Source organism: Quercus robur, chromosome 6 (assembly GCF_932294415.1).
Source record: "Quercus robur chromosome 6, dhQueRobu3.1, whole genome shotgun sequence".
Lineage (NCBI taxonomy): Eukaryota > Viridiplantae > Streptophyta > Magnoliopsida > Fagales > Fagaceae > Quercus > Quercus robur.
The window spans coordinates 39916423-39988511 of record NC_065539.1 but is presented as its reverse complement, the minus strand read 5'-3'; the positions used below and the strand labels follow the sequence as shown (position 1 = coordinate 39988511).

At 36.2% G+C, this 72089-nt stretch overlaps 1 protein-coding gene across 7 annotated transcripts; it reads right to left on the bottom strand.

The window, feature by feature from the left end:
• Positions 1-28481: 28481 nt before the first annotated feature.
• LOC126688719 (TNF receptor-associated factor homolog 1a) lies at positions 28482-70057 on the bottom strand. Of its 7 annotated transcripts, none has more exons than XM_050383511.1 (14): positions 69896-70057; positions 68869-69090; positions 66567-66678; positions 64904-64992; positions 64741-64809; positions 64529-64658; positions 62236-62394; positions 61488-61836; positions 60849-60961; positions 60140-60167; positions 32915-33031; positions 31698-32173; positions 31413-31614; positions 28482-30032 (listed from the first exon to the last, which is right to left on the bottom strand). In XM_050383511.1, exons 2-14 carry the CDS (start codon positions 69044-69046, stop codon positions 28671-28673), a joined length of 3384 nt encoding a protein of 1127 aa, XP_050239468.1. In that variant the 5' UTR covers positions 69047-69090; positions 69896-70057; the 3' UTR covers positions 28482-28670. The 7 variants fall into 7 exon arrangements, with proteins under 7 accessions (XP_050239468.1, XP_050239467.1, XP_050239465.1 ...); XM_050383510.1 differs by lacking the exons at positions 60140-60167; positions 60849-60961; positions 61488-61836; ... (3 more) ...; positions 64904-64992; positions 66567-66678 and adding exons at positions 33747-33859; positions 34385-34733; positions 35124-35282; ... (3 more) ...; positions 39454-39565; positions 42911-43050 and having other exon boundaries at positions 32915-33065; positions 69009-69090; XM_050383508.1 differs by lacking the exons at positions 60140-60167; positions 60849-60961; positions 61488-61836; ... (3 more) ...; positions 64904-64992; positions 66567-66678 and adding exons at positions 33747-33859; positions 34385-34733; positions 35124-35282; ... (2 more) ...; positions 37780-37868; positions 39454-39565 and having other exon boundaries at positions 32915-33065.
• Between the last annotated feature and the right edge of the window lie 2032 nt (positions 70058-72089).

Genomic DNA, 72089 nt, shown 5'->3' with positions numbered 1-72089 from the left:
CTTTATTCTGTGCCAAATTTGCTTGTAATTCAGTATTTAGAAACCCCGTATTTAGGTGAGAATAATGTAAGAGTTGTGTGTGAGAGAGTGTGAAGATTTGATCAAAAGTGTGCAACAAGAAATGACTCGTGACTGACTCGCGAGTGGTGACTCGCCAAAATGTAGCACACGTGTGAAGCATGCAAGAAGTTGAAGGGTCAAGACAACTAGATCACTACAAAATAAAAAGTACAATCTGACCAGTCTGGTAACTGGCGACTCATCTCAGTCGCGAAGTGAGTCGCCAGTGCACCTTGTTTTGCTGAAAACTAACTTTTCACATTCCATCTCATACCCTACTATAAATACCCTTTATACCCACGAAATGTAGAGAGCTTCCAGAGAAAATTTTAAGAGAGAAACCCTAGAAAAAAACAAGATTGATTTATCCACAATCTTATACACTTAATTTTTCAAATTCCTCTACTCTCACCTTCTCCATTGTCATACCCATGAGAGGATTATAAACCAAATCCTTACTTCACTGAATTCAGAGTAGTGAGAAGGTTCTTGGTGTTTGGGAAGTAGTTCAAGAGAGAACCAATTCATATTGGCTGATGCAATGGGCTAATTGCGGGATTCGGTAAGTTAGAGAAGACACGGGTCGGCATAACCTTGTTGGAGTAAGAAACTTGGAGGGCTTAGGTGCATCGGGTAGATTAGGCTTGGAGAGTCTATTACTATTCATGTATCCTAGCTGATTTTCTAGTGGATCATTTACCGCTTGGAGGGTGACGGAGAGGTTTTTCACAAAGTTTTTCAGTTTCCTCTTCAATAACACATACCGGTGTTATCTTGTATTTGCATCTCTCTTTCCCTTACTCTTAGCTTTTAATTTTTGCTAGTTGTGATTAATTAATGACTTAGAGTAGTTTGATAATTTGGGTATTGCTTATATTTCATATTCTACACATATATTGTTTGAATATAAGTTTGCTTTGAAAAATTTGTTTTAGGGGTCTAAACATTCACAAGTGTTTTATACACTAAGTGAGTTTTCAAAAGTGAAGTTCAAAAAATTGTTCTCCAAAAAAAAAAAAAAAAAAAAAAAAAAAATTGTGTTTTGAATTTAGTGTCCTTGGAAAAAATTAAAAGTATTCTTCTTTATTAATCAGTGTAACTATGTATCTATGTTTTTTAATTTAATCGGGGAACAAAACATGGGTAATGCCAGAACCCAAAAAAGAAAAGTATTAAGGAATTTCATGATACTGTTTGCATCTTCTTCCTTTGCTTGAGCAAATATGAACAAATTATTTGCAAATCGTGGGTAATGGGTTCACTGTCTCGTGTAAGTTTGATGCCCCTGATGTAAGTTCTCATTTGTGACTACCCGGCGAACTTGCCTCGTAGATTTAAGCCACTCTTGCATGCATGACGTCTTTAAGCAAATGATTAGATATGTAAATGTAATATCTGATCAATGTAAAACTTCCCTATTGTGCATTAAGGCAAAGCTGCAGACACTCTATTCCCAAGGCCAATGGACATCGCGCGTTTTCTAATAAGATGAATAACCGAATAAGAATTTATGAATAACTTAAGGATGTATATTAATATCATAATAATATGAATAACTTTGTTCATTTACAGCCTTACTCAGACACTTGGAAAAGTCATTTTAGTGTCTTCTTTCACATTTTTCAGTACGATATTCTTCTTCTTAGGTTGAGGCATAATGGGCAGCTCAAAGGTTTTAAAAGATCCCACAAGTTCTTACTTACTCTCAAGATCTTACTCTCCTCTGTTGCATGTCACTTTGGGATGGAACCTTTCAAGGAGAGACCTCATTACTTTTCTTACTTCTCTATTCTCTGATCATGAGATCTTATTTCCTAGGTTTAAACTCTAACTTTATACTATGTCACTGAGTTTAGTATAAAATTCATTCATTAAAAGTCCCGTCCTCTCTTATCCTGATTTCCTCAAGCGAGCATTCGAAGTTTAGAGTTCTTAACTTGGTGTCCTTATGAATGATTTTTAATATATGCTAGCTAGACTTCTTTAGCGGTTTCACCCATAGATATCCTCTTAAATTCCTTTTGGTACGCTGCTATAAAGATTTTTGACCTTTGCTATTTCCAGTTGCACTCATTTAACTGACCTTTGCACTACACTGATACACAAATATCACGTTTAGTCCAACCCTTCTATATACGCATCCAAACTCTCTAATCAAGTGATATGAGGAACGCTCTCAAGCAAACCTTCCAATAAAGCTGTTTGTTCCCATTAAAACAAGGGGAATAGTAGGAGGCTGTGCCTTTTATCCATAATAATTAACAGAGGTCAAGGACCAGACTTAGTATAGTGCTTTTTAAGTGTACATAGACTATGATACCAAATTACCAAATAAAAGCCCCAAACAACTAAGCAATGGATTAATTAGATTGGTTCAACAAGGTATGTAAATTTTCCAAACAGATATCAAGTAATTCAACCATAGTAATCAAAAATCAAATCTATTAACAAGGATATAAAAGTAAGAAGAAACCTCTTCAAAGGAAAAATCACTCCGGGAATACAATCCCATTTGGAAGTCCACTATAAAGGAATTGTTCCAATACTATATACTCACCAAACTTTTACAATCCTAAACTATCTATATAACCTCTTCAAACGCCTAACTTTCCTTCCTACTGTAGTAGTCCAAGAATCTCGGGAATACTTCTATAGAGATCTTCTCCACAAACAAACCTTGTACACACAAATTAGAGCCTCCAACACTCCAAGTACTCAAAGATTGCAGTTATAAAAACCCATTTTGTACCATATGACTAAATCTCCCTTTCCCCAATGACGTTAGTATAAGAAGCCTCAAGCTAAAAATCAAGCCATATAAGACATAAAATCCCAAATATTTTTCAAAAACCCTAGGCATGGGTATGCATGGAAAGATTCTTGAGTACGCATGATTGTTCTTTGTGTATGTACTTAAGAGATTGTGGAATTGTTTATGGAAACATTTTGTCAAAAATCTAACGCAAAATTTATCCCACATTGCTTGGGAATGAGTTTGCACTCAAATTTTCATCAATAAAAATCCCCATCACCCCTCCTTTGGGGATCATCAACAAACACTCGAAAAATCAGTACAAAATGTCTAGATTGAAGAATAAATGGAGTTTTTTTATTTAGAAAACTTTTTTTGAGTTTCATTTTGGTCAAAATCTCCCTTGGTTCTTAGTGCAAGAGTGATTAAGTTTTGCTTATTATTTTGTGTTTTTTTTTATGTCAACATTCAGGCTGAGAGGTCAACAACATACCTGTGGGTAGAATGGTGACTAGTTTGTGAGAGATGAGATGGTGGTAGTTGTGAAATTTTAAAGTACTCGCAAGTGTACAAACCGTATCGAAGTATAGTTTGACAAGAACGAAGTCGAACCCACAGGGACTTAAATGAACGTAGGAAAATTAATTAAACCTTAACTAAATTAATCCTAATCTAGTTTAATAAAAATTGGTTGTTTGCAATTAAATAAACTAAACAAATAATTAAACTAAGCAAAGATATAATATAAAATAGTAAAGAGATGTAAACAATCTAGAGAAAGGAATTAAGGTTTTGGAATCCTCCTTGTAAGTCATATCAGTATATATTTATAATCATTCAATTTTCCTAACTCACTACATGATAATCTAAAAATCAATCTTGCTATCATGGAAAATATCCTCATTAAAATCCTTATTTTAAAAATCAAAAGCATGTTCTTCTTCGCTTCTTAAGTATAAAATCAAATCATCAATTGTATCCGTTGCTAAACAAATCACAAGATATATCAAATTCTAAAAATAAAATCATAAATTATATCCATTAACAAACAAATCACAAGCGATATCCAATTTTATAATCAAGAATTAATAAACCAAACATTCAATTAATTAAGACAAATCCTAAATCATGAGAAAAACATGATTGAATTCATATCTAGAATCTCATCTTAGTCAATTGATATGAAGCAAAAACAATTTAAATCATTAAAAAACAACTATTGTGGGAAAAATCAAATCACATAAATATTACCGATAATCCTTAACAAAGTTTCATTCTCAACCCTAATTATAAATTTAGCTACTCATAGTAATTGAAAGAAAACATAAAAATAAAATACTAAACATTAAACTAGACAAATAAAATAGAGAAAGAAATAGTCATAATGCTATCATGGAGAAAAGTTATGGAGAAGCCACATGCAGCAGTGCCTCTTCCTCCAATTTTCTGTTTTGCATCTCAGCCCTAGCGCTAGCCTCCCTGAATGTTGCCCTAGAGAGCCTTTAAATAGGTCAAGAAATCCTATTACAAGTTGAATTCCCGTTTGGAGAAAATCCCAGATTTTTAGGCTTCACTTAACCAATGGTTTTGGCCCATTTAACGTTAGAATTAGGACTTTTGGTAAACTACAAAGTTGTATCCCTTTAAGTTAAATTTCCAGCCCAACTTGAATCATCTCAATTGGACATTTGAGCCGAAAGTTATGTCAAAAATACTAACTGATGTGCAGGTTGGAATCTTAATCCAAATTGGACTTGGATTTTATGCAAATTTCCTTTGAATCCCTGCTCTAATTGGACTTAAATTTAATCGAGTTGGCCTTCTTTAACTTCATAATGGCCCTTGTAAAAGTAAAGTCCATTAGTTTTCTTCTTTGCACAAATCCACTTATTTAATTCCATTCTCCTACAAAAGACAAATTCACGCAATAAAATTCAATTAAGCACAAATTTGATTATTCAACATTATTCGAAAACCAAATATAAAATGCATGAATTAACTCAAAATAAGTATGATAATGTTTTCTAACAATAATATAAATATGCAAAATTAAGCTATTATCAATGCACATCAGTGATCTCTTCTCTATGTGTATCAATCGCACTACTTGAGCTTGAGGTGCTTAACTGTGTGTGAGGGGTACGAGGAATGTATGGAATCACTACCAATCATTTAGATTTTTTAAAGTGTGATTGGTCAAGCTGATTTCTCATAAGTTTAGTTCCTCTAACCCTAAGATAAGCCAAACCACATCTCAAACCATAAACACAAATTCAAGGGATTTGTTATGTGTGGGATTTCGTTAGATAACTCACAATGCTCGGCCGTAATCAATATCTAATTTTGATTATCCCTTGAAAATATTGTGCAATACAATATAGGCTCATAGGTTGTGATTTTCTTGTATGTAAACTGACTAATATATTTATATCAACTTAGGAAACCCTTAATCTCCTTTTCATTCTTTGGTGCTAACATCTTTTCTATTCTCTCACTTTTCTATCATTCCAATTAAATGGAACTAAAGATGTTAATATGTATATATACCCTATATTAGGTTCATTGCAAATTCAACATGATATGGATGTAGTCATTTGACGCTTTTTGCAATAGACAGGTTGTTAATCAGAATAATGTTAATACTCTTCTATTTTATCTCTCTCTCTCTCTCTCTCTATATTTATATATATATATATATATATATATATATATATATATTTTTCCTTTTATTTTAACGAAAGGAAAGTAGATAGATTTTTTTTTTCTAAAAGAAAAATCATTTGGAAGAGAGAGAAAGGGATACCTATCTCTTGCAAAAATAATTCCTCATATATATGCAAATCCTTTCCAGCTAACTAAAAGTTGTTGGCCGTTCAAACCAAATGTCTCCCAATCAATTTGCCGTTCACCACTGTTAACTATATATAGTCAACTTAACTATAATGATTTCATGTGGAACTTTAGGTACAAGTCGCGGAACTCATGATACTAAACTATTGCTCCATGTTTACTAGGAAAAGATAAATTATAAGAGCATTGCTAGGCACCGACAAAAGGCACATAAAATTTCATAATCTCTTTACTATTCAGCTTATTTGAATCCCTCACATGTGAAATTGTTGGTAATAATTTTTTAGTCTCTAGACTTTTTGAAATCATGGAATTATGAATGCACGGACTTAAGAAAACAATAAATAAAAAATAAAAAGAAAAGGACAAGATTTAAGAACCTAACATGTGGTTGGACAGGGAATTAGCAACTGTGAGATTCTTGAACTTCTTTTGTTGTCTAGACAACGAGATAAGTTTTATGCTTCAATTATGGATTAAACCACTCCTGTTTGTTTGTCTTTTGAATTTGTAATTTTGCATTTGTTTTTCTTTCACAATCGATGGGGGCCAAACACAATTACCGTAGGGAAATTAAAAAGGAAATAAGCTTGTCTTTTTTCTTTTAGGATGCCTATGCACAAAATATAATTATTATGTCCTATTTTTTATGTCTTACTTTATTCTTTACTAATCATAATATGTCATGTGTTTGATTTTTTTTACATTAATTTTGGTTATTTTATAAGAAAAATCAAACAAATACATGATAAGTTATGATCGATGGAGCATAAAATGGAACATAAAAAGTGTAACCGATAATTTGCATTCCTTATAGACGAGGACCATATGACCTAGCTAGCTAGTGCATACATGACCTTCGTATTAAAAAGGAAAACCATTAAGGGATTAAGCAGAACCAACATCTAAGGCTTATGGCTTGAGTAAAATAGAGAGTACTTGAATTGGAGAGGATTATATTTTATTGTTTAGAAGACAATACTTTAATATCATATATTAAAATATAATTTTTTTTTAAATTGAGTAAACAAATATCCTATGAAGATTATCGATTTAGTATTTATTTTGAACTTTTTAATTTTATTATTCTTTAATAACTTCTTAACATTATGCGTTTTAATTAAATATCATTTTTTATATTTATATTATATACCTATATGCATTTTTGAAGAATAAATAGAATAAAATTAGAAATTGTCTTACAAAGTTGAGAATTGTAGACACTTAAAAACGTATGCAAATTGTACTTTATTTAATATTTCAAATGTTGCAACAAGTGGAGAGGAGAGGAGGGATTCAAATCCTATTTCCCCATAAATTTAAAAAAATAAAAAATTAAAAGACCAGATAGTATTATTATAGAATTACAAGGACCTTAACAAAACTTTAACCCATTTATTGTCACTATGATATAGTTTTATTCTCCTTTATGACATCACCTTTGCTCTATTAAACGTTGGAAAATCTTGAATGTTAAAATTTTAAAAATTGAACTTTTTTTTTTTTAATCTTTGAAAGAAAAGACCTCATAAAAAATTTATTATTTTTCTTCAAGAAACAAAAGGATGCATTTTTCAATAACCCCACACTGTAGCTCCATCCCTGGAATTAGGTCCCATGCCTACATTCAATAATGAATCAAACCTCAATACTCCCATACGGCTATAATACCCATTTTCTTCCACAAAAGAAAGGAAAGAAAAGAACTGAGGATGGCAACTTGCAACGGTGAGATTACTTTGTTTAATCATCCATGCACAAGAAGTTTAATTATTGGGTTAATTGTGTATAACTATAAGAAGCATATACATGGGTGTTAATGAAAACTACAGGTAAAAGTTCATGGCCAGAGCTAGTGGGTACTAATGGAGAGGCCGCTGTAGCGACTATCATGAGAGAGAACCAGAGGGTCAGGGCTGGGACTTTCAAAGAAGGATCAAGAGTGACTGCAGATTTCCGTTGTGACAGGGTCCGAGTCTGGGTTGATGAGCATGACATTGTCACTTTGGTACCTAAAATTGGTTAGCAAGCCCTTCAATTCAGTGTGGATTTTATGGATTACTTGCTGTCTTTGGAATGTATCAATGTATGTGTGATTTTGTGACCTTGGTGTGTCTTTACTTTTCCATCATCTCTTTTTTTTTTTTCAAACTTTTTCATCATCTCCTGTGTATGAAAATGTTAAATGTCTTTGCTGTGATTTTGACATTATTTTGGTGTGCTATGATTACCAAGTCCCTTTCCCCTACCTCAAATTATCCCAAAATCTGGCCATGCAGTAATTGAGTTATAACATCAGCTTTATTGAGAAGTTGTTGTACTTGCATACAGTTGATTCATATAATGAGTTATATATATATATATATATGATTTAACAGTACTTCTTCATGATGGCCGCAACTTTTTTATGAAGCTATATAATAGTCCACCTTTGATCCATAAAGTATATGATCTTATGTTTTTTCTTTTCTTTTGGGGACCTTCTTTCCCCTTAGTTTGTAAAAATATTTTAGAAGCAGAAAGTGGAAATTGGAGAAAGAATTTGGGTCGAAGAATGAAGAATTAATTTGGGTTGAAGAATGCATGCTTTTAGAATTTTGTTTAAGCAAAATTTAGTTTCGCTCAAACAAAGTTGAGCAAGTGACAATCAAATGAAAGGAAATTTTTTAGTCTGAAGAAATTTCACTCGTGCAAAATTCAATTTCATTAGAGCACAATCGAGACATATTGATAGTTTTCTGCAAAATTTTACAAGAAATACTAGACAAAGTGAATGTTTTGTGTTCCTAATAAGGTTATGTCTCTTCACAAATGACCTTTTAAAGTGCATTATCAATATGAACTCTTCGTTGATTATAAATATTCATTTATATTCAAGTTTGTTTAAAAAAAAATGCTGGCACACCTATTTGAGAAATGCATAAGATTTTTCAAATTTGCTATGATCGGTAAAATCATGGTTCAGTTGTATCCTAGAAAAGATTTGCTTGTAATCCTTTTACAAATTCAATAGAGTGGAGATAAATATGATCTTAAAGAAAATGATTAATTTTTGCCTCTAAATATACTTCAATTCTTTGTTTTACCTTGATTTGCCCCCATAATTTCCCAACACTATATCATAGAAGATAGACTATAAATCTCCAGTATGAATTATGAAAAGTGGATAATAACTTATACAAAAATCAAGTATGAGATATTTTGGATTCGAACTTCACCTACACCAAAATCTAGTGAAAGTCTTGGACCTAATGATAAAGAGCAAACCACATTTGATACTTGAATATTTAGTTTGATAACATACAACTAATTCTTCTTTTGCTTCCAATAAATCAAAAGGTAATCTCTCACATTCAACTAGGGAAGAAAATAGAAAAATGATAAACCCTATAGGTTGACACCAAAAATTCTAACCTCAAAAATCTTATTTTGATTGAGCCTCAACAATATCAACTTTACTTAAACTATTAGATAATCATAGTCGACATCATAAAGTAAACATAAAACATCATAGGTTGAAATCTTATCATATTTATCAAAAAGTATAAAGTCTTAACATTATAAGAATTTAATAACTTAGAATTAAGAGTGGCAAAAATGAATCAAAACCCATTAACCCGTTTATGACCTACTTACTTTGAGTAAATCTTTACCCACTCAATAAAAAATTAGGTTACATGGGTAGGACTTATTGGGTGGCCCAATTAAATGAGTTTTAATGGGTAAAGTCACTGACTAATCATCTATCTCCCTTTTTTTTTTTTTTTTTGAATTATATATACTAAAATCTAGCCTAAACTAAATACGTTCAAAAATAAAAATAAAAAACAAAAACAAAAACAAACAAAAAATCTAACCCTAAAAGTAAAACCCTGTAGACACCTCATTTTACAACTTGCATTTAACTAATATTAAGGGCAAAGCAGTAATTTTGCACCAAGGGCATGATCGTAATTTCAATAGTTAGATCTTCAGGTTTGTGATACAAAACAAATCTTTATGCTCTAACGATTACAATGGTATGTCATGGGCTTTGATTGGAACACCTGATCAAAAGTTATCATACAAACAATTTTCAATGATCATGGCTCACCTACACAATGGGCCCGATCACATCCTATTTTAAATACTTAATTTTGATTGGTTCCAACAAGAATTAATTTAAAATTAATTAAGTGTGAATTTTGATTGGATTTCATTTTATTTTATTTTTTTAATAAAAAATGTTTTCCTTTATGGCATCTTATCTGCTCTTTTGAAAAAGAATTTGGAGAGAGAAAAAAGATATGATCCATAAAAAATTTCAAAAATAACAGAAAATGCTCAAAATCGTTACTATTTTCAACAGCAACTTGAATCGCATTTTTGGCCTAAAAAACGTTAAAATTGGATTTTCTCTAATTCTGGAAAAGTTATATAGAATTGAATTTCCTTTCAAAAAACACAAATCTTGAATCAATTGGAATTTTGAACAGAAAGTTATAGCCAAAATACGAAACAGATGCAAAAGATAACACAAATTCAGCATCATCTTCAACTATATTTCAAAATTTCAAATGGGAATCAACACCAAATCTGTTTAAGCTTATCTAATAGGCTTATCCCCTCCCTTAGCTTCAAAATAAAGCTTTTGAAAAACAAGTTGGATAGAGAAACAGATACATTCTATGAAAAATTTCAAAAAACAGAAAAATGCTAAAAAAAAAACGTTACTATTTTCAGCAGCAACGTTACTTAAATCTCATTTTTGGCCTGGAAAACATTGAAATTTTGTTTTCTTTATTTCTGAAAATGTTGTAGAGAATTAAATTTTCTTTCAAAATACACCAATCCTGAATCAATTGGAATTTTGAGCAAAAAGTTAGAGTCAAGATATGAAACAGGTGCAGAAGATAACACAAGTTAAGCATCATCTTTCAAAATTCAAATGGGGATTAACACCAAATCCGTTCTAGCTTATCTAAACAGGTTTATCTCCTCCCTTAACTTCAGATAAAGCTAATAACTTAGTTTTAAAGCTAAGTCATCCCTTCCCCTATAAATAGAGAAGACCTCTTCCATCTTCTAAACCCCCATTCCCTCCAGAGAGCCAGTGAGAAAGCAGAAAAGAAAAGTTGTTCTGCAACCATTATTCTTACTTTGGTTGTAGTTTAGTACTTCCTTGCTTTCTCTCTAGCCCTTTAAGTGATCACTTCCCCCTTTAATTTATGCTCTATGCTGGTAAGTAGTTAATTATGTTCTTTAAGTTTCTGCACATGCTTGAATAAATATTTCCAAGTCATTATTTGTTTCTTTCATGATATGCTTAAATGAACATGCCTATATATCTCATTGATATTCCTTTTACATGCTTAGATGAACACTTCTAGGCTAATGTGCAACTTTCTCTTGAATGCTTAGATGAACATGTCTAGGTAGTTGTTTTACTTTTTTAAATGCTTAAACGAACATGTCTAAGTATTTTGATTTTCTCTAGATGAACATGTCTAAGGGATTTTTCTTTACTTCTTCTTTTTTTTCATAATTGCTTGGGTGATCAAATATGCTTAAATGTTTTGTTTTTCTCTTTGCAATTGTGTGGATGACAAATAGCATGATAATTCTCTGTTTTCCTTCACATGTTTGGATGAACACTTCTAAGTTATTATTTGTTTTTCATAACATGCTTAGATGAACATGTCTAGGTAGTTGTTTCTCTCTTTTTTGAATGCTTAGACGAACAAGTCTAATTAACATTATGGTTTTCACTTAAATACTTGGATAAATATGTCTGGGTGATTTTCTTTGTTCTTCTCATGATTGCTTGGATGATTGGTAGGCCTAAAAATAAATTTTCTTTTGCAATTATGTTGATGACAAATAACATGACAATTTTTTTTTTCCTTCACATGCTTAGATGAACATGTCTAGACTAGGAATTCCTTGTTTACATTAATTTCTTGGATGAACATGGCATTACTTTCATGCTTTCTTTACATTTACATTGTTATCTAACAGATTTCACTTTTTGTTTCTCTTTATGTTAAATTCCCCAACACATATCTGTTTACAATTCTTGCAAATTAACATGTTTATATGATATATTGTTTGTATTTGTTTGATATGACATGATATTGGCCACCTTAACCTAGGAGACTAGTTTTACCGGGCGAGATGGGTGCTTAATCCCTTCCCATCTTGTAAATTAGCCTCCAAACCAAGATCAAGGATTCTAGACTAGGCTCTTGTATATGCAATTTTACATTTTTTAGAATGTAACTAGGAAACAAAGCAATGTAATTTACTTTCTTAGATTGTATCTAGGACCAAAAAAAAAGTATTGTAAATTTTATTACAATATTGATGTAAATTGTTGTATTTATTAATACAACAAAAGAATTTTTTATAGAGAAGGTTTTCTTATTTTACCATTTAAATTAAATAAGTGGCAACTCCATGTAAAACCCTTAATCTAGGGGGGAGTACATTTTACAGTGAATTCAACATTTTGAGCATCACGATCCCACTCGTTCGCACGAGTTAGGTCTAGTTTGAGAAAAAATTGGCGGGCCGGGGTCGCGGTCACTCACAAACCCAAGTATCGGTTCCTTATCCTCTCTCTCTAACAAGAAAATTCTAAACCCTAACGAGAAATTTTCTCATTGATTTTCCCAATTACCAAACGTTCCTCTAACCCTCTCCATCTATTTATTCCACCCCTACAACCCACCACTACAACCCACCACTAATTAACTCATCCAAGTCTAACTCAACCGCGTCTATATCAACTTTTCCTTAAAACTCACCCTCAACCTTTCCTTCTCCCTCAAAAGGTAATCTCTCACATTCTACTAGGGAAGAAATTTGAAAAATGATAACCCAATAGGTTGATGCCACAAATTCCAACCCCAAAAACCATATTTCGATTGAGCCTCAACAATATCAACTATACTAAAACTATTAAATAATCATATTCAGCATTATGAAGCGGATATCATAAGTTGCAATCCAATCATATCTATCAAAAAGTATGAAGTATTAACATTGTAAGAATTTAATAAATTAGAATTAAAAGTGGCAAAATGAACCAAAACCACCCATTAACCCGTTCTTAGCCCTTACTTTAAGTAAATCTTTACTCACCCAATTAAAGAAACTGGTCTGAATTTTGTTTCCAGTGATTTGAATTATGTAGAATTGAAGTTTTCAAAATAATTTCAATCTTTCACTTTAAAAATAAAAAATAAAAAATAAAAAATAAATTGAAGATCTAAACATTGAATTGTTTGGGTCTTAATATTATTGATAAGATCAAGTATGGTCGGAATTTTGTGAAATATTTTTTTCTTTGAATTAGAGTTTCTGGGTTTTCTTTTTCTTTTTTATTTATATTTAAGATAATATTGCTTTTGTAGGACCAAAGGAACCAATAGCCTAGGCCCACTTAGAATTGTGGCTGGGTTGGTCCAACCGTGACCCTAAACAATGAATTTATAAGAGAGAGGAACAAACAACCAAAGGGGTCCTTGCCCGTGGAGAAAAATAAGAAAGAAAAGGGCGATCTTATTATGGGGATGAACCACTTTCTCCATATAGATTGGCCCGAGGAGATCACATTTACATAAGAATTATTACTATTCACTCTTCTCTCTCTCTAAGTGTTCTTTTTGTTTCTTTCTTTGTTTCTAGATACTTCTGTTTAGATCTATCTTTCTGTGCCCCTTTCATTTCTTATATACTCCTCCCTTTATTATATCTCAACCATCCAATATCACCTAGCATCCCTCTACTCCTGACACTTGTCGCTTTTTACATTTGAAGAAGATGGTGGAAGGAGTTTGCTTAGCTGTGACTTACACTGTTCAGGTCACTTCCTCATCAATGCAGTTGATAAAACTATTGCCCACCATTTAATGCGGAGGCAACAAGCTATACCAAACTAGAAACTTCCCTGATGACCACTGATTCCCTCTCTTTAGATTCTCATTCCCACTTGGAATGCCTTAGAGTACTTTGACTCATCCCTTCCTCTCCTCAGGTGACCTTCCTCCTCGAGCCCGTGGCCCGTGGCATTCCTACACCAATGTTGCAACTCTTCAACTTCATCCTCGATCCTCGAGCACCCACAATAGCCCCCTAAAACTTTTGCTATTAACTCTGAGGTAAAAGCAAAGTTTTAGTTATACAAGAAGACTACATGCGTGCCATGCGCATTCCCACGTGGTAACGTCCTTTCACATGTCTCTTGCACGCTCCTGATGCTTTGAAATCCACGATCTCACATTTATGGCGTCAGGCAGCTACTTGTCTCCCCACGTTCTAACAGTCGATCAAGATCCTACGATGCTTATTTCCCCTCACTTATGAGCGGGAAAATTACCGCTCACCCTTTTACCTCTATATAAGGAGAACTTGAGGCTGGCTGAAATTCATTTACACATTCTAGCATCTGAGTTCAAGCAACCTCCCGAGGAGATCTTTTCCCTTTGCTTGTAGGTGTTTTCATCCTCACATCATTTTTTTTTCTTTGTCCAAGTTTATTCTTTCATGCCATAAAACTCCATGGGTAGATACGCTATGCTAGTGGATACTCCCGAGGCTAAGGCTACCTTTAGGGCACAATATAAGATTCCCAACGGTGTCGAAATCCAATACTGCGAAGATGGTGAGTGGTTGGTCTTAAACAAACCTCTCGAATCTGTGATCATTCCTATGATCACTTTCATCGAAGGCAGGATGGAACTTCCTATGGGAAGGGTTACTAGGGGTTATCTAATAAACTATAGGTTAACCCCAACCCAATGTTCCCCAAATATCTTTAGGGTCCTCGGGTGTGTAGATGCGTTAAACCGAAAAATGGGGACCAACCTTACCTGGCATGATATAAATTGGGTATATAACTGCCAGAAAGGGGAAAAAACCAAATACTACATGAAGTGTAGGGTCCCCGCCGTTAGATTAATTTCTTACCTGCCTAACTCAAGCAAAGGTATGGATAAGGACTTTCTCATCATCTTGAGAGACTAGCACGATGGAATGCATTGTCCCACCTAAGAAGGGGAACTAGGTAGGGTTCCCGAGGACCAAGGTCACACATAGGATTTTACATGGCTTTATTAGTATAAAAGTTTTCTTTCTTTCTCCCCCCCCCCCCCTTTTTTACTCACAACCCCTCTTGTTTTACTTGGCAAACGAATACCATACCGCCCCAGCCAAGCACTTGGTGAATTTTAAGGACTTGAATTGGATCCTCAAGGCAGAGATCTTCCTACACAAGGACAGACAACTTCAAGCAGCTCGCATCATTCTTGGATACAAGCCCTCCACCAAACGTTTTCAAATTTCGAAGAACGTCATCAAAGCCAGGGACCCCCGCTTGGCTTTAATTGACATAGCCGTCCTAGGCTTCTTGTTGTCTGAACCTTCTTCAAAAGGAACTCAAGACGCCCAACTTCCAACCCCCTTAGCTGCTAGGCTCCTCTACTCCCAAGAACCACTCATCCCATCGAACAACGAAGCCAAGGAGTCCACGCCCGAGCCTGCCCACCAGGAAGTCATTGACAAGGACTTCGAAGTCTTCTACCAACAAGAAGATCCTGAAGATGCTCCACTTCACACAAACGTCTAAAACCCGCACAAGTTAGTACCAACCAAGAGGCCACAAACATCCCAAAAGGCATGGGATTTGAAGAGAAGACTCCTGACCTACTGGCCTTGTTTACTTCCCATGCTGGGGGTTCCTCCCCAGCCATGCCAATGTTGACCTGGCACCCCACTCCTACCCCAATACATGCCTCTTCCATGGAGGCAGCAGACAAGAAACAGAAGAGGGTGCAAGGAGGTAAAGGCATTGAAGGTGCCGAGGAGGGAAAGGTCACTCAGTCCTCCCATCAACCCCCTGTCAAAGAAGCCTGGACGGGGAGGGGGCAACAGAAAAAAACCTCTTCAACAAGAATTGCTAAGGATGGAGGGGACCAACCCAAGAAACCCACCATCTGGAGGCCCCTGTTCACCCCCAGCTTGGGCAATCTAGTGCTTGATGACGCTAACTTGAAGGACTCCCAAAAGGATAGCTCAGACTTAGTGGCAGAGTGCTTGGAGAAGAAATTATGCCTGCTCGAGGATATGGCGGAGCCGAGGTCTTTCAAGAAGTGCGAAGTCTTCCTCGCTTTGAAACAAGACCTTGGCAAGGTATATCTCTTTCCTGAGTTTACATCATTGATTTGTAAAAGTTTTAACCAACACTTACATTTTTTTTTTTTTTTTTTTTTGTAGGCCGTCCAAGCTGCCTTTATGGCCGAGAAGTGGGTGGACCATTCCCTAAACATGGCCAGAAAAGCCAAGAATAAGTTAGAGGCTGCAAAGAAGGCCCATGCGGGCATGGAAAAGAAGCTCAAAGAGACTCTTGCCCAATTAACCAAAGTGGAGAAAGCTCACAGAAATGCTGAGTCCGCCCTCAAGGGCTACAAGAAACAAGCAGCTGAAGCCTTGGAGGCCCAGAAGAAGGCCGAGAATAAAATGGCTCTAACTGTGGTGGAGCTAAAACAAGCAAAGAAGCAGCTAAAGGCTAAGGAGACTGAGAAATCCCAGGCCAAGCAGGCAGCCTATGATACGGGTATGACCAAGGCAGCTGAAAGCCTTATTACCCAACTCAGGGATATCACTCGAGCCTTCTGCTTGGAAGTGTAGGGCCAGGCCTTGAGCGCTGCTGGAGTTAGCACCGAATCAGAGCTTCGAGCTCCTGATATGGTGTACTACCCCCCTGCGTTGCATTTGGCACCCACCCCTCCTCAGCCTCCAGTAGATCCCAGCCCTACTCCCCCCTCTTCTTCGAACTAGCCTGCCCCTACTCCCTCTACTGCACTTACCAAAGACATGGAGCCAAAGCAGCCCCCTCCAGCTGATGTGGTGTACATGGAGACGGAGGAAATAACGGAGGTGGCTCAACTGAAGAGGAAGAAGAAGGAGAGAGCAGGAGAAGAAGGGAGGGAAAGGAAAGGAGACTTCAGCTTAGCTCCACCTAGGACTTAAGAGAAAATAGTCATTTTTGTAACTAGGCCCAAGTGTATCTGACGCCTCTCATTTTGTACTTAATTTTTTACAAATTAATGAAAAGGAATTAGAATTTATTTACTAATTCTTTTAACTATTCAATTCATACTTGTCAATTTATATCTTACATTCCTGCCTTCTCTTTACAACAATTTCATCATACTAACCTATAATTTATTCATGGAATTTCCCTATCCCTCTATCTAATCTGAAATGATTTGAACTACAATTAACAATTGATCCACAGAACTTGGGAAAAACTTCAACCAACACTTACCTTAATTTGGACTTGGAATCTCACAGCAAAACCATTAGCAATGATTCTAAAACCCGAGGAGATACTTAAGATGGTTTACTTTACTGTATATTTAAGCAATCCATTACAAGGATCACCTTATTTCCCATCTATCATCCGAGGAGGCACGTTAGGCCTACATTCCAACCAATACTAGGGATTTCTCATACAACGTTAATTTTTCCTAGGCTAGTGACCCAAGGAGCGGAACAAAACCTAGGTTCTATTTAACACTCAAAAGATTTCTCAACAATGTTAATTTAGCCTAGGTTTGTGACCCGAGGAGTCAAACAAGGCCTAGGTTCTGTTAAACACTTAGAATATTTCCTGCAATATTAATTTACCCTAAGTTTGTGACCCGAGGAGTTGAACAAGGCCCAGGTTCTGTTTAACACTTAGAATATTTCTTGCAATGTTAATTTACCTTAGGCTTGTGACCCGAGGAGTCGAACAAGACCCAGGTTCTGTTTAACACTTAGAATATTTTCTGTAATGTTAATTTACCCTAGGCTTGTGAACCGAGGAGTCGAACAAGACCTAGGTTCTGTTTAACACTTAAATTATTTCCTGCAATGTTAATTTACCCTAGGCTTGTGATGTGAGGAGTCAAATAAGGCTCAGGTTCTGTTTAACACTTAGAATATTTCCTACAATGTTAATTTACCCTAGGCTTGTGACCCGAGGAGTCAAACAAGGCCCAGGTTTTGTTTAACACTTACGATATTTCCTATAATGTTAATTTACCCTAGGCTTGTGACCCAAGGAGCTGAACAAGGCCTAGATTCTGTTTAACACTTAGAATATTTCTCAAACTGGTCATTTCAACAAATACATCCACAATTAGGCACAACCAAGCAAGATATGAATGATAAAAGAAATAATGAATAATAATAACGTCGTAGATTGTTTACATTCCAAGGGCGATGAATTACATTTTCATCCAAATCTTCCATGTAGTAAGCCCCAACGCCAGCAATAGAAGTGATCCTATATGGCCCTTCCCAGTTAAGGCCCAGTTTACCACAAGCAGGATTCTTAGGTATCCCCACCACTTTCCTCAAGACCAAGTCTCCTAGAGCCAATGGCCTAGACTTCACCCCCTTATTATACCCTTACTTAAGTTTCTGTTAGTAATATGTCATCTTTACCGTCGCTACCTCTCTTCTTTCCTCGACCATATCCAAGCTATCTAGGAGTAAACTATTGTTCTTTTCAACATTGAACTAATCAATTCTCAGAGTTGGGAATCCAGACTCAAGGGGAATTACTGCCTTTGCCCCATAAGTCATTGAAAAAATAGTCTCCCCCGTTGATTTTCAAGGTGTGGTACGATAGGTCCACAACATAGGTCCACAACACGTGGGGCAGTTCATCCACCCATTTTCCTTTAGCGTCATCCAACCTTTTCTTTAGCCCAGACACTATAACCTTATTGGTGGTCTCAATCTACCCATTCCCTTGAGGATAAGTAGGCGTAGAATACCTGTTCCCAACCCCTAACTCCCCACAATATCTTCAGAAGGTTTTATTGTCAATTGAAGACCATTATCCGAGATCAGAGTGTGAGGAACTCCAAACCTGGTGATAATGTTCCTCCAAATGAACCTCTTAGCATCCACGTCCCTGATATTAGCAAGAGTCTCGGCTTCCACCCACTTGGTAAAGTAGTCCGTGCTGACGAGGAGCCATCTTCGATTCCCTATAGCTCGGGGAAATGGTCCCACTATATCCAAGCCCCACTGAGCGAACAGCTAAGGGCTAGATAACAGATTCAGGATTCCCTCTGGCTGATGAATATTTGGGGCATACCTCTAACATTGGTCACACTTCTTCACATAATCATGAGAGATTCTTTGCATGCTAGGCCACCAGTACCCTTAGGTGAGGGCCCTATATGCCAAAAACCTACCCCCTGTATGACTCCCACATATGCTTTCATGTAACTTTTCCAACAAGGGCCCCATTACTTCTTGATGCATGCACAATAAATATGGTCCTGAGTAAGACCGCTTGTACAACTTTTGCTCCTCAGATAGTTAGTAGCGAGGGGCACTTCTACGTACCTTCTCTGCCTCACATTGGTCCTCGAGCAACGATCCCTACTTCAAAAAGGTTACTATGGGGTCCATCCAGCTCAGCCCCACATGGAGGCTGTACACCCCTATCAAGGATACCCTTGTAAGACTAGAGATATCCATATCCTCAACAATAACAACCCGAGGAAGACTTGATCCCAGAGAAGTGGCTAGCATTGCCAGAGAATCTGCATGAGAGTTCTATCCCCTAGGGATTTTCTTCAATACAAAATCCTTAAACTGAGCCCGGGCACTTTGTACCTTGGCAAGATACCCCTATATCCTCTCATCCCAAGCTTCAAAGTCTTCATTGACTTGGCCTACAACCAGTCTAGAATCAAAGTACAATTCCACCACTTTTCCACCCAATTGTCTAACCATGGCTATTCCTGCTAACAGGGCTTCATACTCAACCTCATTATTGGTAGCTAAGAATCTCAGTCGTAACGATTTCTCCATTATCAGCTTCTCGAGAGTGATCAACACAATCCCTATTTCTGCTCCCTTTCAGTTAGATGCTCCATCTGTATAAACCTCCCATAGGGGAACAACAATGGCCAACATGACCAATACCCTCATAACTGGTTCTCCCTTCTCGGGGGTGCACTCGATGAACTCTACTACAAAGTCTGCTAGGATCTGTCCTTTTATGGCGGTCCGAGGCATGTACTTGACATCATAGGCTCCCAGACTAGTTCCCTATTTAGCAATCTTGCCAGTATAATTTAATTTCCTTAATAAAGCTTGCAAGTGAGCACCACAACAATGTGGACTTAAAAGTAATGAGGAAGCTTCCTAGTGGCATGCACTATAGCCAACACTGCCTTCTCCAAAGGCAGATAGCGTGTCTCAGTCTCCTATAAAGATTTGCTGACATAGTAAACGGACCTCTAAATTCTGTCCTCGTTTTTAACTAGGACGAGGCTAATGGTGTAGTCCATGACTGCTAGGTATGCATACAACACTTCCTTCTTCTCGGGCTTGGAAAGTATCGGAGGATTGGATAAATACTGTTTGAGGTCCTCAAAAGCTGTTACACACTCCTGGGTCCATTGAAAATCCTTCCACCTGTGGAGGAGTTAGAAAAAGGGACGACACCTATCCGCAAACCAAGAGATGAACTTGTTCAAAGCTACAGCCATTCCAGTCAACTTTTGCACCTTTTTGGGGTTTCAAGGAGGATACAAGCTGTTAATAGTCTTAATTTGCTCGGGGTTGACCTCAATCTCGTTGTGAGTGATCATGTAACCTAGAAATTTGCCCGAGCTCACACCAAAAGAACACTTGGCAGGGTTAAGGCGTAGCTTATGCTTTCTCAGGACTGAGAATGTCTCCTCCAAGTCGGCCAAATGCTCATCCACCTGCCTGCTCTTTATTACCATGTTATCAATGTACGCCTCCATATTCCTCCCAATCTGTGGCTCAAACATTCGTGTCACCATTCGCTAGTATATGGATCCTGCATTTTTTAGGCCAAAGGGCATGACCCGATAATGGTAGTTCCCATTGGGAGCACAAAAGGCCGTATTTTCCTAATCAGGTAATGACAAGGGTATCTGATGGTAACCTTGAAAGGCGTCTAAGAAACTCATTCGAAGGTGTCCCACCGTGGCATCCACCAGCTAATCAATTCTAGGGATAGGGAAGAGGTCCCTTGGGCAAACTTTATTCAAATCTGTGAAGTCCACGTAAACTCGCCACTTCCCATTTTTCTTCTTAACCACCACAGTGTTGGCCAACCACTCAAGATAGAATATCTCCTTAATGGCTTCAGCTTGCTTCAACTTGTTTACCTCTATCCTTATTGCTTCAATGTGATCTTTGGATGATTACCGAGAAGGCTGTTTACGTGGAAAAGCCCCAAGATTAACATTCAATTGGTGACACATAAACCCAGGATCAATCCCTGGAACATCATAAGTACTTCATGCAAAGACATCAATGTTAGCCTCCAGAAACTTCATCAACTCTGATTTTTCCAAGGGTGGCAACTAGGATCCCACCTGGAAATATTGCTCCTGATCCCATCCTATTATCACTTTCTCCAGCCCCTCGAACAACTCCTCCGATGCCCTGGTCTATTGCCCTCCTACAGGGCCCTTTAGTTGCTATAGGGCTGGATCTTTCATCACCGCAATAGGATTTGAAGGCTTCCACTGACACCAAACACCCTAGCCGTAGCCTGGCTACCCACCAACTCTCCCACTCTCCCCTGAGTAGGATATTTAACCTTCAAATGTAGGGTCGAGGACACGACACTTATAGCATGAAGCTAGGGTCTGGCCAAGATAGCCGTGTAGGGGGAAAATGCCTCTACCACAATGAAGCCAACCTGTACTTCCTCAGCCCCAACTTGTACAGGTAATTTTATCATTCCTCAGGGAACCACCATTCTACCAATGAAGCCTATCAACGGTGAGTCGTACCTTTCTAAGTCCTCGGGCTTCAATTTTAGCCCTTTGTACAAATCAAGGTACATGATCTCTACTCCGCTTCCCTGATCAACTAACACCCTCTTTACATCTTAGCCCCTACTCCTAATAGTAACCACTAGAGCATCATCATGTGGTTGGAGGGTTCACTCCTTATCCTCCTTCAAGAAACCTAGGGTGGGGGTGACTATCAGTCTAGCTTTTTTAGGAGCCCAATCACCGGCCTCCAAGTTACAACCTCAACTTACGAACATAAGCCTAGCACCTAAGCCCCCACTATTCCCTAGCTTGGCAAAGATCACGTTGATAGTACCCAATGCTAGCCGAGAAGTGCTATCCTTGTGAAACTCAGTTCCCGAGTGACCGAGCTATCCGGGGGGTTGAAGTAGAAACCGGTTAAGCTTCCCTACCTTCACCAATTGGCTCAGGTAATCCCACAGGGTTCTACAATCCTCCGTAGTATGCCTTCTATCTTGATGGTAGTGGCAATAAAGGCTTTGGCTTCTCCTGGATGAGTCTCCGCCCATCTTATTGGATCACTTAAAATAAGGCTCATTCTTAATTTTCTCCACAATGAGTTGACCAGCTGAGTTCCTGAAGGTGACGTTTGATTGGAAAACTCCCTTTGGGGGCGACTACCATGATATCCTCCTCCCCAAGAATCCCTCTTCTCCGGGAACATTTTAGCTTTACCTTTTCCCTATATCTGGTCCTCCTCCACCCGCTTATATTTATCTATGCGATCCATGAGTTGGCACATGTTCGAGGCGGATTTCATCGTCAACGACTTCCTCAACTCATGCTCGGCAGGGAGCCCAACCTTAAAAGTCCTCATGGCTACATCCTTAAAATTTCCATCAATCTCATTATATGTTTCCCAATATCTATCCGAGTTGGTCTTGAGGGTCTCCCCTTCCCTCATCACTATAGACAACAAGGAGTCAACTGGCTTAGGGACCGTACTGCATGTGATAAATCTTGCCCCGAATGCCCTCATCAGTTCCTCGAAAGAACCCACCGATCCCTCTTCCAAGACATCAAACCAACGCATAGCCACAGGTCCCAAACTAGAGGGGAACACCTTGCACACAAGGGCTTCGTTATTGGCATGAACTGCCACCTTTTGATTAAAGTGGCTCACGTGCTCTATGGGATCAGTCCTCTCATTGTAAACGGTAAACGTCGGCTGGGAAAAACGATGAGGAAGTTTTGCCTTGTTCAGGTCACTTTAAAGAGAGGGAATCAGATGGCCACTGTTCAGGTCATTTCCTCATCAATGCAGCTGACAAAGCTGTTGCCCACCATTTAATGCGAAGGTAATAGGCTATACCAAACTAGAAACTTCCCTAATGACCACTAATTCCCTCTCTTTAGATTATCATTCCCACTTGGAATGCCTCAAGGTACTTTAACTCATCCCTTCCTCTCCTCGAGTGACCTTCCTCCTCGGGGCCGTGGCCCGTGGCATTCCCACACCAATGTTGCAACTCTGCAACTTCATCCTTGGTCCTCAGGCACCCACAGCTTTTATTTAAATTAGCTTTTTATTTTTATAAATGTTAAATATTATTTGAATAATTTTTTTTTGATACAAGATAGAAATTCTTGTATATGTGTGTGAAAGTCACTATAGTAGGAAGGATTGAACCCTAGATCTTTTATTCAACCATCAGAAATTTTACCAGTTAAACTAATTGAAACCCACATACCCAATTGCCACATGTAGTTAGAATGTTCAGATATATTCAGATAGTCCTATATGAAGGTTTTTTTCTTTTTCTTTTTCTTTTTTTTTTCATTTAAAACAAAATCGGTGTTCTTTATACTTATATTTTTCTGTTACAGTGGATCCAGCACCACTATACTAAAACACAGTAATGGCCTCTATGACGAATATAAACCATTGGATTCATCAATTACCATAATTCAAGTGATTATCTGGTGATTTAAGCTCTAATTTAACTAATAAGGTCAGCCAAATAGCCAGCAAATAATATTTTTGTCAAATTCCATTCTTAAAAAATGTGCATGTATATAAGAACAGATTACCTTGGGTGAATTCAAACATTTTGACTTATGGCAGCACCGCGCAATATTGTTGCCGTTGAACTTGAACTATTGCATTTTCAAACATTTCCTAATATTGTTTTTGAAATAGCGGAATTTGTCAGTAGTTAGGTGCACAAAATAGCTTTAACAAAAATCAGTTTCCTACATTATTTTCTTTATCTGTTGGGACTTTGGGGACAAACATAGTGAAAGACTCCCCCATGTTTGGTATTTGTATTTTATTGTCAACCTTTTGTGGGTCAAGTATTAGTACTGTATTAGCTTAGAAACTTATTAAAACTCCATTATTCAGACTATACCATCAGCTATATATGTTTTACCAGAGAAGAGAAGTCAGAATATGACACCCTTGCTTATACACACAAATTCATTACGATTATGTGTTTTGTATATATATATATATATAGTTAAGTTTACATTTTGATAAAGAGAAAAATGTATTAATATTAATAAAACATTAAATACTTCTTAACAACTGCGCATTCGACATATATTAACAAAATCCTTTCTTAAAAAAAAAAAAAAAAAAAAGGTAACGTGTTAAAGGTGACCAGATCAGGTCAAGAACAGCTGGCCAAATGACTAGGGTTTTGTCAATAAAAATTAAAAAGCAACCAATCAATGTAGCAATAGCATGGTCCGGTTAATGGAGCACCATTTTCTTCTGCTTTTCCTAAACGTAATTTAAGTCCTCGATTACGTTACGCTTTAAACAACAAGTTGAAGCCATCTTTCTCAGGTATATATCCATCCACTTAAAGGTGCCTAAAAAAAAATATTAGGCATAGCCCACAAAAGAAATTAATCTGGCCTGAAGAGGATGTTTGGACTTTGCAACCTACCTTAGATAATATTTGCACAGTTGCATAACCAAATTGATGATTTTATATATATATATATATATATTTATTTATTGTGAGTTTCAGATAATGGTTTGTATGTGTTAATGCTTCTTTATTATTTTTCATGCCTTTTCAATTAAAAATACTTTTTCAGATTATGACTAGCTCAATACAATTTGAGATCTAAGTCTCTAAGATGATAATTTTAAATGAATTTTTTTATATTAAAATATCAATTAAATAATATTTTATTAATATTTTATATTATAATATTTTTATTTAAGTTCCACTATTCTTACTTTTTAATACAACGAATTCACGCAATGGTAATTGAGTTAGATTTCTATTAATTTATAACATTTGGAGAAATGTTAAAATTATTATAAATTTTACTACAAAATACTTACAAACTGGTGAAATAATACATGTGATTATTGACACTTTAACAAGATAATAAACGAATATTTAAATTACTTCTTATGATTGGTGAAATATCAATTTGTATTTTTTTTTATTGTTTTAAGTGCGACACGTCAATTTATAAAACTTATGTAATAAAATTTGTAGTATCTTTAAGATCACTCAATTTTTGGGCATTTTTAAGAGTAGAGAAAAAAAAAATGTACACCTCCTTCTTTTTAGCTAAAAAATAACTTATATATTGCCCCCTCCCCCCACCCCCACATTTGGGGTGAATTTGGGACATATGCTAGGTTTTCAATTTTTAAGGTGGGATGGGGGAATTTGAAAGTGGACATCTTACGTCTCCATTAGAGATATCAAAAAAAGGTCATTCCCAGAACTCATTAGCATCTAAGTTATATTGAAAATAATTCTATAAATTTTATTTATTTGATTTTTTGAATTAAGTAGTAAACCACAACTTGTGAAAATTGAATTGGATGGCCACACAACACACGCTAATATTTGAACTTAATAAGCAAACGCTATGATTATAGAAAATAATTCGAAAGGCATGTTAATAAATTCAATGGCTAATGTATTGTATCCACAATTTCTTATAACATTTCATAAAAGGACCTGTAAGAGTATAATGCTTTTGACATTCTCAGATTCTCACTGGATATCATTCTTCAAAACAGAAAAAATTAAAACCTTCCAATCCTCGATCTCTACTTGAAAACAAAAACAAACAAACACTGCTCCAATAAGAATACATGTTTATGTACAAAAATGAACATTCAATTACGAAAAAGAATAAATTAAAACCAAAGAATTTATAATTCTATATGTCATGATTCTCATGAGTTCAATCGTCTAATGAGAACTTGAGCTTCAATTTTCTGAACATGGATGAATATCAAGTACGTATATATATCTTCAATGGTGTGCTTCATTTCTCTTTGGTAGCCATGCCAAACGGGCCCATGAGATGTGGGTAAGGACTAGCTCGTGGCAAAGCATTACGAGCGTAGTGCATTTCATTGACTGGACATCCTGGTCCGTTAGTCCCAGGGATGTAGGTGCACCCAGAGGGCCCAGAGGGAGCGACAGGACCCCTCTGAAGAGACTGTAACCCTATCTCTTTACGCAGCAATTCTCCTCCTTTGTACAATAGTCTGCTAGCTTTGCATGATTGAATTTGAACATGTTGAAGAAGAAACAGCACTAGCAGCACTGCCAAAACCTTATTGAGAAGCCTCATGACCTTGGGTGACAAGAAAGATAAACTAGTGTGAATGTTTTCGTATGATGGAGTTATAGTTTTTATAATGAGGGTGGTTGTTATTTTTATTTGTTGAAGTATTTGACTGTTGACCACCAGATGTAATTGAATAGGTCATAAAAGGAAGGAGTCTTGAACTTGAAAACGAGGGTTTACTTTTTCACCTAATCTATGCAAGAATACTAATTAAATAATTATCGATATGGTCTTTAAAGAATATAATAATTGAGTTTTGATTGTTTTGGTTTTGCCTTCAATGGTTTTTATCAATTCGTTTGTCAACTTTAACTTGTGGGAGATATTGCGTAAGGAAATTTCGTGATAGCTTAGTTGCTTGGGGCTTAGAATGTATGAACTTTGAAGTGTGATTGGAATGTGTTTGTGTTGGCCAAGTTTTCAACCAGACTTTACTCAGTTACTTGTAGACTTATATATATATGTGTGTGCGAAAGTGGAAGAAGTCTAGCGAGATGGTGCAATCAGTTAAGTCATCCCATTAGCATTAGCAATTCCAATTGGGACTCTTCTCTCTCACTCAACCCCAGTTGCGCCAAAAAAAAAAAAAATTATCTTATGCAAATAGATGTACGAGTACCATTGCTCCTTATGCACATTTAATTAATGAGTGTCATTGTCATTAGCATACATTCATTTAATTTACAGATCACCCAGCATATAATCAACTAATTAAATTCAAGATTTAGACCAAGCTAATTTGTAACTAATCCTACATTAAGTACCAACAAAGTAATTATAATTATACTTGTGGCGCAAGTACAGTAACTATAAATTAGTTTATAGTTGATCTAGATTCTAGAATTTAGTGCAAGAGTTATAAACTTCTCTACATCTCCATCACTAGTCAATGTGGTCCTGCACATCTGTGCTCTCACACACACGGCTCATGACATGGCACAGCAAATGACATGCATGGATCCACCAAGAAGTAAAAATTGGGTGTGAATCATGATCTGAGTCCGAGCACTTAAAATTGTGGTCTTCATCATCGTATAAAGTGATAGCTTGATTTGAACTATAGAGGAGTTTTTCTTTTTTCTTTTTATAGTTCAATAGTTGGAAAGGGAGAATTTGAACCCTAAATGTCTCTGTTAAAAACACCAAAAGATATCAACCAGTAGAGTTATAAGACTTGGCGTGTTGTTATTATTTCCATAGATTGGTTCATAAGTTATTCAAGTGGGGACCATAGAGATGAGAATTTACAAATCCTATACTATCCAAATATCAAATGTGGAAATCCAGTGAAGCATCTGTCTTATTGTCTAACCTTTCAAGCTTGAAAGACTCGGGATGTTACACCAAAAGGTATCAATCAGTTGAGCTATAAGACTCTTGACATGAAGTTATTATTTTCAAAGGTTTGTGAACTTATTTTAGATTGGTTCATAAGTTATTTGGGTTATTATCTAGTCTTTTTGCTTGAAGGACTCAGGATGTTACACTATTTCTTTTTTTTTCTCTTCTTTTTTTCTTTTTTCCGCTTGTCGAGTATCAAAAAACTAATGCGGTTTTAAGTAAATAGAACACACGTAATTATCTAGTAACTAGGCACAAACACAATCTGGACTCTGGACTCTTGACCCTTCCAGGAGCTTCAAAAAAGAAAGTGGAAGCAAATGAGTTTTTACAATATCAAGTGCAGGCTTAATAGCCCAGTTGTGAGGTTCAAAATCGTACTGGCTGTTTTAGGCTAGAGTTGATTATCAGGAGCATATTCCACACTCCCATAAAAACTAGAACCACAAGAATGGCGGTTTAGAAAGGCAAGTCTTCATGGTTTTTGGAAGCTACACGATTGGCTTATCGAACGTGTTCACCAAAAACCTTCAACAAAAATAAAGTGTTCTCCGAACTGAGATACTCATGAATTCTGATAGCAGAGAAAGGAAATGCATGGAACATTTAAGGAGAAGGGTTATGCTTTGCCTAGCGGTTATCGACCTATGGGCAGGAGACAGCCAGACAGGCTACGCAGCAAGGTAATTTCACATAAGAAAGCAACTAAATATGCTCAAACAGGTTTTATTACTTGGCAAGTACCACTTTTCTCCATTATTTGCACTAAATCACACCCATTATTTCAAGTGTTTTTGTAAAAAGATAACCAAGTGACCATGTATCGTCTCATCTCGAAAAAACTACTGAGACCACGTGAGAGGATAAACTACTGAGACCCTGTGAGAGGACCGAGACTAGGATTCATGAGGTTAAGAAGCTGTTGTAGGCATGCTAAATTCACAAAGCTCAAACTGCATGGGAGTATAAAATGAAATGTGGACCAGGATTTTCAAGATGACAATGTGGGTCAAATTATTGTGATGCAAATTTCACGCCCATTTCAACAAGTAAGCAGAAACACCAGGGGATATATCAAAAGCCTCATTTTTAAACTACTTCAGAGCTGGAAGCAACTGCAGAAACACTCTTTACAAAATGTTTTCCTGTCAACGAATATAACCTCACTCCAAATCTAAGACCCAACAATTTCCTCAGATACATTATTACAACGGACAAGAACCTACAAATTCGTAGGCATACTCCGTCATAGTTTCCTTTCATTGCCCATTTGAGGGACGGAAAACCGTATAGCCATTGACACCACATGCCAGATTTGAATAATCTGGATTATAATAAGAGTAACCATCCCCCTCCATGCTCCTCATGCCAAGTAGAGACAAATCAGAACCAGCAACCTGCCACTGGTTTGGAATTAACCCATCTACCTGCCCATTTACGTAAGGTAATGCGCTGGCTTGCGGAATGAAATCCCTCATTGAGTCAAACTGGCTGCCAGGAGAGTGATAGCCTTGTTGAAACCCATCATCATGCATACTATAAGTTCGCTCAAACCTGCAAGAGCTAGATGAGGACCCCACATCACCTGGAAAAGTAAATTGCCTATTCAATTGCTGTGGCCCATTGCTGAGAGACTGAAAAAAAGGGCTGCCACTCGCTGCCTTCCCAACACCATGTTCATCATCGAGCAGGTCATTGATGATATCAAGATGTGGGAAATCTGCCAACACACCTTGGGTCTGCCGGCCAGAGGTACAGGCTGGAAATTGAGTGGATAATTGCTCCCGTGATCCACTGTGTAGAGGCTTGTACAAGTTCAGGTTTTGAACATCATTCATCAGGGAAGAAGGATCATAGTGCATGTTTCTGCTGGCTTCCCTTTGAGAAGTCTCCATCCAGTGGGGTCCATTCTGTAAAACGTCCCGCATTACCATGCCATATGGAATACCCGATTTGACAGAGGTTGGGTCAACCCTCTCAGAGCTTTGGGGTAAAAACATTGGTGCAGATGCAAAGGTAGCTGATTGTGAGAATGCTGAGGATTGATTCACCCCCGAACTTTGAGAGTTAATTTGAGTGAAACCACCAGTACTCGAAGCCACAGGGTTACCCACAATGGCATTTCTATAGGACTGAGTAACATAACTATGTGTTACTTGAGAGGACTCAGGACCTAACCGGCCAGCTGCACTCACTGAACGGGCAAGTAGAGGGGCTGTTTGAACCATGGATACAACAGGAGCAGTTGGCCTGGGACCAGGAACTAGAGGAGCACTAGAGGGCCTTGACATCATAGGCACTTGCTGTGCCACGGCTTTTTCAGTGGGTTTTGGGCTTGCAGCTTTCTGGATCTCAGGTTTGGACCTGCTTGTTTGGGATGAAGTAACCATAGGGGCAGATTTATCGGTTTGTTGAGTGCCGCCTGAAAAAGTTTTCCCAGGTGTAACAGAATCCACCACAGCATTACTATGGTTGTCCATCTTTGATCGAACAGTTGAGGCTGGATTCTTGGGTGGACTTCTGGGAGAGGATGGTACTGCAGACATCTTATCTTTAGAGGGTCTTTCTACATCAACCTGCTCTTTGGTGCTCAGTTTCTTTTGCAGCAAAATTTCTTCTTCCTATTACATAGAAAACCAAGCTTCCAGTCATGCCAGGCTTATAGCAATTTTTCTATTAAAAAAAAGGCATATGTTGAAACCATAGGAATAAATTGGCTGTCTAGAATAGAAAGCGAAAAGAAATTAAGCTCCATTTGTTTCAACATAAAAACCTATTCCTAGGATGTGAAAATGATTAATTTTATAAAGGTAAGTAGCAGCATAAGAGGTAGTGGTGGCAGCAGCATAGAAGAGTGGAGGTAGGAGCAGAGGGGGCACAGGTTTTCTCCAGAAAATGTGTTATGTTATAGAAAAGCATAACCATTTTCTGCTATTTTGGGATAATTTCTATTGACCATGAAAATGTTTTCTATTAGTAGTTTTCAGCTATGTTGCACGGATACGGACACGGGAATACGGCAATTTTTGAAAAATACAGACACGACACAGCGGGGACACGGCGGTTAAATAATTAATTAAATTTTATATTTAGGCATATTTTTTAATATTTTTAGACATAAAATACGTTTATGTCTAGAATTTAAATTATGTAAGAACTACAAATAGTAAACTAACACCCAAAGTAGTACAATAATACACAAAATGTTTAGAGTACAAATCAAAAATTTAAATAGGCTACATTCAAATACTAATACTAATACTAAAAATAATAGTCAAAATAATAATATAAATTATTTTCTTTTGGACCAATGGCATATCAAAGACATCATGGCACTGACATATGGTACTCAATAGTTAAAATTTGAAATTGAATGTTTGAAAGTGACTTTCACGTGGGGTTGGCAGAAGACACACAAAACAAAGAGGAAATATAAAAAAGTATTAGAAAAGTTAAAATGAACTAGACTAGAAGACAGAAGGCATCTGGGTGAGAGAGCGAAGAAGAAGAAGAAGAAGAAGAAGAAGGAGAGAGGAGGAGCTCGCTGATCGGAAGGGACAGGGCACAGCGTCAACGTCTATGGAGCTCGCCGATCGGCCCGATCTAGCTCCGGCGAGGGACAGAGGGCAGCAGCAGCGGGCAGAGGTCAGAGAGAGGGTAGGTTGAGAATTGAGATGTGGGTTTTAACTTAGACATCTCAGACTTAAGAATTTTTGTTTTAGGGTATATCTCAAAATCAATGGTATTGGTAAGTCCATCTGTCAAAATCTGTGATTTTTTTTTTTCACTGCTGGCATGTTGGAGCCGCGTCAGAGCCGTGTCGGAGAAGCGGAAAAAAAAAAAAAAAAAAAGACACTCGCCGGACACCGGAATCCGGCAAGTCGTACCCGTTCCGGTTTCCAACAAACGTGTCCGTGCAACCTAGGTTTTCAGTTGCACCACCAAACATCAAAGGAGATAATATGCACATAGCTAAACATGCTATATATAGTGGACTTGACCTTCTTTACCACATGCTGCTCACGCGACTTTATCCGATTCTGCAAGGAGAGAACAGACTCAGACTCAGATTCACCAGCCTTACAACTAGCAGATACATCATTTAGATCCCCTGCATCCTCTGCAGGCCCAGAATGCTGACTATCCATCTCATTTGCCCAACTACTACCGTCATAGGTTGCCTTGCCCCGTTGGTTCTTCCCCCTACAAAGTTAGGGGAAAATAACATAAATACCTTGTACCGTGATTTAAGGGAGTACACAAAGATGGGTAGCCATATAGTTTACCTGCTAGGTGATTTTTGGTGTTTATAATTTGGGAAGGAGTTCCCCTTATAGGGCCCAACCATTACCACTGACGGAACAGAGTCTGTAGAGCACGTTGAAGAACTGTCATCCATTACCAAATGGCTCTTTCTTTCAGCAACTCCATTTTGTACAGATGACAGGGAACTAATTCCACTACTACCAACTTCCATTGGAGGATGAACTTCTGATGTATCAGTATCCCAATTGACAGGACTAGCATCTCTGTCATCTGAATCAGGCTGAAGAACTTCAGGAACACCATCTACTGAATCAGACTCATCAGAAACATCGTCCAATATATCAGGCTTTTCAACCATAGGTTGCACATCCTCCATAATGCTGTCTTGTTTTTCATCATTGGGGTCTTCCTGCAGGTGATTGTCTTGTACCACCAAATTGGACCTTTCCTCTCTCCCTTTCTCCTTCCCTTTCCGATTATTTCGCTTTTGTTTGGCCTGTAGTACAAGTCAATAAGGAAATGTTTTAGTGATTAAATTAGAAAGCAATCCAATTTTTTTAGCCTAGCTTTCATTTAACAAGAAACATTTTTTGCCAATATCTAAATACAAAGCAATCTAAATTGGAATAACAGTTCTTCCATTAAGAGGACAAATATCAACATCCAAATTGAATCTTATAAAAAATTCACAAATCATTTCATCAAACACCACAAAAACCCTATCAGAATCTTAAATACATTTCCATTCAACAATACAACTTGCATAATATATCACTCTATAGGCGAATTCAATCATTAATACGTAAGAAAGGACAGAGCATCAGGAAAAATATGAAACAAATAATCTGATATTGCACAGCCTGTGTTGACCCCCCAGAAAAAGGGTCCTAGGCGTAAACAGTAATGTTAAAAATCAGGTTACATGACTAAAACATTTAGATAATGAGCAAAGTGTGTCCCCCACATAATTAAGCCTTTACATTTTGTTAATTTTTCAAACCATTATTCATTATAAGGGATTAGCTATATTGAAACTGCTTCTACAACGAAATAACCACGCTACAAATCATTACAACTCTACATGATTAAATGTCACTGCATTGACAAACATCAACTGCAATGTCATCAACATAATTGACCTTTCCATCTGTATTATTGAACCATTAAAGATACAAAACTCAAATTCGGTTGATGACCAAACTCTTTGGAGATTTAGATGTTTAAAAAAAAATTAAACCTTGTTTTTCTTTGATTTCTTTTCCTTTTCAGTTGCTCCACGTTTCGCCTTCTGTTCACTTTCAGCAAGCCAAGCTGCCTCTTCTTCACGGATGAGCTCCTCCTGCTTCTTCAATGCAACAGCTTCCTGGTAGGCAACCTCAATTTTATTGCTGCATGTGGGGGGAAAAAAAACTTAGGGTATATACAGGAACAGACAAGCAAGTAAACAAGTTTGGTGCCCAATGGATTAGATCATCAAATAATTTACTCCCTTAGTACCACAAATTCCAGTTTGGGCTATCCCAAAATAAATGAAACTTTCCAAAAGAAAATGTTTAAATTTCTATACTACGTTGTCTTTTTCAAAAAAGCAAACAAGATTCATATTAAAACCCATGCCACCTATTATAAAACAAAGACATTTCATGAAGATCACTATATCTTTTATCTTTGCATTAAAAACCTAGCAATTTCAAATGTCATATTTAGGGATATAGAGGAAGTAGTCGATAGATATTTTCCATTATGACCCATTAGAGTGCATTCCATCAGTAAGAACAAAGTATGTGTAGGCATAAAACCATGACAAGTTTCATTCTATAGCTCAATTAAAACATAAAATTGAAAATAAAACAAAAAGGACAACAAAAGTGGATACTGCAAAATAATACCCTCATTTTCAGGAATAGAATGGCCAATGTGTAAGACACCAAAAAAAATTTCAAATATTTTGAGTTTGCAATCCTATTTCACCTCAGGAGAGGATCCCCTCCAATTGAGGATTCATAGAAGCAATAGTACAGTTTTTCGTTATTGGTAAACAAGAAATAGTTTAGCATCAAACGAACAACCTGAAAATATGGGCAAGCACAAATATCTCCACAGTTCTGCGACCCAATTCTGTAAGACGCCTTTCATCACGCTCAATAGAATCTTTGTTGAAGTCCTCTCCGGAGTTTCCATCCTGCAAATAAAGGTAAAAGGTAGCTCAGCCATCCAAAGAGTTTTTTTTTTTTTTTTTTTTTAATTAGTAACGAGAAAATTTTGTTGAAAGAAAAAAACAAACCAAGTACAGCAGGGGCGTAAATAGGAAGCAATATAATAAAAAGGTTAGTGGGTGATGGAATTCTTGTGGTCAATACTTCTTTTTTTTTTTTTTTTTTTTGTACTCTTGGAAACTCTAGTACTTTTCACTTCTGTTCTTCATTTTCTCTTAATAAATTATAGCTTTACAATACAAAAAAGTTATAGAGTGGGTGATCATGAAAATATCAAAACAATCTCTAATACTCATGTTTTCTTCACTCTATCTCTATGCAGGGTTATAAATTATTAGTTTATATTTACACAGGGAGAATGAGAAGAGAAAGATATTAATTGCAAAAGAAAACCAGAACCTGCCCAACATTCAAGTTCATGGTAATCAGCCATGCACAACTCCACAATTTCTATAAAAGTTTTGACACAAAAAATAGTTTCAGAAACTCACCTTTGTACGATTCTGTGGACCCTTCTCATCTTTCGGAGGCAACAGATCCATGGCAGCCCTCTCAAGTAACAATAAGACATCATCAACTAATACAAACACGTCTTTGTCCACACGAACAATGGGGGCCGGCATTTCTTCAGCCTCCAACAATTTCAACCTCCCTTTCTTAGAAATAGTCTGGCCTTCAAGTGCCTTTAATCCACTATATAAGGAATCCATTACCAAAGTAGATGTGACTTCCTTTTCTATAAAGAAGTGCTTCACAACTACTTTTAGAATCACATCTGTCTTCTCCCTGGACATTCGACGCCTAGCATTTTGGTCAATTCCCAACCAGAACGCACGGAAACTGCAACAATTAAAATAAAAAATAAAAAATAAAAATTAGACTGAACAGAAATGTAACTAAAGTTGATAATTAATAACCACCACAACATAAAGCATTACCCAGGGAAGGGGATCAATAATAGTATTAAGTTAGACTTTAAATGTTTTCAAAAAAACAAGAAGACATATATACATATGCCAAAACACACAGCAGATGCAACACGATGGCATATCCATCGGCATACAAACCAAATGATCATTTCCTAAGAAATCCTAAAGAAAAAAAATGTGCGTGTGCATGTGTGTGTGTGTGTGTGTATATATATATATATATCCTCCAAAACTGACTTGTTGAGTAATGACTGATAACCAGAGTTCTAGACTATATTTGATGAAGGTAAACGCACAATACCTTGACCACCTAGCTTTATCATCTATTAACTTCCCAAGCTTGCTTCTTCTTTCCTCCACAAATCGCCGGCAAATCTGTTCCACATTTGTTAGATATACCCTAACAAGTTCTCTCCTATACTGACAATCAAGGCAACGAAAAGGCCTGTCTGCCCTCTCCCTACAAACCAGAAGCAAAAAAGAAATGCTTATAAATATGAACAACTGCAGCAAATTAAACATAGAAGGTAATACAATTATACAACACACCCACACAATTTACCTCGAAATCCACAGTAAAGCATACAAGTTTCTTTTTTTCTTTTTCTTTTTTGATAGATCACAGTAAAGCAAACAAGTTTCTAAAGGGAAATGACTCGGGTCAAAACTCATAGTACAATCAGGAAGAAATCCCAGTGAAAGATACCACCTTCCAGATCAACTTAGATGAAAGATGCATGCAAAATCAGTTGTAGACTTTACAATGATAGATATACTTCAATAATAATACCAAAAGAAAAGCTTCAAGACTTCAAGAATGCATCAGCTTCGAATTAAGTATATTTCACTCACAATTGTGCATGCATAATGTCTAGTTTATACTAATTTATTGCCATGGGAAGGTGATGTATAATCATAGAAGGCACACTAAGCAAATCAAATATACAAAATGAATGAATTAAAGATGTGCAACTGCCATGTGGAAGCATTGGTTGGTCATGCGAAGAGTGAGATAGTTATATGCCTTGTAATTCTCCTTAAGTATTCAGTTCATTTAATATTTAACCCCTCTCCACTTAAGCATAATACAGAGATGATTGATGGCAAAAAATAAAAAAAGGAGACATCCCACAAGTTCATTTGTTCAAATGACTTGCAATAGCATGACCCCAATTGCCTATAAAAACTCAAAAATGATCCCATATCAAGCTAACGCACAGCAAAAGAGAGAAGTTACTACTTCCAAACAAAGCTCTGTTTGGTTTGTATTTATAGAAATTATTTTGAAAAACAACAAGAAATTTTTTTTTTTTAAATAATTCATTAGTTTCAATTAATTGGGGGGGGGGGGGGGGGGGGGGGGGGGCGGGGGGGGATTTAAAGATGTCTCCGTTGAAAAGGCTCTTGGCAACAAAAAACTGTATTTTAAAAATTAAAATAATAACAATAATTGATTTCTCCACTAAAAAAATGTTTCGCAATGTGTTTTTTTCCTGGTCCCCCCCCCCCCCCTCTAAACCATCACAATCAGCACCACTCAAACCATGCAATGCGTTCCAGTCCAAATAGTAGAGCAGTACCAGCATCTTCGACTCTCAGCAAAGAAATTTGCAGAAATTGACTGACCCAGAATGATGGGTCAAGTGTGAGCTCTCCGACACCACCACAGAAGAACAAGGCCATCCATTGTTTTCGTGACCTCTTAAGGCCACCATGCACGGCTACAGCCAAAACATCCACCAATCAGCAGCACAACATAGACAGTAACCCAAGCACCTATCAGCATCACACCATACAAATCTGGCCAGACTGACCCACATACCCAGGCCCCTGTGAACCATCCCAACCACTGCGTTCTGCATCTAAGAAGACCACCCAAAACAACCCACCTCAACCACCAGATCCAAAAGGACCACCCAAGTCACAGTGATGCATCCCAAAACAAGCCTCTAATGTGCATGGCCATCTTGGCCGAAAAAGACACCATTCTCAAACAGATATGGGAAAAATGAAACAAAGGAGGGAGCTCAGGTAGATGAGAAGGCCGACAAAAGGAAAACCCATTTGATAATCCAGGGTTGCAACCCACAACCTAGAGGACATATTACGCCATATCAATGAAGAGGTTAAGTGGGTTCAACATGAACGGCAATGACAGATTAAGGTGGGTTCGACACAATTGACAATGGGCAACCTGATTGCTGAAAGAAGAATAAGTCAAATGGTAGAAGAAAGGATTTCAAGGCCGGCGGCAATTTTATTTACAAAATTACCGCATCTTCTTATCTTAAAAAAAGAGAACCAATATTTGAAAACATCAAACAAACTTCAGCAAGTGTTTTCTTTTTCCCTTCTTTTCTTTTTCTGATTTTAAAGTAAGGAAAAAAAAAAACTTTAAACAGGGCATGCATACATTACAGTGCCAGAGTTAACAAATAAGGAATACCATCCTAAAAAGAATCGTCTGCAATATCAGAATTTTATAAATAAGTATAAATACCAATCGAAATGTCAGAAAATGAAACATTGTTGATCAAACGCTAATGGGCAAAAGATTCACGAATCTATCAATTATAGCACACCTGATAACTTGAACTTGAGCCTTTATTATAAGAGTGTCGGCATCAATAAACCCATCTGACATTTTTGTCAGCTCCATGAATTTTTTCCACCCCCAGTCATGCTCTTTCTTCCAGAATCGGTGCAATGTATCTGCAAAATTTTCACTTACTCACTTGCACTGACGAAAAGAATAAAAACTCCACACAACTAATCCAGTAATTAACCAACCAACCAGAATATTTAGATTTCTTCGGATCTTTATTAACAACAGCTATAGTGAACTGTGCAAAATGGCTCCAGCCTGTTTCACAACCAAAAGGAAGCTACATGATTACAACCACACAACCAAGAATAGCAATCACCAGAAAATTCCAAACTTTTTAAATATATCAAACCTGGAAGAAGTTTGTCATGATTAGCAACACACAGAAACAAAGAGAGATGATGGCAGACATCACATCCTTGGGGATAAATTAAAATGTACCTGCCATAAACAGCAGAATGCTTAGGTCAAGAAGACTAAACTGTCTGACAATATTAATGTAATTAAGAGTTTTGCAATATATGTTCTATATTTACTGTATTTACCAAACCCTACAAATCGTAGAAACTAGCAAGGACACGGATGCATTTATCATTGTTCAATACTAATTCACATTACTGAGGATGAAGACTTCTGAAAAATGAACATGTGATGTAGCTTCATTGTGATAGGTACAAATAATAATGTGATATATCTACATCAAGTAGTACAAATCATCTACATCCAAAATCAGGCATTTCATTCTAGCATGCATATTAATTAAGATTAAAAGAAAAGGGAAAAAAAAAACCAATTTACAAATAGGTAGAAATTATCCACTAGTGACATTATTATAATTAAACAATCGTTCTCTGTGATTAATAGTAAAAATTGGAGTATGTATAGAAGGATTTCAATTTTACCGCTAAGGCTTCATTTGGTTGGAGGGGTGGAAAAGCGGAGGGATGGCAAATTTTTTTGTTTGATTGGGATGAAAAATGAGAGGATAAAAAAAAGAGTTTATATAAATTTACTCATATGCCCTTATTAAAAAAAAAACTATGCCAAACTTATTATAATAAATAAATAAAATAAAATAAAAAGGAAACACCAATCAAAAAAAGCAATCACCCAAGTTTATTGAAAAAATAAAAAAACCATACCCAGTAAAAAAAAAAAACAAACAAACACAATCACATTAAGATCCAGTACTCCAGTTAACCCCCCCACCCACCCCCCCCCCCCCCCAAAAAAAAAAAAAAGTTTAAATAGTAGAAGAACCAAACGACCAAACCCAAAAAAGAGAAGCAGCAGTAGTTTCACCCTCAGGAAAAAAAAAACAAAAACAAATATATGTATATGTGTGTGTGTGTATATATATATACAGCCAAAAAGTGAGAAGAGCAGTAGTTCAGTCATTTGACTGCAAAATACTCTTCTCCTCCCCCTCCAAATTGGAGAGATTCAATTTTTTGTGGGCCAAGGGAGAAAATGCTTGGGCCCCACCAAAATCCCTGCCCTTTTCTCTCCCAAACCAAATAACACAAAAAATCATTCTCTCCTATTTTCTCCTCCCTTTTTCCATCCTCCCCCTAAATCTCCCCATCCAAACAAGCTCTAAGATTCATTACTTTTAATTTACTTATCAAAAAAAAAAGGATTCATTACTTTTAATGAATGATAAGTTGCATGCAATGTGAGGTACAAATGTTCTCAAAGTATCTCTCCCCATTAGACTAGAGGTTAGAATTTACACAAGCATATAAAGGAAATTAAGTAAAAAAATTCAAATGAGTTTCAGAGACGATGAAACTGCCTGAGGCATGTGAATGTGAATGTGAAGTATGTAGTAATATGCATAAAACGTAAATATAAAGTACAGAAACATAACTTATCAAACAAAACAAGTACATTAACATATCTATAAATGCTTATATACATATATGCAAATTCATAGTATATTTCCGTGCATATTTGTACACTTCACAATTATATGAAGAAAACGAAGTAAAAAAGTATGACAAATAACGTATTCAAGAGCTCGTACCATTTGTAGCCGCCAACCTCAAATTGATTACTACGAAGTTCTCTTTTGTTGATCTCTGAAAATTTTTCTATCCTCCACGTATATTTTCCATATAGTTCAGAAGGTTTTGGCCCTATAAAAACGTAACATATTTGTGAACAATTAATTATATAATGGTTTGATTGGAGAAAAGAACAAGAAGAAGTAATCACTAACTCTAGTAAGATGGCTAAACAATAACTATTCGACAAATAAACCTAATATTCACTAGATAGCATCACCAACTTTATCAATAGTATTTTAGTAAGAGCAAAACTTAGATATAGTACCTTAGGTACCCCTCTTAAATTATTCTATCTTTCTAATTAATAATCTCAACAAACAGCATTTAAAACTAACATCCTACTGTTTCCTGTTTCTTTCTTCTTTTTTCTTCCCTTGACCCATGAGAGAACTGATGGGTCATTGGCTGTGGGGCACCGAATGAGGGCGCTGAAGGTGCTGTGGAGAAGGCAGAGCAGAGGTGCGCCACCTAGCACAGCCGTGGTAATCAAAGGTGAGGGTGATGGTGTGGGATTGGCCAATAGGTGCAGGTCTTTGGGGTGTAGTCTACGGTGATTTGTTTCCAGGATGAAGAGTTGGGTCAGCCATTGGAGTTGCAATTTGCAAAAGGATTTTTTTTTTTTTTTTTTGGGGGGGGGGGGGGGGGGGGGGGAGGGGAAGGAGAAGCAATTTGCAGAGCCATGAATCTCACTATTCTCTAGGAATATTTTTCCACAAATTTTATACAATTGAAAAAACAAAAAATAAAGAGATTATTCAACGCCATTTTCTGAGTTATTTATCTAGACAGATGGAAATAATTTAAAAGGAGTACCTAAAGTACCATATCTAAGTTTTTCCCTTTTAGTAATAAATAATAATTGAATTGGATGTGTATTGTGAGTAATATGCTTCAGCAAAGACAGCTAAAACCAACCAAAAAAATATAAAGTATAAGGCTTCGAGAGGCCTCACACAAGAAAAATGACAGTTCATAAATGAAATATCTTCATCTCAAGATTTTTTTTTTTTTTTTTTTTTTTTTGGATTGGTAAGTTAAGCGCACACATTGTGGGTTCTGAACCCATACCTTACCCTTCATCCCATTATTAAGGGAGTAGAAAGTGCCACTTGAGCTAAAATCAAGAAGCAAGCAAACACAATCTTCTCATAATACTCTTAAAGTGATGGTTTACATCTTCATTCTAGGAAAAAACTTTAAAATAAGACCAGTAGTACAAGTTTTAGAAACCCTGGGAGAAGCATCTATGTTGCACGGACACGGACACCGACACGGGGATACGGCAATTTTTGAAAAATAAGGACACGACACGGCGGTTAAATAATTAATTATATTTTATATTTAGGCATATTTTTTAATATTTTTAGACATAAAATACATTTATGTCTAGAATTTAAATTATGTAAGAACTACAAATAAGTAAACTAACACCCAAAGTAGTACAATAATACACAATATTTAACTTTAATAAATAAATAAAACTATAGCAGGATACACAAAAACAAAAATCACTAAATTCATAATAAATATTATAATTTATAAGGCAAAACAAAAGGCTGAGTAAAGAAATACATTAACTGTGAGAGTGGTATTAAAAAAAAAAAAAAAAGACAAAACGTTAAAACTTATAATCGGCTCAATCTAGCTTTGGCAAGGGACAGAGGGCAGCGGCAAAGGTCAGAGGGAGGGTGGGTTGAGAACTTGAGAGGTGGGTTTCTCAAAATCAATGTTATGAATACCGTTTCGGATCCTGTTTCAGTTTGTCTATTGGAACGGAATGTTTCGGTACCGACCTATTTCGGCATATTGTTGCATACTGTTTCGGGCTTACCACTATTTTATATACATACATATATATATATTATTGATAAAAAAATCCATATAATAAATATTGAAGGTTTTGAAGTTATAAGTATATAATTTTTTTTTCACCAATCACAATCTATCACATCACAATTGTAACAAAAAGTTGTAAAAAAATTTATAGTTCTATGCTTTTTCTAATTTTAGTGACTATGGAATCAAAAGGTTGAAAGTTTCTTTTTTATTATGAGTCACGTGAGGTTCACAAAAACAAAACAAAGCAAAAAAAAATGTTAATTAAATTCAAACAGACAAAACAAAAGAGCCTGGAAGGAATGAGTATTACGTGGGGATCACAAACACCACAAAACAAAGAAAATATCTAAAGCCTAAAGACTCTAAAGTCTAAACACTAAACACAAGTGGAGGACAGCCAAGACACACAAATAAAGAAGAAGAGGTAGTCAGGTAGCAGACCGAAACCAAAAGAAGAAGAAGAAGAAGAAGAGGAAGAAGAAGAGACCGAAATTAAGAAGAAGAAGGGGAGGAAGAAAAGCACGAAACCCAGAAGGAGGAGGTAGGATTTTGATTTTTTTTTTTTTTTTTTCAGTCAAAATCTTGTATCGGACAAATTTTCATTTCAGCAGAAATTGGCCGGAATAGCCTAAATGACTCGAAATATGCCGAAATTTTTTTTTTTTCTTCACTGCTGGCGTGTCGGACGCGTCGGAGATGCGTTGGCGCCGCGTCGGAGCCGTGTCTGCGCCGCGTCAGCGCGAGTCGGAGAAAAAAAAAAAAAAAAAAGAGGACACTCGCCGGACACTGGAATCCGGCGAGTCGTACCCGTTCCGGTGTCCGACACGTGTCCGACACAACGCCAAAAATGGCGTGTCCGTGCAACCTAGAGAAGCATCATGCAGTACGATTTTTTTTATATCACAGTTTGAAGATATAGGTAAAAAGTTCCTTGCTTATTTCTCATAATATTAGAAGAAGTTTGAAGATTTATAACTGCAGTGAAAAAGTGTGCAAAATAAATTACACAAAAGAAAAACATGAAAAATCATTAAAAGAAAGTTTTACATGGCTATGTCACTGTGTTGGACGCCCAAACTACATTTTTGATGTACAACAGTTCCTTCATAAGTATTGTTAAAGTACAACAATAATGTAGAATGGAAGACAGGGTACTTGCGCACACCAATACAGGTAAAAAGACAAGCAAAAAGCTCTTACATAACATGAAGGGGAGGGGAAAAGAAGAAGAAATCATACAACACGCAGAAAGTGTTGGGTAAGTTTGTCAAGGATATAAGCTATAAGAATGTGTTAGATAAATAATATAAACACTTTCTAAGTGTCCACATTTAGGATAGCTTAAATTCTTGGCTGATTTGGCTTAAAAAATAAGTTGTATAAAAGTACAGTTGTACCTAAAAAAAAAAAGAGGCCTTAAATAGCCGTATATAAGTTGGCCTGAAAAATAAGCCAGTTTATAAGCTTAAACAAACAGACCCTAACAACGGTAGACCAAATGCTTGACCATTTCTGGTCGTTTGTATATGTAGATATCGTTGAGGGGAAAAGGGTGTAACGGGACAAAACACATACCTCCATCATTATCATCATCAGTTTCCCAATCAGGAGGCGAAGTCGATGGGGTTCCATTTTCCACCTGCTCAGAAGACCGCCATTCCGCCAATGCTTCCCCGGATTGACAACGCTGCCCACTTGAAAATCCCTCCGTGGACCTTCCCACTCCAGACTCCTCACTTGCAGTGCCAGCCATTTCCCACTTCAAAACTCCTTCCTCCACACTCCTGAATTTACTCACTACATAATAAGAAAGCCAACAATAGAACAGTCAATATTGCATCTCAAACCACACTTTGCATGACAACAATATAACAGAAAACCCGGACCAAAATTACTTGTATATGCCCGAGGCTCATGAATTGCCAATTCTACAGTACAAAAAACTTAAAAAATCATTCTTTGTCGTTGCTGGGAATGTAGTAAAACAAAAGAATTGAAATTGAATTAATAAATTTTCCACAAACTGGGACATTAAAGAACCAAAACCTTCACTCCAAAGATCCTAAAAGAACCGTTTGGCTCAGATTTTTGTTAGCTCTTTCTTTTTCCCAAACCCCAACACAGCTTCAAAGCATGATAATTTTTTTATTAAAAAAAAAAAAAAAAACTTCAGTTTCTTTCTACTTTCCACAATTTTCTCGGCAACCAAACAAACCCCAACATTTCACAATACTCTAAGCCAAAAACCCAACCCCGAGAAAAACCAAATAACAGTAAACCCCAAATTCAAAAATAGAAAAAAATAGCTGCAAAAAAATCAAACACAATAAAAACAAAATCAAATTAAACGGTCAATGAAATTAACCCCCAAAACCCTAAAAAAAAAAAATAAAAACAAAAAACAAAACCATCTAGCCGCACCCAATTGCATAAAAAACCACAACAATCCGAACCCAAAGATCGTACATAAATATTCCCCAAATAAAAATCCCGATCAAATTCAGACCTTGTGACGCCAACAAAAATTTTAAAAATAAGACATGGAAAATGAAATTGAGAAGGGCAATCGCATAGATCGTATGCGTATACGAACCTGGAAATCGAAGTCCAGAGCTTTGTCAATGGCCAATAAGATGCTCTGAGATTTTTGAGAGAGAGATAGGTCGAAGGAGCAGCACAGAGAGATAGAAGAGAGAGACAGAGAGAGCAAAGACGGAACCCAAAAAACAAAATGGTATTTATTTTATTTTATTTTTTTGGTATTAAATAAAAAACATATTTTTTAATTAAAATTTATTTTTATTTGTCGGAAGAAAGAAAGAGAGAATAGGTTTTTGGCCTTTTTTGGAAATGTTCCTTTTTACACTCTATAAAGAAAAAAACTGGAAGCTTTAAAAATAAATTTAAATTATTTATTTCAATTTTATATTTATATTTATAAAATATTTTACTTAAAACCTAAAAAATTTATATTTTTAAATTTGTAAAAAATGAAAAATGTAAGAGAGGGTTTGGTGACGTTATATATAAAAATATAGGGCCGGTGACAAGTGTGGGGCGTGCAGGGGTGAAAAGAAAAGATTTATGCATGACCGAGGAAGCCTTTAGGGCTCTATAGTAGATTATTGCCTACGCACATTGTGGGGCCACTTTTTTTTTTTTTTTTTTTGTGTTAATGTTTTGGGTGCTAGGGCTTTGTGATGATGGAGAAGGCCCAATGATAAATGCTAGATGGGTTTTCCAAGGCATATTTGGAAGGGCTTAGGGATATGGATTTAGGTTATGGGTGGCTGAAATGCAAACATATCTACTTGGATTTGGGTCAACTATGAAAACACCCTGCGAAGTTTCAATTCTTCCTTTTAACTATAGCGAAAATACTATTTTGATCTTTATATTTTGAGATCACAGTCAATTTGGTCTTTATATTTTAATAGCAGTCAATTAGGTCCCTATTATTTTCAAGTTACAGTCAATTTGATCTCTACCATTAACTTACTAACAGAAAATGATTATGTGGCTAAAGGTGTTCATTGTTGGCACACTTGAAGCTTATGTGGCATGTAGGATAGTAAAATGAATTTTTTTAATTAAAAAAACTCAAAATTCCCTATTACTTTTCTTAAATTTTATTGTGATTCAAACACTAATTGACTGGAAAATGAACCAAAACCATAAACCCATAACCAATGGAACTTAATACAAACACAGGATTCACAAACCCATAAATACATAGAATTTTAGCATAACCCACCTTCTAAAGTACCCAAACCCACAATCAATGGAACTCAAAAAACCTAGAAACCATACCCAAAAACAAACAACCACCATAAACGTTTTGAAAATCAACCAACAAACCAAGCCCATAGTAAACCATAATCACGGAAACTGAGAGGAAAGAACCAAGACCCATCACCATTCGTGGCAATGGTGGTCAACAGCCAAAGAGAGAGGGGGTAAGGCCAAAATATTAGAGAGGAAGATTTGGGTTTGAGAACCACCGTATCTAGTGCTGGTGGACGGAGGCAACGAGCTTGAGGAGAGGTGGCTGATGTGCATTGACAATAGCTTAATTTTGCATATTTATATCATTGTTAGAAAGCATTATCATACTTATTTTGAGTTAATTCATGCATTTTATATTTAGTTTTGGAATAATGCTGAATAATCAATTTTGTGATTAATTGAATCTTATTGCATGAATTTGTCTTTTGTAGGAGAATGGAATTAAATAAGTGGATTTGTTTAATTGAATCTTATTGCATGAATTTGTCTTTTGTAGGAGAATGGAATTAAATAAGTGGATTTGTTTAATTGAATCTTATTGCATGAATTTGTCTTTTGTAGGAGAATGGAATTAAATAAGTGGATTTGTGCAAAGTAGAAAGCTAATGGACTTTACTTTGCAAAGGGACATGATGAAGATGAAGAAGACCAACCCAATTAAATTTAAGTCCAATTGGAGCAAGGAATCAAAGGAAATTTGCACCAAATCCAAGTCCAAATTGGATTAGGATTCGAGCCTGCACATCAATTAGTATTTTTGGGCGTAAATTTCGACTCAGATGTCCAATCGAGATTATTCAAGTTGGGCTGGAAAGTTAACTTAAAGGGCTACAACTTTTTCGTTTACCAAAAGTCCTAATTCTGACGTTAAATGGGTCAAAATAGTTAGTTAAGTAAAGCCTAACAATTTAGGATTTTCTCCAAACGGGAATTCATCTTGTAATAGGATTTCTTGACTTATTTAAAGGCTCTTTATGGCAAAATTAAGAGAGGCTAGTGCTAGGGCTGGGATGCAAAACAGAAAATTGGAGCAAGAGACAGAAATTTATAATTAGGGTTAAGGATGAAACTTTGTTAAGGATTATTAGTATTATTTATGTGATTTGATTTTTCCCACAATATTTGTTCTTTAATGATTTAAATTGTTCTTATTTCAGATCAATTGACTAATATGAGATTCTAGATTTAAGTTCAATCATGTTTTTCTCGTGATTTAGGATTTGTCTTAATTAATTGAATGCTTTGTTTATTATTTCTTGATTTTAAAATTGGATATGTCTTGTGTTTTGTTTGGCTACAGATACAATTGATGATTTGGTTTTATACCTAGGAAGCGAAGAAAAACATGCTTTAGATATTTAAATAGAAGTTTTAATGATAATGTTCTTCATGGTAGCAAGATTGATTTCTAGATTATCATGTAATGGTTGGGAAAAATTAATGATCGTAAATATATGTTGATAAGAATTAACAAGGTGGATTATAAAACCTTAATTAATTCATTTCTCTAAATTGTTTATATCTCTTTACTGCTTTATATTATATCTTTGCTTAGTTTAATTATTTGTTTAGTTTATTTAATATTTTTTTTTTTAAAAAAAACCAAATTTTATTAAACTAGATCAGGATTAATTTGGTTACGATTTGATTAATTTTCCTACATTCATTCAAGTCCCTATGGGTTTGACCTCATTCTTGTCAAATTATACTTCGGTACGGTTCGCACACTTGCGAGTACTTTGAGATTTCAAAATAGTGGCCATGGGTTTTATCCATTTTGCATGTCCTGATCTATTCTTTCTTTTACCTTCTTTTTACCTTCTTCATCGCTATTGTTCTGTTCTTTCTTTTCTGGTGCCACTATTACTCTTTCCTTTTAATTTTTCTTCGTTTTAAAAATTGTTTGTTCGGTTTTGAACGTGAGGCTGATTTTGCTGTTTGTGTGAGTTTGTTGGAATGCTTAAGCTAATTTTGATTTTAAAAGTGAAAGCTAAATTCTACAGTGGCGAGTTGTTTCCACTTTCCATTGCTATTTTACACTTTGGTTTTAGTTTAGTTTAGCATAAATTTTGATTTTTTTGTTTTCTCTTTTTGACGTGACTTAAAAAAAAATTAAATTACTAACATGGCATTTTTAATACTATTCTAACGCCATGTAAGTTTCAAGTGTGCCAGTAATGCATACCGTTAGCCACATAAGCATTTTCTGTTAGTGAGTTAACAGTAAGGACCAAATTGACTGTAACTTGAAAATAACAAAGATCAAATTGACTGTTGTCAAAATGTAAGGACCAACTTGACTGTAATCCCAAAACGTAGGGACTAAAATAGTGTTTTAGCCTGTAACTATTGAAAGTTTTATATCTGCCAAGTTGAATTATAAAACTAACTTTCATGTGTCCAATGGCACAAATCAATTGGTGGGTTTTCTTAATATGGTCACATGAGGTCCCTAGATTTTTCCATCTTAAGAGCTAACAGAAGTTAGTCTCAAGAGTTACTTTGATGGATATGGAAACCCCAAAGGAGTGTTTTACAACTAAGGCTACGTTTGGTTCAATGTAAAATGATTTCAAAGCTTGAAAATATTTTACATAAATGGAAATGATTTCAGGTGTTTGGTTGTGTTTCTGAAAATTCTTTGGAAAACACATTTTCTCAGCTTCCAAACAAATATTATAATAGGAAATCTGAATGTATAAACCAAATCAACAATAAAACATAACAAACAAAAACAAAATTCAGTCTTTCTCAAATATAAGCACCGATCGTGAGAGAGGGAGAGGGAGAGATAGATTGAGAGAAAGAGAGAGGTAAAGGACCAAAGATTTGTGAGTGGGTCTGAAGGAGGTCAGATGGGTGGGTGGGTCTGACAGTGGCAAGATCGGTAGGTGGGTCTGATAGCGGCGAGATCGGTGGGTGGGTCTGAAGGAGGCGACGGCGACAAGATTGGTTTGTAGATCAGAGATCGTGGGTGGGTTTGATAGCTTCTCGACTTTGGTTGGTTAGAGGGAAAGAGAGAGGAAGAGAGAAGAGAAAGCTTCCTTGACCAGTGATGTAGATCTGTGGCAAAGATGATGACGGTCTGGTGAGGCTGAGGCTGAGGCATGAACCTATGGCGCGATCAGACCGGCGAAGGTTGGGTTGTCTTCTTCACTTTCCCTTCTAGCTCTCTCTTTGTCTTCGGATGTGTGAGCCCGCGTGGAGGGGACGAGGACGGTGATCTAACCGACGAGGATGTGCTTGGGAATCACTTTAGGTGGAGTGTGCTTGAGCTCTCTCTCTCACTCTTTCTCTTCGAGTGTGTTTTCCGGAAATTCATTGAAGGTAAAATAAGAGTGTAAACGATTTTACAGCCAAAGGGTCTTATTTTCCGGTCAACGTGTACCGTATTTTTCGTTTGACCATATTTTCCATAGGTACCAAACACCCACAAGGGTGTAAAATAATTTCCTAAAACCATTTTTAGGTGAAACAAACGCAGCCTAACCCAAACATTAAGGGGGTTTTGTTGCATTTAAGCCTAAATTCAAACTAGAGAAATGGGCGTTCATTTTTAGGTGACTCGATGTGATAGGGAGTGACATGAGACTATAATTTAACTCATTTTCTAAATGGTAAACCCAAATCGGTTCAAAGTCCACACCATAATTTTTTTTTTTTTTTTTTTTTTTTTTTTGTTTAAACCTTTTCTAAGGTTTTGGTTAGGTTCAATGTTCTATCCTGTTTAAGTAGTATTATCATGTTGGACAATTCAAGATATGTGATGTCAAGTTACCTTTTATATCCTCAAAGTATATGTGTTGATATCAATTTGTACCTATATGGTCCATTTTTCCTAATTAAATTATCCAAGGAATTTGCACTAGCCTTCTGGCTGGCTCACGTTCCATGTGTTCACAAGGGCCCGTAAAATTCACTAGAATAGCCGTTATTATTATTATTTTTTTTTTTAACTTTACTTTCTTTTGAATTTTTGAGAAGTCAATCAGAATTTCTAGAGTTGTTTGTCATTGTATTGTCATATTCAACTTGAATTTCCTTTGTAATCTCAAATTGAGAAATCGGTTCATCATTTTTTTTTCTTTTCTTCATTAGCAATAGACATAATGTTCTTAAAGAATTTGGTAGAAAAATACAGTTTATGCCTTTATGGCCATTGTCGAGCTATACGGTTCTATTTTCAATGTAAGAATACGAATTATATTTTCTAAATCTCCACTAGATCTTTATCAATTGTTTTTTTTTTTTTCCTTAAATGTTCTTATTCCTTGAAATCTTGTGAAGAAGTTGCAAACTAAAATTGCAAAAAGATTAGAAATATTGTTCAATGAAAATAGAAAATGACCACAAAAACAAAAAGGAACAATACGACCCCGTATGTTAAGATGCAAACAAATATAAAGGACTACAGGAAAAAATGTTCCTATTTTTTAATTCAATAGTTAGAGGGGAGAAATTTTAATCTTAAATGTTTCCATTTTAAGCTACAAGGCTCTAAGCAAAAAAGGGTACCTTGTTTAGACTAATCATTTTTACATGCATTTGCCATTATGAAAGTCCAAAAAATATTTAGCATGTAGTGTTAGTTCAAAACTAAAGTAACCATTCATATAAAATGAATAATGTTGGTGGCGATTCTATGGATTTTTTTTAGAGTGGTCAATAAGAAATTTAAATTATACAAAATCTAATAAAATTGATTGATAAGAGGTAAAGTAAGAACTAAAAATGCTGAAATGAGAGTAATAAAGTAAGAAAGAGTTGAAAATGATAGTAGAAAAGAGAGAGAAAAATAATAATAATAATATATATATATATATATAGAGAGAGAGAGAGAGAGAGAGAGAGAGAGAGAGAGGCGGATGATATTTGCTACCATTACGAAACAAGTCACCAAAGAGAGCCAAATTACTGCAACTGTAAAGTCAAAGAGAGCATAACTATCAACATCACCAAAGAGAACTCATGAACGCAATATTTCTCTTGGTACATTTTTTAAGGAAAAATTAAATTACAGATTATTTTTATGTAATGAGTTTAACGAGTTACAAATTTGAATGATTAGAATTTTTTTTTTTTTTTTTTTGTTAATAAGTTTTTTTGTTGGATAATTTGTTAACTTGCTGTTTGGCTAGTATTGTTTTTGTTTAGGTTATTTTTGTTGTTATTTGGGTTAATTTTTATTGTTGTTACCTAAGACTTTTTTTTTTAGTTTAAGGGGTTACGGATTATGTTTGGGGGCATAATTATTTTTGGAGTAATCCTATGTCCACAACATTTTCTTAACAAATCTTATATAACAAATTGTTATTGGTGGGTAAAAAAATGAGGTTAGTATTGGACCCAAATAGAATTAGTAACATCTTACCACATAGGACTTGTTGTGAAATTATTGTGAAAATGTTTTGAGTATAGCATTACTTTTATTTTTGTTGAATCCAAATTCATGTGATTCTCAAGTAAGAGTGTTTAACATTTTAATTATGGTGATCAAAATATGTTAATTTTTTTTTTTTTTTTTTTTGCAAGTGTGTGTGTATATATATACATTTTTTAGCAAATCAAGGTGATCCTATAATCACTTTAACATAAATGTGGAGCCACCACTGAATAGCATGTATGTAACAAATAATAAAAAAATTTTAAAATAATAATAATAAATAAATAAAACCTAGTATCTACACAATAATGAATAAATAACCAATTAAAGAAATTACATGTTGGGGAATATAGGGGAAATCAATGGAAATAACAAAGAACAAATTAGCTTATAGGTACTATAGGGTCCTTGGGCCCAGGAGTTCATTATCTACCCGTATATTGGGCTTGTGGCCCAAGCTGAGAACAAGGATCTACCCGAGGGGAAGAAGTCTTCGTCAGAAGAGACTGTGTTGATGAATAAAAAGGTGGGATTTGGTCATAATAGCTCAAGAGAGTATGCTGAGGATGAAAGTGTCTTCGGCTAGGCAAAGCCGAGGTCCTAAGAGATGGTTATCAGCAAGAGTGACGATCCCGAAAATTCAGTTGGAGCAGACAAGCATTGCAAAGACATCAGATAAGGAGGAGTCCCAAAATATCTTAGGTGAAAGTTGTTGCCTCCGCATTAAATGCACTGTAGCTAACTCTCTGGCCGCATTAATGTGGAGGTGATGCCTGAACAGTGGCTTTCAGCCATACAGCTGCTACATAAGGACTTATGGGGAGTGCTAATGGGACAAATATCCAAACCAATCGTCTAGAATGCACGTGGAAGGTGGAGATGAAAGGGAAAGACAGTATAAGAGGAGAAGGAGTGAGTGAGAAAGGGGAGGGGAAAAAAGGAGAAAAGAAACACTGTAGCAATTGAGAATCAAACTTGTAACTCTACCTAAAAGCATTATAAAAAAAACCAGTGTCCTCGGCGAAGGCCGAGGACGTTTTTTTTTCAGCATACACTTGTGTATTTTCATTCTTTTGACATCAAACCTACCTAACTTGTTGTTCGGCTAACTAAAGCCCAGTTTTTCTAACTCATTCTCTACAAATTCATTGTTTTGGGCTTTTTGGGCCTAAGTCCTTTCATACTTTGGGCTTGGATCTCAAATCTGATCCTTACAGGTACGAATGAATCATTATCTTTAAGATGATATTTACCCCACTTGAATAAGTTTGCTAAAGGGTTGTGGTCATATTATTTTCAAAATACACAAGGATTCTACAAATTGCAAACTAGGAGAATATTGTGAATTTTCACAAAAATGTGTACAAAATCTGGAAAAACAAACAAACAAGCAAAAAACTCAAGCTAAATATGGAAGTCTATTCATAAACAATGAAGAGTTGTCATTGTAAATGTACCCTTGGAAGGTCACCTAAGTTGGGGCAAGCACTCTAAAACATTGCCAAAACAATTACTAGCCATTATGGACTCAAAAGCCATCATTGACCTCTTCTTTTTACAAAAATTATTAGAACACACTCTTACTGCAATTGTCTCGCTCAAGTGAATTACCCTTCTCACACGAGCGAGAATATCTTGTTAAGCAAGCTCTTTAAAAATTGAAATTTCATTTAGAACCTAAAAGTTCACATGTATTTCAATAGCCCCCCCACCCCCCCCCCCCCCCCTTCTCCTTCAAACAAGATCAAGTCCAAAAGTTCGCTTGTACCTTTGCTTGTCCCTTTCTCAATTAAAGGCCTTCACTCGAGCAAGAAGCAACCTTGCTCGAGCGAGATCTTTAATCTCAATTTTTTTCTTCTTTCAATCATTATTCATCTTTTTACTCTTTAGGTAGGATGCATACGATAACCTACATGTATATACATATATATACAACAAACCTACATGTATATACATGTATATACAACAATTCCCAGTTGGGTTTTAATATTTATATGCAATTTGGTTGACAGTTTGTAATGCATAATAGAAGGTATCATTCAGCTTAAATCTCCCCACAACATAGTAATCCATATGCATTGTCTCCCTATAAACAAATCATTCTCCATCACTTCTTCTACTTGTAAGCCATCAAAACTACTCTCTCATTAGATCCTTAGTTGAATGTTGGATGTCTTCATTGAAAAAAAAGAAGGGGAGGGGGTGGGGGGGGGGGGGGGGGATGAAAAGGCATCTATATGCATTATCTCCCTATAAACACATCATTCTCCATCACTTCTTCCACCTATAAGTCATCAAAACTATTCTCTCATATGATCCTTAGTTGAACCATGGACGTTTTCAATGAAAATAGCAAGAGGTGCTAATTGAAATACAATACTCTAGGCATCCAATCTTGTTTTTTAATTCTCTATTTTGGGGTTACTAACTGTGATCTGTCACAAGATTTCATCATTCATCATGGGTGAATATAAAATTTTAGAGATAATTACACATTACCCCTATTTGGTTTGGCATATTTGCACATTGTCTACTCATAGTTTAAAAAGCATGACTTTGCCTTCCTAAGATTAACTATAGTATACAATCGTAACCCAATTCTGTGTCCACCCTTCAAAACAAGGGTCAATATTTCTCTTAGTCTTTTCCTATTTTTTGGCTCTTTTGTCTCTTCACTCTACATATGCTAATCTATTTTCTCTCTCTTTTTGTTCCTCACGCAAGGGCAGCTCCACGTTTATGTCAGGATGATCACAGGACTACCCTGACTTGCAAAAAAATGTATATATGTACTTGCAAAAAAGAAAATTACTAAACCAACCTATTCGACCACCCTAGCTTAAGAATCACAAGAATTTGGGTTCAACATAAATAACCTATTGTCCATCGTTGGCCTCTATGGTAGAATCAGTCGGGGGCTTGAGAGGCGGCGGTTTACCATGTGGCGGATGTCAGTGATTCGAGTCCCTTATCTGCAACTCGTGAACTTAGCCAATACAAAGCTATATGATAGCACCCAATTTTTCTGATTCGGCAATTCGATCTATGATTTCTCATTCATGGACGTTGATACGATCCTTCCATTTAGTAGCACCTTAGGATGGCATAGCCTTAAAGTTAAGGGTGAGGTTCAAATGAGGAAAGGCTTACGGTGAGGCACCCAGAGACGAGGAAGGGCGTAGTAAGCAACAAAATGCTTTAGGGAGTTGAAAATAAGTGTAGATCCGAAGATTCCCGAATAAGTCATCCTTTCGAACTGCTACTAAATCCATGGGTAGGCAAGAGACAACCTGGCAAACTGAAACATATTAGTAGCTAGAGGAAAATAAAGCAAAAGTGATTCCCGTAGTAGCGGTGAGCGAAATGGGAGTAGCCGAAACCGTGAAAACGAGGGGTTGTGGGAGAGCAATACAAGTGTCGTGTTGCTAGGCAAAGTGGTGGAGTGCTGTACCCTAGATGGCGAGAGTCCAGTAGCCAAAAGCATCACTAGCTTACGCTCCCTTCGTCACCCCAGAATGAAAGGGGCGATCTCGTAGTTCTTGGTCTGTGAAGATACGTTGTTAGGTGCTCCATTTTACTTTCCCATTGAGGCCGAACCTAAACTAGTGCTCGAGAGATAGTTGTCCATATACTGATAAGGGATGTATGGATTCTCGAGAAGAGAGGAGATGTGGTAGTCCCGCCCGGATCTCACGATTGAATAAAAAGTTTGATCTACATTGGATCTCACCTAAATCGCCCCATCTATCCTCTTGAGGAGAAGTTTGGTTTCAAACCCCGGTTCGAACAAGAGAAGTACGCCATGCTAATGTGCCTTGGATGATCCACATCTCAGGGTCAGGCGCTAATGAGCACATTAAACTATCCATGTGGCTAAGAGCCCTCACAACCCAGGCACAATGACGCAATTATTAGGGGCGCGCTCTACCACTGAGCTAATAGCTCGTCGTGCGGGCCTCCCGCCGAGGCTCGCTATGCCAAAAGCAAAAGAAAGCCCATCCCTCTCTTTCCTTTTTTACGTTCCCATGTCCCTCCTGTGTGGCAACATGAGGGCAACAAAAAGGGGATCCTATCAACTTGTTCCGACCTAGGAAAATAAGCTCATGAGCTTGGTCTTACTTCACCATCGAGAAACGAAAGAAGACTTCCATCTCCAAGTTTAACCCAAACGTAGCTAGCTTCTTTTTGGGTGTGAAGTAGTGTCAAACCAAAATACCCAACAAGCGTTAGCTCTCCCTAAAAAGGAGGTGATCGAGCTGCACCTTCCAGTACGACAATCTTGTTACGACTTCACTCTAGTCACTAGCCCTGCCTTCGGCATCCCCCTCCTTGTGGTTAAGGTAACGACTTTGAGCATGGCCAACTCTCATAGTGTAACGGACGGTCTGTACAAGGCTCGAGAGCAAATTTACCACCGTATGGCTGACCGGCGATTACTAGCGATTCTGGCTTCATGCAGGCGAGTTGCAGCCTACAATCCGAACTGAGGACGGGTTTTTAGGGTTAACTCACCCTTGCGGGATCGCGACCCTTTGTCCCGGCCATTATAGCACGTGTGTCGCCCAGGGCATAAGGGGCATGATGAATTGACGTCATCCTTACTTCCTCCGACTTATCGGCAGCAATCTACTCAGGGTTCCAAACTCAGCAGTGGCAATTAAACACGAGGGTTGCCCTCATTGCGGGACTTTACTCAACACCTTACGACATGAGTTGACGACAGCCATGCACCACATGTGTCCGCGTTCCCGAAGGCACCCCTTTCTTTCAAGAGGATTCGCAGCATGTTAAGCCCTGGTAAGGTTCTTCGCTTTGCATCGAATTAGACCACATGCTCTACTACTTGTGTGGGCCCCCGTCAATTCCTTTGAGTTTCATTCTTGCAAACGTACTCCCCAAGCGGGATACTTAACCCGTTAGCTACAACACTGCATGGGTCAATACGCATAGCGCCTAGTATCCATCGTTTACGGATTTACAACATTATCGCAATAATTTCACAACAAATCTTTTGTGATAAGTTATTACTGATTCTAATTTGGGCTCAATACTGACATAACTTTTTTACCCACCAATAACAGTTTGTCACATAAGATTTGTTGTTAAAATGTTATAGATACTCCAAAATTTATTATGGCCTCCAAAACATACTCTTTAACATCTATTGTTAAAAATGTTGTGGATATAACATTCATCTAAAATTAATTCTGGCTTCCAAAACATAATCATTAACCCCTTAAGCCAAAATGAAAAAGGCTTAAATAATAACGAGAAAAATTAGCACAAATAACAACAAAAATAACCCAAACAAATACAAAACTAGACCAAACAACAAGTGAGCAAATTATTCAACAAAAGACCTATTCAAATAAATAAATAAATAAAATAAGAATACCTAATTTTTCAAATTTGTAATTTGTTCAACCCCTTATATAAAGATAATCTCCAATTTCATTTTTCCTTAAAAAGGGTATCAAGAGAAATATTGTGGTCATGAGTTCTCCTTGGCGGTGCCAATAGTTATGCTCTTTTTGGCTTTGCGGTGGCAAGAATTCTGCTTTTCTTGACTACTCAACTTATAGTTGTAGCAAATATCATTCGTCTCTCTCTCTATCTCTCCATTTTTTTTCTTTTATCATTTTAGACTTTCTCTCACTTTATTACTCTCATCTTAGCATTCTCAGTACTCATTTTATCTCATATCAATTTTTTTCTCTCTCTTTGTTAGTAGAAAATCTTGTGATACTTCATGTATTTTTGTGTGATTTTTTTTGTGAACTTAATTATCAAGTTATCTTTTATTAAATTTTGTGTAATTTGAATTATTTAGTAACCCTCCTAAAAAAAATTCCTAGAGCAACCATTGTCCTCACTTCACTATTTGATTCATAGCATGAAACTACAAAACGCCACTCCATCAAAGCATAAACCAAACTATAGAATAAAAATGTTGCTCCTTTGCCGTTGCTAAAGCTTCAGCAATAAGCTTGGGTATTCAAGCTGCGTGCAGGGAGGGACTAACCAATGTCATCATGGAAAGGGATTCCTTGGAGTGTATTCTTAGGCTAGTAAATGATAAAAGAGTAATATCTTCTACCTTGCCCGAGTTTTGTTTCGTCTGGACTAGAAGAGAAGCCAAAAGTACTGCCCATGCTCTTGCAAAAGGGGCTCTTGTAGTTTTGTAGGCTCCGTTCCTTGGGGGAAACTTGTCATTTAGTGTACGTTTGGATTGTCATTTTTAGCAAATCCGTGCATCTGCGTTTTTTTTTTGGGTCCATGGATACTGTTCACAGACCAACAAAAGTCAACAAAACACAGTTTTCTCTCTCTCTCTCTCTTTGGGTCCCACAATTCACACATTTAAAAATTATTTTGCTGTAGCGTTTTCAACAAATAAACGGTATCCAAACACACCCTTAATATTATTTTAGCAACCATATCGTTAATTGCCAAATTTTTGAAATATTTTAGCAAACTAGCATCTCGAGCCTTAGAGGCTCGAGTTCAGTGAAGAAAATTGAGTTTTAGAGACTCGAGTTCCAAGCTGATGTGGAAAAATAATCCACATGGAACCCGAGTCTCTAAGACTCGAGTTCCATAGAGCTTACAAAGTAAGCATACAGAGTAAGATTACAAAGAAGAAGTAGAAGAAGAAGAAGACCCATTGCAGGAACAAGCTCATACCCCAGCATGCACAAACCCATGGCAGGAACTCAAGTCTTTAGAGACTCAAGTTCCATGTGGATTTTTTCTTCCACATCAAACTGCCACAACTTGAAACTCGAGGCTCAGAAATTCAAGTTTCAGAGCCTCAAAATGCTAGTTTGCAAAATAGTTTTGCAAACTTGACAACTAAATAAATTGTTCTAAAAATAATGTTAAATAGTAAATTTTCTCCTGTTCCTTGTGCTGTATGTCCCCAATTTGTGCTTGATGTTTTAAGGGGGACTACTGTTTGTAGCCTCGTTGTTGTTTTTAATGAATCCTTTCGAGTATCAAAGAAAAAAGAAGAAGAGAGAAACCACGATGTCCCTAAATTTAGCTTTATGAACACAACACGGCATAGGCAAGGAGTTATGGGCATTTGGCGGTATACAATAATCAATTCCATTACAACTTTTTTACACGTTAGTTCTGACTTAAAGGTTTGAACAGTCAGATAATTCAATTAAAACTAATCAAACTACTGAACTCTTCTCCAATTTCCAAATATTTACTTTGTCTTGTTGGGCTGTATAGAAATGTTAGGGTACAGATACGTACTGACCCAATCAAGTGGGTACAGAACACAAACCCAGCCAATCTAGTGGCCAGTGGGTATTCAACAATCACTACAAAATTATCATTCAAACCAATTAATATTCAATTTCTCAGCGTTGCATAATTAAACCAAGATTTAAGGTACTTTATTAGGAACAAAAAATTTGTGGCAAATTTAAAATCTCCTAAAATACTGTATTGGGTTATGTTGAAAACTCTTTTTAAATCTTAAATACATTTGCATGCAACAATACAACTTGCATGATATATCACCCAATATAGGAAAAACTAATCATTAATATTAATTAAGGTGTTTGGTTTGAACATCACTCATAACTTAGTTTTCATAAGGCATAACTCAAACTCAATTTCCATAACTCATATCTCTAACTCTACTTTTTCACTCACTCTAGAAAATATTTGTTTGGTTTCATATCTTTAATTGCATATCTCATATCTCTAACAGACGCTGCTGAAGCTTAGAGGAATTTATGGAAAGGTGTTTGGAAACTCAAAGTTTCGGAAAAGATAAAACACTTCCTATGGAAGTCCTGTACCAACTCGTTACCCACAAAGGATAATCTGATGAAAAGAACCATCTTACAAGAGAACGTATGTCACCTCTGCTCCGTTCATCCTGAGGATGTCAAGCATGCTCTGTGGGGTTGCTCTAAGGTCCGACAGGTATGGCAAAGGTGTTTTGGTTGGTTAGTTAACACTCAAGATGAGGAAGGCTCCTTATCAGACCTGGTTCAATTAGCCCAGACCAAGCCACGCCTGTTTCCACTGTTTGCAGTCACAGCGTGGACGATATGGCATCACCGGAATAAGTCCCGTCTCCAAGCAGCCACGCTACCTCTGGACAGACTTGCTGACTTCGCAGAAAAATATCTGCAAATTTATGCAGAGAGGAATGTAAAGCAAATGCCACCCATGAGAAGTGTAGCATCAGCAGTTCGTTGGAGCCCACCATGCGGAAATCAAGTGAAAATAAACTTTGATGGTGCTCTGTTTGGAGAGTCGGACTGCACAGGAATTGGTGTGGTGATTCGAAACTCGGAGGGTGTGGTAATGGCTGCCCTATCTGAAAAAATTGTGAAGCCACAAGCAGCGGAATTGGTAGAGATTTTGGCTGCTCAACGTGCAGTGCTTTTTACTAGAGAATCGGGTTTCTACAATCCAGTTTTTGAAGGGGACTCGTCTACTGTTATCAAGTCCCTTCAGGATAGGATTGTGTCTCACGCCCAGGGAAGCCATATTTTAAAAGACATTTTGTCTCACTTAAACGCTTTTCAGAGTTGTTCCTTCTCTCATATTGGCAGGCAAGGAAATGCAGTAGCGCATGGCTTAGCCTAGAGAGCTAGATTATCTTACCCCCAGAGGTCTAGATGGAGTCTGTTCCTCCAGATATCTCTTCTTTTGTACGGTTCGACCTTCAGGTTTAGTTTTATTGATAAATTATTTTCTTTCTCAAAAAAAAAAAAAAAAAAAAAAAAAATTGCATATCTCATGTCCAAAACTCAAATAATGCAAAAAATGGTGGGACCCACTTAAAAAACAGAAGATGCTTGTAATGCAAAAATAAAATAAAATAAAGAGTTAGTTCCCAACTGTCACATACTGGTTTGATTTGACAATACACTCACGCAAGTCCCACTATGACTGAGTTATTTACAATAGTGCCATTGAAACACTTAACTCAAAATTTGGAATCATCCAAATCTCTCAGTAATTCAAACTCAAAATTTTGAGTTTGGAGTTAAGGAAACTCAACTCAAAAATCAATCCAAATGTTTTCGGTGGGACCCATGGTTTTTGAGTTTTGGATAATGAAAACTAAGTTATATAGGCAGGTACGATATGCTAGCTTGTTGCACAACCGTGTTGACCATCCAAAAAATAAAGGATCCTAAGCATAAGCAGTCAACTAGGCATAAGCAGTCAAGTTAAAAATCTGGTTAAAGCGTATTCCCCATATAATTAAGCACTTACATTTTGTTAATTTTTTAAACATTATTCATTACAAGGGATTAGCTTTTTTCCTTTTTTTTCCTATTTTTTTTTTGATAGGTAATAAGGGATTAGCTATATTGAAACCACTTCTACAGAGAAATAAATGTCACTGCATTGACAAACATTAACTGTAATGTCATCGTTTTTCCAGTAGAAAAGCATTGAACCATTGAAGTCGCAAAACTCATATTCAATTGACCAAACTCTCTGGAGATTTAAGTTGTTTAAAAATATTAAAACCTTGTTTTCTCTGATTTCTTTTCCTCCTCAGCTGCTCCACGTTTTGCCTTCTGCTCACTTTCAGCAAGCCAAGATTCCTCTTATTCACGGATGAGCTCCTCCTGCTTCTTCAATGCAACAGCTTCCTGGTAGGCAACCTCAATTTTATTGCTGCATGTGGGGGGAAAAAAAACTTAGGGTATATACAGGAACAGACAAGCAAGTAAACAAGTTTGGTGCCCAATGGATTAGATCATCAAATAATTTACTCCCTTAGTACCAGAAATTCCAGTTTGGGCTATCCCAAAATAAATGAAACTTTCCAAAAGAAAATGTTTAAATTTCTATACTACGTTGTCTTTTTCAAAAAAGCAAACAAGATTCATATTAAAACCCATGCCACCTATTATAAAACAAAGACATTTCATGAAGATCACTATATCTTTTATCTTTGCATTAAAAACCTAGCAATTTCAAATGTCATATTTAGGGATATAGAGGGAGTAGTCGATAGATATTTTCCATTATGACCCATTAGAGTGCATTCCATCAGTAAGAACAAAGTATGTCTAGGCATAAAACCATGACAAGTTTCATTCTATAGCTCAATTAAAACATAAAATTGAAAATAAAACAAAAAGGACAACAAAAGTGGATACTGCAAAATAATACCCTCATTTTCAGGAATAGAATGGCCAATGTGTAAGACACCAAAAAAAGTTTCAAATATTTTGAGTTTGCAATCCTATTTCACCTCAGGAGAGGATCCCCTCCAATTGAGGATTCATAGAAGCAATAGTACAGTTTTTCGTTATTGGTAAACAAGAAATAGTTTAGCATCAAACGAACAACCTGAAAATATGGGCAAGCACAAATATCTCCACAGTTCTGCGACCCAATTCTGTAAGACGCCTTTCATCACGCTCAATAGAATCTTTGTTGAAGTCCTCTCCAGAGTTTCCATCCTGCAAATAAAGGTAAAAGGTAGCTCAGCCATCCAAAGAGTTTTTTTTTTTTTTTTTTTTTTTTTTTTTTAATTAGTAACGAGAAAATTTTGTTGAAAGAAAAAAACAAACCAAGTACAGCAGGGGCGTACATAGGAAGCAATATAATAAAAAGGTTAGTGGGTGATGGAATTCTTGTGGTCAATACTTCATTTTTTTTTTTTGGTACTCTTGGAAACTCTAGTACTTTTCACTTCTGTTCTTCATTTTCTCTTAATAAATTATAGCTTTACAATACAAAAAGGTTATAGAGTGGGTGATCATGAAAATATCAAAACAATCTCTAATACTCGTTTTCTTCACTCTATCTCTATGCAGGGTTATAAATTATTAGTTTATATTTACACAGGGAGAATGAGAAGAGAAAGATATTAATTGCAAAAGAAAACCAGAACCTGCCCAACGTTCAAGTTCATAGTAATCAGCCATACACAACTCCACAATTTCTATAAAAGTTTTGACACAAAAAATAGTTTCAGAAACTCACCTTTGTACGATTCTGTGGACCCTTCTCATCTTTCGGAGGCAACAGATCCATGGCAGCCCTCTCAAGTAACAATAAGACATCATCAACTAATACAAACACGTCTTTGTCCACACGAACAATGGGGGCCGGCATTTCTTCAGCCTCCAACAATTTCAACCTCCCTTTCTTAGAAATAGTCTGGCCTTCAAGTGCCTTTAATCCACTATATAAGGAATCCATTACCAAAGTAGATGTGACTTCCTTTTCTATAAAGAAGTGCTTCACAACTACTTTTAGAATCACATCTGTCTTCTCCCTGGACATTCGACGCTTAGCATTTTGGTCAATTCCCAACCAGAACGCACGGAAACTGCAACAATTAAAATAAAAAATAAAAAAAATTTAGACTGAACAGAAATGTAACTAAAGTTGATAATTAATAACCACCACAACATAAAGCATTACCCAGGGAAGGGGATCAATAATAGTATTAAGTTAGACTTTAAATGTTTTCAAAAAAACAAGAAGACATATATACATATGCCAAAACACACAGCAGATGCAACACGATGGCATATCCATCGGCATACAAACCAAATGATCATTTCCTAAGAAATCCTAAAGAAAAAAAATGTGCGTGTGCGTGTGCATGTGTGTGTGTGTGTGTGTGTGTGTGTGTGTGTATATATATCCTCCAAAACTGACTTGTTGAGTAATGACTGATAACCAGAGTTCTAGACTATATTTGATGAAGGCAAACGCACAATACCTTGACCACCTAGCTTTATCATCTATTAACTTCCCAAGCTTGCTTCTTCTTTCCTCCACAAATCGCCGGCAAATCTGTTCCACATTTGTTAGATATACCCTAACAAGTTCTCTCCTATACTGACAATCAAGGCAACGAAAAGGCCTGTCTGCCCTCTCCCTACAAACCAGAAGCAAAAAAGAAATGCTTATAAATATGAACAACTGCAGCAAATTAAACATAGAAGGTAATACAATTATACAACACACCCACACAATTACACCTCGAAATCCACAGTAAAGCATACAAGTTTCTTTTTTTCTTTTTCTTTTTTGATAGATCACAGTAAAGCAAACAAGTTTCTAAAGGGAAATGACTCGGGTCAAAACTCATAGTACAATCAGGAAGAAATCCCAGTGAAAGATACCACCTTCCAGATCAACTTAGATGAAAGATGCATGCAAAATCAGTGGTAGACTTTATAATGATAGATATACTTCAATAATAACACCAAAAGAAAAGCTTCAAGACTTCCAGAATGCATCAGCTTCGAATTAAGTATATTTCACTCACAATTGTGCATGCATAATGTCTAGTTTATACTAATTTATTGCCATGGGAAGGTGATGCATAATCATAGAAGGCACACTAAGCAAATCAAATATACAAAATGAATGAATTAAAGATGTGCAACTGCCATGTGGAAGCATTGGTTGGTCATGCGAAGAGTGAGATAGTTATATGCCTTGTAATTCTCCGTAAGTATTCAGTTCATTTAATATTTAACCCCTCTCCACTTAAGCATAATACAGAGACGATTGATGGCAAAAAATAAAAAAAGGAGACATCCCACAAGTTCATTTGTTCAAATGACTTGCAATAACATGACCCCAATTGCCTATAAAAACTCAAAAATGATCCCATATCAAGCTAACGCACAGCAAAAGAGAGAAGTTACTATTTCCAAACAAAGCTCTGTTTGGTTTGTATTTATAGAAATTATTTTGAAAAACAACAAGAAAATTTTTTTTTTTTTTAAATAATTCATTAGTTTCAATTAATTGGGGGGGGGGGGGGGATTTAAAGATGTCTCCGTTGAAAAGGCTCTTGGCAACAAAAAACTGTACTTTAAAAATTAAAATAATAACAATAATTGTTTTCTCCACTAAAAAATTGTTTCGCAATGTGTTTTTTCCTGGTTCCCCCCCCCCCCCCCCCCCCCCAAACCATCACAATCAGCACCACTCAAACCATACAACGCGTTCCAGTCCAAATGGTAGAGCAGTACCAGCATCTTCGACTCTCAGCAAAGAAATTTGCAGAAATTGACTGACCCAGAATGATGGGCCAAGTGTGAGCTCTCCGACACCACCACAGAAGAACAAGGCCATCCATTGTTTTCTTGACCTCTAAGGCCACCATGCACGGCTACAGCCAAAACATCCACCAATCAGCAGCACAACATAGACAGTAACCCAAGCACCTATCAGCATCACACCATACAAATCTGGCCAGACTGACCCACACACCCAGGCCCCTGTGAACCATCCCAACCACTGCATTCTGCATCTAAGAAGACCACCCAAAACAACCCACCTCAACCACTAGATCCAAAAGGACCACCCAAGTCACAGTGACGCATCCCAAAACAAGCCTCTAATGTGCATGGCCATCTTGGCCAAAAAAGACACCATTCTCAAACAGATATGGGATAAATGAAACAAAGGAGGGAGCTCAGGTAGATGAGAAGGCGGACAAAAGGAAAACCCATTTGATAATCCAGGGTTGCAACCCACAACCTAGAGGACATATTACGCCATATCAATGAAGAGGTTAAGTGGGTTCAACATGAACGGCAATGACAGATTAAGGTGGGTTCGACACAATTGACAATGGGCAACCTGATTGCTGAAAGAAGAATAAGTCAAATGGTAGAAGAAAGGATTTCAAGGCCAGTGGCAATTTTATTTACAAAATTACCGCATCTTCTTATCTTAAAAAGAGAACCAATATTTGAAAACATCAAACAAACTTCAGCAAGTGTTTTCTTTTTCCCTTCTTTTCTTTTTTTGATTTTAAAGTCAGAAAAAAAAAATAAAAAATAAAAATAAAAAACCTTAATAACTTTAAACAGGGCATGCATACATTACAATGCCAGAGTTAACAAATAAGGAATACTATCCTAAAAAGAATCGTCTGCAATATCAGAATTTTATAAATAAGTATAAATACCAATCACAATGTCAGAAAATGAAACATTGTTGATCAAACGCTAATGGGCAAAAGATTCACGAATCTATCAATTATAGCACACCTGATAACTTGAACTTGAGCCTTTATTATAAGAGTGTCGGCATCAATAAACCCATCTGACATTTTTGTCAGCTCCATGAATTTTTTCCACCCCCAGTCATGCTCTTTCTTGCAGAATCGGTGCAATGTATCTGCAAAATTTTCACTTACTCACTTGCACTGACGAAAAGAATAAAAACTCCACACAACTAATCCAGTAATTAACCAACCAACCAGAATATTTAGATTTCTTCGGATCTTTATTAACAACAGCTATAGTGAACTGTGCAAAATGGTTCCAGCCTGTTTCACAACCAAAAGGAAGCTACATGATTACAACCACACAACCAAGAATAGCAATCACCAGAAAATTCCAAACTTTTTAAATATATCAAACCTGGAAGAAGTTTGTCATGATTAGCAACACACAGAAACAAAGAGAGATGATGGTCGACATCACATTCTTGGGGATAAATTAAAATGTACCTGCCATAAACAGCAGAATGCTTAGGTCAAGAAGACTAAACTGTCTGACAATATTAATGTAACTAAGAGTTTTGCAATATATGTTCTATATTTACTGTATTTACCAAACCCTACAAATCGTAGAAACTAGCAAGGACACGGATGCATTTATCATTGTTCAATACTAATTCACATTACTGAGGATGAAGACTTTTGAAAAATGAACATGTGATGTAGCTTCATTGTGATAGGTACAAATAATAATGTGATATATCTACATCAAGTAGTACAAATCATCTACATCCAAAATCAGGCATTTCATTCTAGCATGCATATTAATTAAGATTAAAAGAAAAGGGAAAAAAAAAAAACCAATTTACAAATAGGTAGAAATTATCCACTAGTGACATTATTATAATTAAACAATCGTTCTCTGTGATTAATAGTAAAAATTGGAGTATGTATAGAAGGATTTCAATTTTACCACTAAGGCTTCATTTGGTTGGAGGGGTGGAAAAGCGGAGGGACGGCAAATTTTTTTGTTTGATTGGGATGAAAAATGAGAGGATAAAAAAAAGAGTTTATATAAATTTACTCATATGCCCTTATTAAAAAAAAACTATGCCAAACTTATTATAATAAATAAATAAAATAAAATAAAAAGGAAACACCAATCAAAAAAAGCAATCACCCAAGTTTATTGAAAAAAAAAAAAACCATACCCAGTAAAAAAAACAAACAAACACAATCACATTAAGATCCAGTACTCCAGTTAACCACCCCACCCCCAAAAAAAAAAAAAATTAAATAGTAGAACCAAACGACCAAACCCAAAAAAGAGAAGCAGCAGTAGTTTCACCCTCAGGGAAAAAAAAACAAAACAAATATACGTATATGTGTGTGTGTGTGTGTGTGTGTATATATATATATACAGCCAAAAAGTGAGAAGAGCAGTAGTTCAGTCATTTGACTGCAAAATACTCTTCTCCTCCCCCTCCAAATTGGAGAGATTCAATTTTTTGTGGGCCAAGGGAGAAAATGCTTGGGCCCCCCCCAAAATCCCTGCCCTTTTCTCTCCCAACCAAATAACACAAAAAATCATTCTCTCCTATTTTCTCCTCCCCTTTTTCCATCCTCCCCTAAATCTCCCCAACCAAACAAGCTCTAAGATTCATTACTTTTAATTTACTTATCAAAAAAAAAAAGGATTCATTACTTTTAATGAATGATAAGTTGCATGCAATGTGAGGTACAAATGTTCTCAAAGTATCTCTCCCCATTAGACTAGAGGTTAGAATTTACACAAGCATATAAAGGAAATTAAGTAAAAAAATTCAAATGAGTTTCAGAGACGATGAAACTGCCTGAGGCATGTGAATGTGAATGTGAAGTATGTAGTAATATGCATAAAACGTACATATAAAGTACAGAAACATAACTTATCAAACAAAACAAGTACATTAACATATCTATAAATGCTTATATACATATATGCAAATTCATAGTATATTTCCGTGCATATTTGTACAATTCAAAATTATATGAAGAAAACTAAGTAAAAAAGTATGACAAATAACGTATTCAAGAGCTCGTACCATTTGTAGCCGTCAACCTCAAATTGATTACTACGAAGTTCTCTTTTGTTGATCTCTGAAAATTTTTCTATCCTCCACGTATATTTTCCATATAGTTCAGAAGGTTTTGGCCCTATAAAAACGTAACATATTTGTGAACAATTAATTATATAATGGTTTGATTGGAGAAAAGAACAAGACGAAGTAATCACTAACTCTAGTAAGATGGCTAAACAACAACTATTTGACAAATAAACCTAATATTCACTAGATAGCATCACCAACTTTATCAATAGTATTTTAGTAATAGCAAAACTTAGATATAGTACCTTAGGTACCCCACTTAAATTATTCTATCTTTCTAATTAATTATCTCAACAAACAGCATTTAAAACTAACATCCTACTGTTTCCTGTTTCTTTCTTCTTTTTTCTTCCCTTGACCCATGAGAGAACCTGATCGGTCATTGGCTGTGGGGCACTGAATGAGGGCACTGAAGGTGCTGTGGAAAAGGCAGAGCAGAGGTGCGCCACCTAGCACAGCCGTGGTAATCAAAGGTGAGGGTTATGGTGTGGGATTGGCCAATAGGTGCAGGTCTTTGGGGTGTAGGGTGTGTTTGGATAGAACTTATTTTGCTGAAACTGAAAACTGAAAACTGAAAACACTGTAGCAAAATAATTTTTAAATGTGTGAATAGTACTGTGGGACCCATTTTTAATGAAAAAATTGATAAAAAATGAAATTTGTGGGTCCGTGAACAGTGCACATATGCACTGTTCACTGCAGAAAGTCAGCTTTTGCGGTTACTGTTCAATGAACAGTAACCGCAATACCCAAAACGCGTGAAAACCAAAAAAAAAAAAAAAAAAAAAAGGAACAAACGCAGACGCAAACGGAAGAAACGTGGATCCAAACATTGCCGTAGTCTATGGTGATTTGTTTCCAGGATGAAGAGTTGGGTCAGCCATTGGAGTTGCAATTTACAAAAGGATTTTTTTTTTTTGGGGGGGGGGGGGGGGGGGGTTGTGGGGGGAGGGGAAGGAGAAGCAATTTGCAGGGCCATGAATCTCACTATTCTCTAGGAATATTTTTCCACAAATTTTATACAATTGAAAAAACAAAAAATAGAGAGATTATTCAACGCCATTTTCTGAGTTATTTATCTAGACAGATGGAAATAATTTAAAAGGAGTACCTAAAGTACCATATCTAAGTTTTTCCGTTTTAGTAATAAATAATAATTGAATTGGATGTGTATTGTGAGTAATATGCTTCAGCAAAGACAGCTAAAACCAACCAAAAAAATATATAAAGTATAAGGCTACGAGAGGCCTCACACAAGAAAAATGACAGTTCATAAATGAAATATCTTCATCTCAAGATTTTTTTTTTTTTTTTTTTTTTGGATTGGTAAGTTAAGCGCACACACTGTGGGTTCTGAACCCATACCTTACCCTTCATCCCATTATTAAGGGAGTAGAAAGTGCCATTTGAGCTAAAATCAAGAAGCAAGCAAACACAATCTTCTCATAATACTCTTAAAGTGATGGTTTACATCTTCATTCTAGGAAAAAACTTTAAAATAAGACCAGTAGTACAAGTTTTAGAAACCCTGGGAGAAGCATCATGCAGTACGATTTTTTTTATATCACAGTTTGAAGATATAGGTAAAAAGTTCCTTGCTTATTTCTCATAATATTAGAAGAAGTTTGAAGATTTATAACTGCAGTGAAAAAGTGTGCAAAATAAATTACACAAAAGAAAAACAGGAAAAATCATTAAAAAAAAGTTTTACATGGCTATGTCACTGTATTGGACGCCCAAACTACATTTTTGATGTACAACAGTTCCTTCATAAGTATTGTTAAAGTACAACAATAATGTAGAATGGAAGACAGGGTACTTGCGCACACCAATACAGGTAAAAAGACAAGCAAAAAGCTCTTCCATAACATGAAGGGGAGGGGAAAAGAAGAAGAAATCATACAACACGCAGAAAGTGTTGGGTAAGTTTGTCAAGGATATAAGCTATAAGAATGTGTTAGATAAATAATATAAACACTTTCTAAGTGTCCACATTTAGGATAGCTTAAATTCTTGGCTGATTTGGCTTAAAAAATAAGTTGTATAAAAGTACAGTTGTACCTAAAAAAAAAAAGAGGCCTTAAATAGCCGTATATAAGTTGGCCTGAAAAATAAGCCAGTTTATAAGCTTAAACAAACAGACCCTAACAACGGTAGACCAAATGCTTGACCATTTCTGGTCGTTTGTATATGTAGATATAGTTGAGGGGAAAAGGGTGTAACGGGACAAAACACATACCTCCATCATTATCATCATCAGTTTCCCAATCAGGAGGCGAAGTCGATGGGGTTCCATTTTCCACCTGCTCAGAAGACTGCCATTTCGCCAATGCTTCCCCGGACTGACAACGCTGCCCACTTGAAAATCCCTCCGTGGACCTTCCCACCCCAGACTCCTCACTTGCAGTGCCAGCCATTTCCCACTTCAAAACTCCTTCCTCAACACTCCTGAATTTACTCACTACAGAATAAGAAAGCCAACAATAGAACAGTCAATATTGCATCTCAAACCACACTTTGCATGACAACAACATAACAGAAAACCCGGACCAAAATTACTTGTATATGCCCGAGGCTCATGAATTGCCAATTCTACAGTACAAAAAACTTAAAAAATCATTCTTTGTCGTTGCTGGGAATGTAGTAAAACAAAAGAATTGAAACTGAATTAATAAATTTTCCACAAACTGGGACATTAAAGAACCAAAACCTTCACTCCAAAGATCCTAAAAGAACCGTTTGGCTCAGATTTTTGTTAGCTCTTTCTTTTTCCCAAACCCCAACACAGCTTCAAAGCATGATAATTTTTTTATAAAAAAAAAAAAAAAAAAAAAAAAAAAACTTCAGTTTCTTTCTACTTTCCTCAATTTTCTCGACAACCAAACAAACCCCAACATTTCACAATACTCTAAGCCAAAAACCCAACCCCGAGAAAAACCAAATAACAGTAAACCCCAAATTCAAAAATAGAAAAAAATAACTGCAAAAAAATCAAACACAATAAAAACAAAATCAAATTAAACGGTCAATGAAATTAACCCCCAAAACCCTAAAAAAAAAAACAAAAACAAAAAACAAAACCATCTAGCCGCACCCAATTGCATAAAAAACCACAACAATCCGAACCCAAAGATCGTACATAAATATTCCCCAAATAAAAATCCCGATCAAATTCAGACCTTGTGACGCCAACAAAAATTTTAAAAATAAGACATGGAAAATGAAATTGAGAAGGGCAATCGCATAGATCGTATGCGTATACGAACCTGGAAATCGAAGTCCAGAGCTTTGTCAATGGCCAATAAGATGCTCTGAGATTTTTGAGAGAGAGATAGGTCGAAGGAGCAGCACAGAGAGATAGAAGAGAGAGACAGAGAGAGCAAAGACGGAACCCAAAAAACAAAATGGTATTTATTTTATTTTATTTTTTTGGTATTAAATAAAAAACATATTTTTTAATTAAAATTTATTTTTATTTGTCGGAAGAAAGAAAGAGAGAATAGGTTTTTGGCCTTTTTTGGAAATGTTCCTTTTTACACTCTATAAAGAAAAAAACTGGAAGCTTTAAAAATAAATTTAAATTATTTATTTCAATTTTATATTTATATTTATAAAATATTTTACTTAAAACCTAAAAAATTTATATTTTTAAATTTGTAAAAAATGAAAAATGTAAGAGAGGGTTTGGTGACGTTATATATAAAAATATAGGGCCGGTGACAAGTGTGGGGCGTGCAGGGGTGAAAAGAAAAGATTTATGCATGACCGAGGAAGCCTTTAGGGCTCTATAGTAGATTATTGCCTACGCACATTGTGGGGCCACTTTTTTTTTTTTTTTTTTTGTGTTAATGTTTTGGGTGCTAGGGCTTTGTGATGATGGAGAAGGCCCAATGATAAATACTAGATGGGTTTTCCAAGGCATATTTGGAAGGGCTTAGGGATATGGATTTAGGTTATGGGTGGCTGAAATGCAAACATATCTACTTGGATTTGGGTCAACTATGAAAACACCCTGCGAAGTTTCAATTATTCCTTTTAACTATAGCGAAAATATTATTTTGATCCTTATATTTTGGGATTACAGTCAATTTGGTCTTTATATTTTAATAGCAGTCAATTAGGTCCCTATTATTTTCAAGTTACAGTCAATTTGATCTCTACCATTAACTTACTAACAGAAAATGTTTATGTGGCTAAAGGTGTTCATTGTTGGCACACTTGAAGCTTATGTGGCATGTAAAATAGTAAAATGAATTTTTTTAATTAAAAAAACTCAAAATTCCCTATTATTTATCTTAAATTTTATTGTGATTCAAACACTAATTGACTGGAAAATGAACCAAAACCATAAACCCATAACCAATGGAACTTAATACAAACACAGGATTCACAAACCCATAAATACATAGAATTTTAGCATAACCCACCTTCTAAAGTACCCAAACCCACAATCAATGGAACTCAAAAAACCTAGAAACCATACCCAAAAACAAACAACCACCATAAACGTTTTGAAAATCAACCAACAAACCAAGCCCATAGTAAACCATAATCACGGAAACTGAGAGGAAAGAACCAAGACCCATCACCATTCGTGGCAATGGTGGTCAACGGCCAAAGAGAGAGGGGGTAAGGCCAAAATATTAGAGAGGAAGATTTGGGTTTGAGAACCACCGTATCTAGTGCTGGTGGACGGAGGCAACGAGCTTAAGGAGAGGTGGCTGATGTGCATTGACAATAGCTTAATTTTGCATATTTATATCATTGTTAGAAAGCATTATCATACTTATTTTGAGTTAATTCATGCATTTTATATTTAGTTTTGGAATAATGCTGAATAATCAATTTTGTGCTTAATTGAATCTTATTGCACGAATTTGTCTTTTGTAGGAGAATGGAATTAAATAAGTGGATTTGTGCAAAGTAGAAAGCTAATGGACTTTACTTTCGCAAGGGCCATGATGAAGATGAAGAAGACCAACCCAATTAAATTTAAGTCCAATTGGAGCAAGTAATCAAAGTAAATTTGCACCAAATCCAAGTCCAATTTGGATTAGGATTTGAGCCTGCACATCAGTTAGTATTTTTGGGCGTAAATTTCGGCTCAGATGTCCAATCGAGATTATTCAAGTTAGGCTGGAAAGTTAACTTAAAGGGCTACAACTTTTTAGTTTACCAAAAGTCCTAATTCTGACGTTAAATGGGTCAAAATAGTTAGTTAAGTAAAGCCTAAAAAATTAGGATTTTATCCAAACAGGAATTCATCTTGTAATAGGATTTCTTGACTTATTTAAAGGCTCTTTATGGATAAATTCAAAGAGGCTAGTGCTAGGGCTGGGATGCAAAACAGAAAATTGGAGCAAGAGACAGAAATTTATAATTAGGGTTAAGGATGAAACTTTGTTAAGGATTATTAGTATTATTTATGTGATTTGATTTTTCCCACAATATTTGTTCTTT

What these genes read in the sequence shown, in the direction of transcription:
- LOC126688719 (XM_050383508.1), bottom strand. Translation starts at nt 69,046, where the DNA reads ATGGCTGGCACTGCAAGTGAGGAGTCTGGGGTGGGAAGGTCCACGGAG. An exon ending in AGAAATCAAAGAAAAACAAG is followed by an intron (nt 32,174 to 32,914) that starts GTTTAATTTTTT and finishes CTTGTACTACAG; the next exon opens with GCCAAACAAAAGCGAAATAA. An exon ending in CACCAAAAATCACCTAGCAG is followed by an intron (nt 31,615 to 31,697) that starts GTAAACTATATG and finishes CTAACTTTGTAG; the next exon opens with GGGGAAGAACCAACGGGGCA.